General features: G+C 45.8%; 1 protein-coding gene across 1 annotated transcript; it reads left to right on the forward strand.

The window, feature by feature from the left end:
* Positions 1–26,212: 26,212 nt before the first annotated feature.
* LOC142831309 (uncharacterized) lies at positions 26,213–42,806 on the forward strand. Its single transcript, XM_075941201.1, has 4 exons — positions 26,213–26,593; positions 39,588–39,679; positions 40,454–40,884; positions 41,872–42,806. The coding sequence occupies exons 1-4, from the start codon at positions 26,213–26,215 to the stop codon at positions 42,492–42,494; spliced, it is 1,527 nt and encodes a 508-aa protein (XP_075797316.1). The 3' UTR covers positions 42,495–42,806.
* Positions 42,807–72,089: the final 29,283 nt, after the last annotated feature.

Below are 72,089 nucleotides of genomic sequence, written 5' to 3' on the forward strand. Positions count from 1 at the left end.
ACTCTAATGCCATATACGTTGAGACTAGTTAATCATAAAGGGATTGAATGTTCAAATGCATTAATCAACTTAGCAACTCCGAACATGTCAATAGACAATTTCTTCCTCGTGCCCCCAACTTGTTTGTTGGTATAAACAAAATCACACTGAAGAGGAGTGTGAAGAATGTTCTCATGATCCCTAGAACCCTACTGGTGGTGTGTAAATAATAAATAAGACTAACACGAGGTGCCAGCAGGAGGCACCTGTTCTGTGACCAATGTGATGCTGCATTTTGGTTCCTGAAGGAGGAAGGCAACTGTGGAAGGAGTATGAGGAAGGCATCATTTTTTTCTGCTGTTGTTCTATGTCAAAGGATCTCTTTTGAGGGCTTGATCCTGCAAAGACCTTACTTTAGTGACAACTGAGGGTGTGGGGCTTTCCTCTGGTGCCATTCAGCAGGACCCAACACCTCTTTCCAAGGCAATGCTCCATTTGTATCTGTGAAGCGTGAGTGTTGCCACAGCATTTGCCCTGGCCTAGATCAGGTTTTCAGAGAATTGAGGCTGAGTATGTCTGATGTCTTGGAAAGGCTCTGAAACTAAGCATTCTGGGCCACCTTTCGAGGCTCACACCCATTTCCATGTTCCTTGTCCCCCAAGCTGCCACCTTTTGGACTGGCAGTAAGTATTGTCTCAATGGGGCCATACCAATGGAAGCAGGGAGCAGATGCTGCTCTGCTTTCCTACAGTGGAGTTTCTCTAGGGGTACGTCTAGACTACATGGCTCCATCAACGGAGCCATGTAAAATAGTTTACTCGGTATAGTCAATGAAGTGGGTATTTAAATAATCCCCACTTCATTTAAATAAAAATGGCCACCACACTGTGCCTACTATCAGCTGATCCGGCACGGCACAGTCTAGACGCCGTGTGGTTGACAAGGGAAGCTTTTGTCAACTGCTCTGGTGTGCCTCGTGAAACGAGGTTAAAGTCATCAGGAAAGTAGAGTGGACACCCCGCAACTCTCCCTGCTTCTGTTGAATGGTACCCCATCATAGTCCCTCCCTCCTTGGCTGGGGCAGTGAGAGCTCCTTCTTCTGTTTCAATCTCCTGCAACGCCTGGTCATTAGCCTCCCATATAGAAAGGTGGTCAGCCTCAGCATCCTGGTACCTCTCCCTTGCTGTGGAATTCTCCTACCCTCCCCCTCTAAGAATGGCATCTCTCCCTGCATTGTGGTGACACGTCTTTGAATCTATATTAAAGACGGGTAAGTGCATTCACAGGCAGGTTAAATAAGTGATTTACCCAGGGTCAGAAAGGAAGGGTCAGGAATAAAACACGTTTCCATGACTGCCAGGCTGTGGGCTCGTTATAGACTATGCTCCCTTGTTAAACAAGAGAGTAAGTAACAAGTGCACCCAGTCAGCCTGCTGAAAATACATAAGTGCTTTGCTGCATGAAGCATTTCAATGAATTATAAATACATTAAAAGAATCAATCGCTATGTTCACAGAAAAAGACAGAACATAAATTTACATTTTCTGTTGCTATCTATGAATGCTACAGAATTGCCAACAAACTCCGCCTTTCCTGCCAGTGTAACAGCAGGAAATATAATGATGAAATTAACATTGTAAATATTAAATAGGAATAAGTAAATATACAGACTTCTGATTTCTGAGCACTTTACCCTCCACAGCCTATTACTGCTTGTAGTTGTTTCCATCATGCCACATTTATCATGTTTGAGACTTGACTTTAAAAACTCCTCAGGTAGAAATCTGATTTGTTTGTTGTTGCCTGCACCTTGCACTAACCTCTCATTATTTATCAAATACTATGGGGTCTCTCTTCAAAAACATTATTGATTTCTCATTAGAGTGTGGCAAGGCTTGATTCATGATCTGAGACACAGAAGTCTCAAAATACTAGTATGTGACCACCAAACACTGTCATTAATTTATCAGGTGTCAAGCTAAAAGATCATCAGACAAAGAAAACTTATTGTGGATTTTAAAATTCTCCTTTTGTTGTATGTATTGCACCAGACTGCACCACAAATTGTCCTTTCTGGAGCAATTAAATAGAAATTAAAATTAATGTGTGAATGACCCTGAAGCTGTGAATAAATATCCAAAAGTTTGTCTGATTGCTTGAAGTTGATCCTAGCAGCCTAAATCTCTAAGTTCTATACAAATGTTCTTTCAAATCTCATAAGAATAGGGGTTAGTTGTGAAATATCCACTGCTACTTGCTTCTGGCAAAAACAAAACATAACAAAGCCCCACAACAACAGTCTTCTGGTGTTGTTATGCCTAGAAGCACAAAGATGCAAGAACATATACATGAGAGGAAAGTTAACAGTTTCTTTACAAATTCAAAAGAGCTACATGTTAGGTTTGGTTAGAGGTTTGAGGCATAAGCCATGAAGAAGACACACCATCACAGCTCACCAAACCCTTATTCAAATATGCATTATTTTGTCTCACAATGAAATCCGGCATTGTAGTTGTGGTTAATAGAAAAATGGAATGTTAGTTGATGGTGAAATAGATTTTTGATAAAATGAATAAAAATTTGTGGAAGGTATCAGATCTTCTCAAAAACTTCTGACCAAAAAAAAGACTGCATATTAATTTTAAACTATTAACTGCAAAAATGTTTGGTTTTTCAATTAAAATTTGAAATTTTCAATGGAAAAATAGCTCTCCCCCAGCTATAATTGCAATATTGGAAAACAATGAATTTAAGGCAGTTGAGAGGTATGTAATGCAACATAATCAGTATTATTTACCATGTTTATTATGTTAGTGCTTAGCAGTAACTGAAAATAGGGGCCCCTAGTGTTAGGCACTGTACATATGTAAGATACAGTCCCTGCCCTAAAGAGTTTACAAAGTAATTAGACAAAACAGGAGGAAATTAGAAGGAAAGGGGGAAGGGCTAGAATAATGAGCAGAATGAACAATATGATGTTGAACAATGTAATAGTAGTTCCCTGATTTTATTTTGTTTTGTTCGCCTTTTTAGTGGGGTCAAGTTAGGAGATTACTTAAATGACAAGACAAGGGGAAAGGGCTAGAAATAGTGAGAGATAGAATAGGAAGATTAGAACAAACAGCCAATAAGCACAGAGGGGAAAATGAAAGTGAAGGCTAACTCGCTGGTCAGTTTCTTTTACAAAGGCCACATAGCTGGGGACAGGGGAGGGGAGTGGTGGAGGGTTCCATGAGTTCTAGTACACTCAGAGGGTATGTCTACACTACAAAGTTAATTCGAACTATCAGCCGTTGGTTCGAATTAACTTTAATAGGGGCTACACATGCAAACTGCTATTTCGAATTTAATTCGGAATAGCGGAGTGCTTAATTCGAACTAGGTATACCTCATTCTATGAGGAGTAATGCCTAGTTTGAATTAAGTAGTTCAAATTAAGGGCTGTGTAGTCACTTAATTCGAACTAGCTGGCCTCCAGCCCTTCCCAGCTTGCCCTGGTGGCCACTCTGGGCCAAACCAGGAAAACTACTCTCCTCTCCCCCAGCCCTTAAAGGGGTAGACTCTGGCCAGTTGGCACTTGCCAGAGCCAGCCCTGCCAGCAATCTCTGCCCCTGACCCAGTGGCCCCAGGATGAGCCAGACAGCCAATGACAGCCAGCTGTCCCCCACCCAGTCCCCCAGCACTAAGGGGCCAGCAAGGGGCTGTAGATGGCAAGCGCCCTCCTGGACTAGTGCGGAGGTCATGGACGTCATTGCGGTTTGGGGGCAGGCCCCCAACGTCCATGATCTCTGCACTAGGAGGAATGCGGCTGTCTATGGCTGCATAGTGGCCACCATGGCCCGAAAGGGACACAGGCGCACCCAGGAGCAGGTGCACCTGAAAGTTAAGGAGCTGTGGCAGGCGTATGCCAGGGCCACCAGGGGCAGCGCTGCAGCAGGGGCTGCCACCTGCCCCTACTTCCCCACCCTCGACCAACTTTTGGGGACCTTTTTATTTGCAAAGGTCGCACTCTCATTTGCGTTTCGTCTTTCTTTCCCTTTTGCACAAGAGGTTTTTGCGCAAAAAAAGCGCTGTGTAGATGGTGCCTTTTTGTGTAAAAACCCCGTTTTGCATAAGAGCCATTCTTCCTCATTTGCATTTGCTCTTCCACAAGAGGCTTGTAGTAAAGATGTAGCCTAAGTCTACATTAGCACTTTACAGCACTGTAACTTCCTGGCTTAGGTATGTGAAAAAACTCCTCTACCCCAAGCACAGCACTGTAAAGTGCCAGTGAGAATCAGGCTACAGTGCTGGGAACCATGCTTCCAATGCTGTTAGCTATTCCCCTTGCAAAGGAGGTTTATACAGAGCACTGATCGTGGCTGCGCTTTGCACTTCTAAGTGTAGACAAAGCCTGAGAGGGAACATGATAGCAGCTTTCAAGAACCTAAAAGGGTGTTACAAGGAAGAGGGAGAAAAAAATATTATCCTCTGATGACAGGACAAGAAGCAATAGGCATAAAATGCAGTAAGGGAGGTTTAGGTTGGACATGAGGAAAAACTTCCTAACAGTCAAGCTGAGTAAGCACTGGAATAAATTGTCTAAGGAGGCTGTGGGATCTCCATCATTGGAGATTTATAAGAGCAGGTTGGAGAAACACCTGTCAGGGACGGCCTAGATGTTGCCATGAGTGCAAGGGGCTGGACTAGATGACCACTTGAGGCAGGGGCAGATGACTGTTTTGCGGGGACACGGGCAGCATAATTCCGCGGGGCCCCCCCTTTGCCACGGCACATGCGCGGGGCTTTCTGAAGCACGGGGCCCAAGGCGGCCGCCCGGTTTGCCCTGCCCTATATCCACCCCTGACTTGAGGTTCCTTCCAAGTCTAAGATTCTGTGAATCTATGATTATAATATACTGCAAGCTCTTTAGCACTGGGATATTGTTATTTGTTCTGTATATTTTTTCTTTCTCTAATATCATTTATCTTTATTAAGCTGTATAAATACTAAATCATACCTAAAGAATTAAAAGTAATAATATTTTGACCGGTCCTATATTACATTTGTTAGCATTGTTAGCACAAAGAAATAGCCTAGTAGCTGACACTCACACTTAGGCAACAAAAGGCTGGAAAATCCTAGGTTTTGCATGTTAAGATTCAGGAACATTATCACTCTTCTGTGATTTATGAATTACCTGTGCTTTCCAATTTTTTTCTTGACTGATAAAATCTTGTTGTGTTACACAACTTAACAGGTTTGGCAAAAACATTCTATCTCACTTAACATGTGCAAAGAACTGTTTTTCACTCAGTTGCCCTCAATTCTCATGAGTTTTAATACAACCCTATCTTAAATATCAGAAGTAAGATAGTCTGTGAGTGAGCACTATAAGTAAGGTTGTGCTTAAGTTTGCCTAATACTTTCTGTTATAAGATCCTATTTACAGTTATTTATATCCATGCTAAACTTTACGTCTTCAGATTGAATTCTTTTTTGTTTGGAGACTATCTCAGCATTTTTTAAAAAATGTTGTAGGTAAAATGTTTTTAATTTTTCTAGAAATAATATTAGGGAAACATGTTTTCCCCATGCCAAAAAATTCTTACTATCATTCTCTTGAAAAGCCTCTCCATGCTTTGGAGCCAGGATATGACATTTGACAGCTTTGTTGTTTTAGTGTCAAAGATTCTTTTTGCTTCTTACTATCAAAATCCACCCAATTTTGGTGAAGTTGCAGCCCTTTGAAAAATCACAGCTAGCACATGAAATTTGTCAGTTTGGAAGCTAAATTCTGTTGAAGAGTCCATCTGTGCTGAATATGTTTAGTTCACACCCAGCTCCAACAAGCTGACTGCAGGGCCTCCATTTCAGATTTTGGTGTGGGGAGAGGGGGCAAGCTGTGCATGCCGTAGTGGGGGTGGGAGTGAAAGCATAGGGGGCTGACTAAGAACAGAGGCTTCAGCAGTGTACCTGAGCATGCTAAATACAAACCAAGCACCAAATGAGGATGGGGTGGTGGTGCCATTCCCGTCTGCCCTCCCCCTCATATGCATCATCTCTATCCAGGGGCAACAAAGGATATGGAAAACTACTTTTTTGGCAGATGACTTAGCAGCTAACTGACAGGAGCATTGTATCTAATTCCTATATAAAAGAAATAAAATTAAATAAATATTGGACTCACTCAGCTCTAACATAATTATATTCTGACATCTTGTGGCAAGTCACTTAAGGGTGATTTTCAGATTGACGAGCCTTAACATTTTCATGTATATTCTTACTTTGTTACTAACTCTGTGGAGAGAAAGTGACACTGTCAAGACTCCTGGGCTCTTTCTCAGCTCTGGAAGAGGAGTGGGGTCCAGTGGATTACAGCAAGGGGGCAGATACATTTCAGTTCTATATAGGAACATCAGAAGGACATACTGAGTCAGACCAAAGGTCCTTCTAGTCCAGTATCCTGTCTTCCAATAGTGGCCAATGCCAGGTGCTTCAGAAGGAATAAACAGAAGAGGCAATCATCATGATCCATCCCGTCAGCCATTCCCAGCTTCTGGCAAACAGAAGCTAGAGACACCATCCTTGTCCGTTCTGGTTAATAGCCATTGATCAGCCTCTCCTCCATGAACCTATTGTGTTCTTATTGGAACCCTGTTATAGATTGGGCTTTTCCACTATCTCCTGGCAAAGAGTTCCACAAGTTGATTGTGAAAAAAATAATTTATTTTGTATGTTTTAAATCTGCTGCCTATAAATGTAATTGGGTCAATTTCTTGTGTTATGTTAAAGAAGGAATAAATAACATTTCCTTATTTTATTTTGCACCACTATTCATGATTTTCTAGACATTTACCATATCCTTCTACCTTTTAATTCTTTCTTTTCCAAGATGAAAAATCCCAGTCTTGTTAATCTCTCCTAATATGGAAGCTGTTCCTCACCCCTAATCATTTTTGTTGCCCTTTCTGTACACATTCCAAATACAATATATCTTTTTTTATATGGGTTGACCAGATCTGCATACAGTATTCAAGAGGTGGCATATAATGATTTTATGCAGAGGAAATATGGTATTTTGTCTTATTATCTATTCCTTTCCTAATGATTCCCAATATTCTGTTAGCTTTTTAGCTTTTACACTGACACTGCACATTGAACAGATGTTTTCAGGGAACTATCCACAATGATTCCAAGATTTCTTTCTTGAGCAGCAACAGCTCTTTTGTATCTATAGCTAGGATTATATTTTTCCATGTGCATTACTTTGAACTTATCGACCCTGAATTCCATCTGCTTTTGTGTTGCCAAATCACTCAGTTTTGTGAGGTCCCTTTTGTAGCTCTTTGCAGTCAACTTTGGATTACTCCCTGTTCTCCCATTTTTCAAGAAAATTTGTAAGTTTAACATCGTAATCCAAATGCAGCACAACACTCAGTCCTACTTCCCTCCATCTTTTAAGCAGAGTACCTGTTTTCATAATGATCTAACGATACTTCAGTTATTAGAATGTCCAGACTTTTGTTATTCTCAAGCACTCTGCCTTCCTCTTATAACAAACTCTCTGCCCCAAAGACAAAGCTACAAGCAGCTCAAACTCTGTTGCATTTAAGAACTGTCTCTAGAGTCAGGGCATGCAGATTTAAGCAGATCTCCAATATGAAATCCAGGGGGTTCAAACTTGGGAGAGGATGCTACTGTTTCCCCAGTTCCCCATAAATGGTGCCCTTGGCTGACTGGACTGAACATGGACAATCCCCAAAAGTGATTGAGCATGTTCTGTCCTAGGCTTACAAAGGCTGGGCAAGATCTGCTCATTCTGGCTGATGAGCACCTCCATGGTGTCAGGCACCAGAACTGGGAGCAGAGAAGCTATCTCCCCTGTGTTCTTGTGCCTGTTTCTTGTGTCCAGATATCATGGAAGAAGCAGCCTGATTTGAAAGTGGAGGAATGGCATGTGGGAACAGAGATGCCATCAGTTACTACATTAATTCATCTGGGTGTGGTCTCTTCTGTGGATCTAAAGGTTCTACCCTTTTGATGACCCATGGGGGTGTTAATATGGTGCCACATGAGGGAACTTTTGTTTACTAAGTTTACTAAGTTTTAAATATAGGGATAGAAGAACATTAAATATAAGTTTTAAATATAGGGATAGAAGAACATTAAATATAAGTTTTAAATATAGGGATAGAAGCATTCCACAGTTAGGGAATTCCAGAATTCAGGTTTGTGATACGTCATTATAAATCATGTATGTATATATTATGATACAGCCTTAAATTTTGTGATTGCAGACTGATTTTCCCCCACAGGAGCCATGCTTCAATCTGTGTACAAAATGGACATACCCAGGGAAGTGTGCAGTAAATGAGTCTAGCTATAGTGCCATTGTCCCACTTGCTGCAGAATTTGAAGGTGAATTAGGTAGGTGATTGCAGAAACAAAATCTTTGGTGTTGTGATTCAGGAGGTTGAACATCACCCTGGATAGCTAGATTCTATTCCAGCCTCAGATATAAAGTTCTAATTTGATTATGGCAAGTCATTTTAACCAAACTTGTCACAAGTGGCCATTAATTGTGTTTTCCTCATTTTCCCAGTGCCCCTAGATGAGATACTTTGCAAAAGTTTTGTAAAAATGCTGAGTTTGCTTTGAACATGCATTGTGCTAGCTGACGCTAAGTATTCTAAAAAGATCAGCCCCTAGTTATCCAAAGTTGGGCACCTAAAATTAATGGACACTTTTTATCTTACTCCCTCTGTGCATGTGCTTCCTTCTCTGTAATATAGGAATAACACCCTTCCTCTCACAGGACTGTGCTAAAGCTGAATCCATCAACATCTGTGAAACCTTGTATGATGATGAGTATCATAGAAGAGCTCAAGAGGAAATTAATGACTTCATATTCAGTGGAAAGTTTAGATAGTGTGCAGTCATTCAGGCATGGGGCCACACAATGAAAGGGGAGGATAAAAAGAAATACTGAATAGCTGCTCATTCAATGAAAACCATCTACCCTGTGCACTGAATGAGGCAGGGGATCTTGTTGAGAAACTAGTACGTGATTATGCAATGAAAAGCTGTATCAGAATACATACTCTTAATAGGACTGAATTAATGTTGCACAGGAAGCCTTAGTTATGGAATATACTAATTTCTGAGTTCTTGATTTAATAAACAGCATATTTTTACTGGTAATACATATAATATACATGCACTGTAGAGCATGCATAAAATAAGTGACTTAGAAATTATGGTATGAGAACTGAATATTAGGAATACAGATGGCTCTATTTTATTAGCTATGTAAAATGAACTATGCACAACAATGGACAATTATTTCCGATTAATTTGGACAGCTACGGTTTCCCTTTTAGGCATTATTTTAAATAATTTAAATTAAAATTTGGCTATGCAGGTTAGGAAATCTCATGGGGAACGTTCACAGCAGCAACTGTATAGGAAACATTTTCTGCTTAAATCAACAACTAGAGCAACAGGGTCAGAATATTTTAGAGTATATCGCATTCAAAAATAGAAGGTACGGTGTGTATGTGTGTGTGTGTGTGTTTGTGTAATGCTTCTGTTGGCCTGTACCTCTTCCTTGTTCACTTAATTTCTAGTTTAGCTTGCTGTTTTTATTAGGGAAAAGAAATAAAGAAAGCTGTTAACTACAATACAATGCATAGTATGATTAAACTTAAAAAACAGAAATAGTCCTGCCGGACCTTAGGGTACATCTATACTTGCTCCCTAGTTTGAGCTAGGGATGCAAATGGAGCTGACCAAAATTGCTAATGAAGTGGGGATTTAAATATCCTGCGCTGCATTAGCATAATCTCGCCTGCGCGTTATTCCGCTCAACCAAGGGGTTTGACTGGAACTAATACGTCCCGGGGCACACTTCCTGGTTTGAATCATCTGTTGAGCAGGATAATTCGTGGGTGAGATTATGCTAATGAAGCACGGGATATATAAATTCCCGCTTCATTAGCAATTTTGGTCGGCTCCATTTGAATCCCTAGCTCGAACTAGGGAGCAAGTGTAGACGTACCCTCACATACTAACAAAAACTGTAGATAGTATCATGAGCTTTTGTGGACACAACCCACTTCTTCAGATGAATGGAGTTAAGGGGTCCAGGTTACAAATAAATAGCAGAGAAACAGAAAGGATGGAGAGGAAAAGAGGAGGAAAAATGGAGAAAAAAATAGTTCTCAATTAGAGTGTCCATGCTACATGAAGCTAATAAAGTTGGGCTATAAGTATTTTAAGTACCTGGTGCTTAGCAATTTATGTCATTAGGATGTGGAAAGTAGCAGCCTATCCAGGTGAGGTCTTTGTTTAAACCTCTGTTCAAGGTGTCAAATTTGTAAATGAAAACCAGTTCTGTAGTTTCTCTCTCCAGGGGACTTTTGAAATTGTTTTGAAATAATGCAGACACTTTTAGATCTATTAGAGTATGTCTACACTACAGCACTAGTTCCAACTAACTTAATTCATATTAATTAATTCGAAATAAGCTAATTCGAATTAGTACATCTAGACCTAAAAACTAATTCGAATTAGCGTTTTGCTTATTCAAAATACCGTGTCCACACTGAGTGGACCCTGAACCGAAGTTAAGGCTGGCCGGAACCAGTGCTAGCAGGGCATCAGATTAGGTCTTAGAGTGTGGAGCTGCTGCCTCAGGCTAGCCGAGGGCTGTGCTTAAAGGGACCCAACCCCCACCCCGGACAGACAGTTCTCAGGGTTCCCCGCTTGATTGTCGAACTCGATGAGGGACACCCATCTGCGGGGGTCAATCGGGGAGCTGTCAGGATCCAGGAGGCCCCACAGGAGAGCTTCAACCCCAAGGAGCCCACAGAGCCACTCCAGTCCTCCCCATCGGGGGCTCGTGCCCCATTCCTCACTCACCTCCTTCCACTTACCCCTCCCAAGCCGCCCTTCCTGATGTAAAAAAATACAAACTCTGTTTATTTAACAAAACTGGGGAGGAGGGCATTAAACTCTGGGGAGACTGGGAAAACGAGGTGGGAGAGGGGAAGAGAGAGGGTGGGAGAAGGGAGGTGGAAACCTGAGAGGAGGGAGGTAGAAGAGGGAAGCCAGGGGAAGAAGGAGGAGGGGAAGTATAAAACTATGGTACACCATATCTTCAGTACTGTGTACAGATGTGGTCTCCTCACCTCAAAAAAGATGTTTTGGCCTTGGAAAGGGTTCAGAAAAGGGCAACTAAAATGTTTAGGGGTTTGGAACAGGTCCCATATGAAGAGAGGCTAAAGAAACTGGGACTTTTCATCTTAGAAAAGAGGAGACTGAGGGGGGATATGATAAAGGTATATAAAATCATGAGTGGTGTGGAGAGGGTGAATAAAGAAAAGTTCTTCATTAGTTCCCATAATATAAGGACTAGAGGACACTGAATGAAATGAATGGGTAGCAGGTTTAAAACTAATAAGCGAAAGTTCTTCTTCACACAGCATATAGTCAACCTGTGGAACTCCTTGCCAGAGGAGGCTGTGAAGGCTAGAATTATAACAGAGTTAAAAGAGAAGTTAGATAAAGTCATGGAGGTTGGGTCCATGGAGAGCTATTAGCCAGGAGGTAGGAACGGTGTCCCTGGCCTCTGTTTGTGGAAGGTTGGAGATGGATGGCACGAGACAAATGGCTTGGTCATTGTCTTCAGTCCATCTCCTCCGGGGTAGCTGGTGTTGGCCGCTGTCTGCAGACAGGCTACTGGGCTAGATGGACCTTTGGTCTGACCCAGTACGGCCATTCTTATGTTCTTAAGTTCTAAGCTCAGGGCTAAGGGTCGGGGGTCTCACTGGACCAACTTGATTTTCATGCAAACCTGCTCCTGGGTTTGCATGTGGCCTTTGGTGGCCAGGCTGGCAGCTATCCTGCCCTAGATGGCCACATCCCTGTGTCTAGTGCAGAGATCGTGGACATTGGAAGCCTCCCCCCAAACCTTGATGAGGTCCACGATCTCCACACTAGACCAGGCAGGCACCCGCCTCTTGCGACCCCGAGCAGGCTCCTGGGAGCCACCAGCCTGGTCTTGGGAAGAGGAAGAGGGCTGGGTGGCAGCGGGTGCCTGGCTCATGGCGTGCCAGGTGCAGAGTCTGCTGGGTGGGTGCTGGCAGACTTGCAACTGGCACAAGCACTGTAGCCAGCCCGTGCCCCTTTAAGGGCTCCGGGGCTGGGAGGGGGGGCAGAAAAGTTTCCCTGGTTTGGCCCAGAGTGGCCACCAGGGCAAGCTGGGGAGGGCTATCCTCCCACTAGTTCGAATTAAGTGGCTACACAGCCCTTAATTCAAACTACTTAATTCGAACTAGGCGTTACTCCTTGTAGAATGAGGTTCGAATTAAGCGCTAGTTCAAATTAAGCGCTCTGCTAGTTCGTTTTAAATTCAAACTAGTGGTTTGTATGTATAGCCTCTATTAAAGTTAATTCAAACTAATGGCTGTTAGTTCGAATTAACTTTGTAGTGTAGACATACCCTTAGTGAGTGCCCAGGCAAGTTGAAATGTTCCTCAGGAAGTTTCTCTGTGTTGCCATTTTGAATATCTGATTTGTGTCCATTAATCCTTTCTCATAGAGACTGTCCAGTTTGGCTGACATACATGGCAGAGGGGTATTGCTGGCGCTTAGTGGCATAGATCACATTAGTGGATGAACAGTTATATGAATCTCTGGTGTGGTGGCTTATATGATTAGGTCCTGTGATCATGTTGCTTCTATAGATGTGTGGACAGAGTTGGCACCAGAGTTGATTGTGGCAAGGAGGAGGAATTCCTGGATAGTATGATAGATGCGTTGAGTCTCCTGGGGATTCCTGGAGAGGGAAACTACAGAATTAGGTTTTGTAACAAGTCGGACACTGTGACGTAGTGTTGGTACCTTGCTGGTTGCTAGGCTTGGGCTGTGTGTGATCCCCACTGGCTGCTGTCTGTAGCACGGCCCAGCAGGACAGGGAATGAGTCATTATGCAAGGGGCGCCCAACATGTCCAGCCAGTTGCCTCCCAGGGGGAGAGACAAAGAAAGGAGGGCAAGGTCAGCCCCTGGCTGGGGGGCAGGGCTGGAAGAGAGTTTTAGGTTTCTGTCTGGTGTCATAGAAGAAGCAGCCTAGGAAAGGGTCTGGGATTTAGGGGCCCAGTCTCCCCCATCTCAAGGGGGGCTGAGGCATCCTAGGCTTGCCCTGTAACCAGATTACATCTATGCTATGCTGTATCCTGGAGAAGCAATAAACTCCCTCTATTCTACTGGATGATAGAGTCTATTCATGCCACTACGGGGGGGGGGAGACAGGAGGCGAGGGAACTCCGATGCACCGCCACAGACCCCTCCCCCCCCCCACCTTCACTGGTGTTTAGCTAACCAGACATACTCCTCTGCTTCTCTCGCTTCCCTGACCTTGGATTTCGTAGTCACGTTAAGCTTTTTATCATGCCTTTGGTATGTTGTCTTTAGTACAATGGAATTTCTGTACTCAAGGCCTTGAGGTCCAATTTTGCCTAGAAACCATGTTGCTTATGAATATGTATGTAATCTGTGGAATGAGTGTGAGGTGTGAATGAGGAATATCCAATCAAAGGAAGTTTAGGATCTGTGACCTTTTAAGGCAGACAAAGATCCCTGCAAACAGATAAATTAACTGAAAAGCAGCCAGAAAATCTCTCTTTCTCTCTTGGCCAAAATATAACATCGCAGCAGAAACCTGGGACCGGCCTCGAGAAAGTAAAGCCTCGTGCAGGTCTGAATGGATCGCCCAAGGAACATCATGTCTGAGTCTCCAGAAAACTGACGCCTGGACAGCACTCCAGCCACCAGCAAAATCAAAAGTAGTCTACACCACAGTTATAGTCTGCCTCCAAATAGCCAGCATGATTGCGATGTGTGTGTGTGAGTATCACTTTATTCTGTACCAATAAACAACCCCCAAAGCAACACTGCTCCAGCCCAGCCTTTGTCCAGGTTTGTTCCTCAGCAGGTCTGAGGAAGTGCAACAGGTTTCATTCACAAGTTTGACACTTTGAATAGAAGTTTAAACAAAGACCTGGCCTGGGTAGGCATCTATTTTCTACATCCTAATGGCATAAAATGCTTAACACTAGGTACTTAGAATATTATTAGCCTCATTTAGCATGGACACTCTAATTGACAACTTTTCTTCTCCATTTCCCCCTTCTCTTTCTCTCTGCATCCTTTCTCTTTCCCTGTTATTTATTGGCAACTCCTAAATTCCATTTATCTGAAGAAGTGGGTTGTGCCCATAAAAACTCATGATCCCATCTTACAATTTTTGTTAGTCTCTAAGGTGCTGCAGGATTATTCTCTGTTTTTGAAGTTTTTTCAGTTATAGACAAAGACAGCTACCACTTAGAAACTTTTATAGTATGATTAAGTTCCATGAAACACATTTTACTTTGCAGTCCTATCATTTTTAAAAAGAAACCCAGAAATCCAGCATTTATTCCTATTTTGCCCTCACAGAAAGAAGTTGTATTGAAAGTCACAAATGAGCAAACAGTGCTGGGCTTCATATTGACTCCTACACATTAGTATGGTCACACATTCCAGCTGTCAATTATAAGCTGAAGTGAACCCCATTTAAGCTCATGGGAGCTATTATTCTATTGGGCTTTGGATAAGGCCCCCTCTGTGGCGATAAGTTAAACAACAGGGCTGCGTCTAGACTGGCAAGTTTTTCCGCAAAAGCAGATGCTTTTGCAGAAAAACTTGCCAGCTGTCTACACTGGCCACTTGAATTTCTGCAGGAACACTGATGATCTCATGTAAGATTGTCAGTGTTTTTGTGGAAATGCTATGCTGCTCCTGCTCGGGCAAAAGCCCTCTTGCGCAAATGCTTTTGCGCAAGAGGGCCAGTGTAGACAATACGGTATTGTTTTGCGCAAAAAAGCCCCGATGGTGGAAATGGCAATCGGGGCTTTCTTGCGCAAAACCGCGTCTAGATTGGCACGGACGCTTTTCCGCAAAAAGTGCTTTTGCGCAGAAGTGTCCATGCAAATCTGGACACTCTTTTCTGCAAATGCTTTTAACGGAAAAACTTTTCAGTTAAAAACATTTGCGGAAAATCAGTCTAGACGTAGCCCAGTTGTATTTGAAATTAACTAAGAAACTAATAGCTTTATCCAATGGGTCATTTGAATCAAAATGGCAGCTCTGTAATTAACTTTAATGAGTTTAGGAACCAGACCAATGTTTCCATGTTTTAAAGGCAACAGGCATTCACCCCTTGTAAGAAGGGAGAATGATGGGCTTTAGCATATACAGGCATGAGGCAAGCCCACCAGAGCCCATACCCCTCCCACGCTGTGGCCACTGCTGGCCCTAACCAAGGCCCTTCCTTGCCTCTTGCCCTAGATTAATACCTGCTGCCTAGGATAGCACAGAGCTCCAAGCCCTGGAGGGTGGTGCAGCTCTGAAGCTCCAGAGAGGCAGCAAGTGGCATGGCTTCAGCATGCCACAGCTGGCCATGGAGCTCCAGAGAGCCTGGGGGCTGTATGGCTACAGCTTGCCCCTGCTGGCCCCTGAAAGTCAGGTGTGGCAGCACAGCTGCATCCTACTCAGGCCCCAGAGAGCCTGGTGGAAGTATGGCTGCAGCCTGCTTCAGCCGTCCCTGGAGCTCCACAGAGCCCGTGGGTAGGGTGGCTGCAGCATGCTCTGGATAGGAACTGGAGGGCAATGTGGCCACAGCCTGTACCAGCTGGCCCCAGAGAGCCGGGAGCAGCCTGGTCATAGCCTCCTCTGGCTCTGGAGTACTGGAGACGAGGGCCAGAAAGTACGGCCCCAGACTTCCTGGGCCATATCTGCCAGCTGGACCAGAACTCTTCCTCCTCCCCTGCAGCCAAGCCACTGGCCCAGATGTTGGGAGGACAGATGGTGCATTGCAACTCCTATCCTCTGACCTTGCCATAGTAGGCTTGAGGATGGGATCTGGGGAGCTGCAGTGGGGCATGGGTGTGCCCAGTGAGTCACTCTGGGAAGGCATTACCTTCCCCTGCCTACAATACCTGCCAGTCACGTATGTAGGTATGATATTTTGTGGTGTCTGAGGGATTGCTCTGCCTCTTTCCAGTGCTATAATTTGAAAAGATGGACCCAGAAAGAGGTGAGGGGAAGCTAGTGATTCATTTCTCGCTTTGGGTCATCTAACAGACATTGAGCCAGTTTGGGATGTCTTTTGCAGCAGTGTTCTGGAGGTAAGATTGTTACTTATACTCATAGGGCATGTCTAGCGTACATTGCTCTTTCGAAAGAAGGATGTAAATTAGGCAGATTGAAATTGCAAATGAAGCCAGGATTTGAATTTCCTGTGCTTCATTTGCATAATGCCGGCTGTGCATTCTTTTGAAAAAGGGCTTTTTGAAAGTAAAACCACTGTCTAGATACAGTTCTTTGAAAAACAAAAAACCCTTTTTTGAAAGAACCTGTAAACCTCATTTTTTTCAGGCATTATGGTTCTTTCGAAAACTGTTGGTTTTTTTTAAAGAACCTGCATCTAGATGGCGGTTTCACTTTCGAAAAGCCCTTTTTCGAAAGAAAGCACGGCCGCCATTATGCAAATGAAGTGCGAGAAATTCAAATCCTGGCTTCATTTGCAATTTCCATCTGTCTAATTTACATCCCTCTTTCAAAAGAGGGATGTAGTCTAGACATAGCCTATACTCTGAACTTCAGTGGACCTATAGACCCATTGTAGCTGCTGCTATTTAGTTTAATTTTTACATATTGAAGTGAAGTCCTGGCCCCATTAAAATCAATGGTGTTTTACCATTGACCTCAATAATGTTAGGATTTTACCCTAGCTTGATCTCAGCAGTCTTCTTATGAGAGCCTTAGCTTTAAGAAAATGTTCTTTGTAAATACAATTTATAGCCAGATCCAAAACGCTTTGGGATCATCTATGCAATACTATCCAATTGGATTATCTTCTGTCTTTCCAACTTCATCTTTGGCTTTGCAATATACTACTGGTAGGATCACATTGGCAACAGTTGTTATTAATTCTTTCTTTTAAATCCCCTGCCATCATCTCTTACCCCGTTTAATAAAAGCTGCAGTATTTGAATGGTAAATATTGTGTCAAAAAGCTCTTATTTGAAATGAATTTCCTTCAGGCAAATAACAAAAGTATTATGATATTTTGCAACATTGTATATTAAAATAAACATGCTGCCAGAGAGAATGGACATACTTCCTTGGAAGTAGTTTCAAGAAAGCAATCTGATTAAAAAGTATGTGCTTTGATATACCTTATATTTACCAATCCCTACAAACAGTACAAAGTTGTTCATATTGAGAGAAGTGAAGGGAGATATCTTCCATGTGATTCAGTAATTTAAAACTGCATTTTCAAAATGGAGCCCAGCGATTGCATAATAATTTGCAAGGATTGAATGAAAGAGCTGGCAGACACTTAAAAAAAAAGATAAACAATGGCTTCAAGAAAAAAAAAAGCCTGCAGGAGAGAAGCAGAAGAAAAGAACTGTTATCAGCAGCTTCCCAAGAAAGAATGAACAGAAAATGCATCTGAGAAAATACGCGAGAAACAGAAAAGACTTTTGAAGTGACAAAGCAGTTTTACCACAGAGACTTTTTTGCTTAATCCAGGAAAAGGGTGCTAAATCACCCAAAGGAGGATTAAATCCTCTGACTTCTCCTATATCTTGTGTAATACAACCTTGTTACCTGGCTACTTGTAGAGAAAAAAGTATACAGTGTGGTGAATATGGAAACTCCCTCTTTCTCTAGAAGCCACTGTTGACATTCCTTCCTGGGTTTTCACCTGGTCACCTCTCACAATATAAGCATCAGGCTTAGTGTGGCAATCAGGATCTAGAGACCCTGGGGAGAATAGAAGGTTTAAAGAGACAGCTGATGACATACTATGCTGTATTTTATTGTACTATAAAAATATCCTGAGTAAGGCCTTTTATGCAATCTTGTAATGTTCTGAACTTGATAGTCTTTAAGAGGTATGTACATGTATTGTGGTTAGGAATCTATGTATATGGAAAATTATACTCGCACAACTTGAACTACGCCTCCAAAGTAAGGTGGCGAGAGTAACCATCCATTGTCCAGCCCAGAGAGTGAGAGGACATTGAGATCAAAAGTGAATTTCCTCCACTATGAATAACAATGAATCACTCTAGGGAGGCAGAATGTGTGTGGGGGTGGGTGGGAGGAGAGATGGGAGTCTTTTTAAAAAGATGCTTGAAATTGAAGTTTTCCTCAGGAACTGAAAGACTGGGAGCTGGCCATGATCAGTGAATCTGCCCTATAGCCAGGTAGTATTTGAAAATACTATAGCTAATTTGTATTTGAAAAGGGATTTTGTTCAATATAGAAGGATAAAGCCGGAGGTTGTGTTGTGTCTTTGATTATTGTCTGTGCCACTTGTGTGGATGTGCTCTTCCTTATTCTTTCACCCTTCAATCTGTGATTTTTCTGTTAGAGAAGCTGTTGGTTTATATTTCCAGAAAGCAGATTTCTGTATTGCAAACTGTGTGATGGTGTTCACTAGTCATGTTAGATATTGGGTAATTGAATAGTCGTGTAACTTCATAAAATCTAAGTGGTTCGTGACTATTCGATAGTCCCAGGGGGCGGAGCTGGCAGCCAGTGCGCTCCTGGCTGCACTCCTGGGGAACCCTCTGCTATGTGTATCAGAGGTAGCAGTGTGGGATGGCAGAGGGAGCCAGTTCGTGAGGGGAGCCAATTTAAAAACTGGATCCCCCTGCACACTGGCTATCAGCTGCCCTATGCTGCTGTCTCTGAATCACAGCCAGCAGTGTGAGATGATACCATCCCCTGCCCATGGGGGCTCTGAGCTCCAGTCTGGGGATCTGAACCCCTGTTCACAAGGAGCCTTTAAAAAGAGCCACTTTATTAGAAGTGTTTAGCCTCCACCACCCCCTGCCCGCTGCCTCTAATGAAGGCAGCAGCGGGGGGCGGGGCAGAGGGCACTGTGGAGTCGGTTTTGATGCAGAGGCAGTGGGGGGGGGGGGAAATATGTGTAGTCAACAAGATTAACCAATAAGCTGATGCTTATTGGTTAATCATATAGTCAACTACATGTTGACATACCTAGTGTACACCAAAGTGAACTGATAACTGGAGGACTGGTTTCATGCATTTAGCAGGGCTGAACCTGAGCAGCATGGTTTGATTATCCAGTAATTAAATACTCTGGGTGCACAGGTTTGGGGAACCTTGGGACTGGAGGGGCTGTTGAAGTCACTTGCAAGTGGTAACTAAGATGGTGAGAGCTAGGGTGACTGCATGCTTGTTGGCAGGCTTCTGATGTCAGGGGTCTGAAGCAAAGCTCCTTGGAGCCAAGGCACCTTGGAGTAATTGGGAAGGGGTGACAAAACACCTTACCAGTCTGGATGGTTCCCAAAACATCACACTTAACAAGGAGACTTCAGAGGCACTGCAAGTCATCAGTGTCAATCGTGGTGATGCTGATGCTTCACTCTGTGGCACTTCTCTCACTGAGTCAGAACCAACTCATCTGTGAAGTGCGTTTTACCCCAAAAAGCTCAGGAAATAATGTATGTGTTAGTCTCTAAGTTGACACGGGACTGCTCATTGTTTTTTTACTCTGAATCTGAACATGGTGTTGGAGAGAGAGACTGTGCAGATGGAGGTTCTCCTTTTCAGATAAGATCTGAAACTGGAGACTTGACCAGCTGCGGTCACCAAAAAATCCTTATAATTTTTTCCTAAACTAGATCAAAATGGGAATTTTGCAGGGAGGTTTCAATTGGATAATAACTATAGGTGATTCAGGTAAGGATGGCTGGGACACCTATGATAGTGAGACATTAATGTCAATTGCTTTTAGTCTTACCAAGTTTTAATTGTTCAGAATGAATTTTTCCAAGCTGGGTGTCCCTACTTCAGGTTGATTTTTTTTTAAAGTTTCAGAAATAAATAAAGTTCAGCAATTTCTGAGAATTAAATTAGGCACCGATGTTGTTTTGCATGCATATTAGAATAAGCAAAAGTATCAGATCAATGCTTTGGCTTTCCACACATGCAGACTCAGGCTACTGCACAAGCTGCACCTCATTCATTACCTGTGGGGTGGAAAACAATGTGGACTACAAAGGTTCATAACACTGCATGTCATGGTGTAGACAGGGAGAGACAGATGTACTATGGAAAATGACATCCTTACCTTGTGCAGAGGCTTGATTCTCCTGCTCTACACTTTGTGCTGTAATTTACTTCAGGGCAAAGCAGATGTAATGCACAGTCATTCTGATCGTGTAGCATTTTGCATCTACATACTAATATAAGAGGATATTTTTATCATGTATTTGTATTCTAAGAATAGGCCTCTCTGTTAATTTTGGCATGTTAGTGCCAAAACAGCTTCATTTGCCATCTCATCTGGGGCCTAATCCAAAACCTATTGAAGTTAATAAAAAGGCTCCCATTCAGGTCAGTGAGCTTTGGGTCAGGCCCCATGTGACAGTTCCTACTGACTGTGTATATAGCCTCAGACAGTAAATCCGATGTGGCTTGGAAAATACTGAATGTCTCTATATATCTACTGTGATTTTCCCACCATTATAAACTGCATTTAATCTCTCTCTTCAATATATTGAAGAGAGACTCAGCAGAAAAAAATAATTGCAGCAGCAAGACTTTTCTTCAAGAAATAAGATTGTTATAACCAGAAAATACAGTAAACTGTTGTCCAATATCAATCTCCCCAATTCCAACATTTTCTGTCTCTCGCCCCATCCTTCACTTTGTTTCCCAAGCAGTGGCAAGGGTATAGGTGAGCTGAGCAGGTGTTAACCCCTTGTTGATGGTAGACCAGGTAGGTCTTCATTCTTCTCTCCCACATGCACTTAAAAAAATCAATAAACTCCTGAATTAAAAAAAGTCACTTCCTGTATATCAAAGGGAAGTTTGCAACTGAGCAATCTAAACTTTTGTTAGAGAAACAGACATGTTAAAAGAAGAACCTTATCTCCTCACAAATGCAAGTATTTAACAGGTTTCCATTGTACTTCAGAAATAGTTTTATAATCCTTCCAATTACTATTGAGATTGTTCAAGAATCCTTGAGAGCTTCTTTGGAAATACCTGTACTGGAAAAATATTTTATCTACCCTATAACATACTATTAAAATCCTTCATGAGTCTGGCCATAATTCTTTACAAATAACTATCAAATACTTTCAATTTCCTTTTGCACAGTTACAAAATCCCTTTGGAACACAAAGGTTATTTTTCAGAATATTTTTTTCAGCTGCCAAGACTGTGAATCTTAAAAATGTATTGCTTGGCAAAGATTTTAATATCTTTTCAAAATATTTTGAAATGATTCAAAAAACACAAATACAACTGCTGACATGTCATAAAAATTTATATGAACCTGAGCTATGTAAATACCATCATTCACTCGGTACAACGGTTCCTCCTCCTCTCTTCATCTGTGAGTTCCACAATAAGGCACATCAGGAAAAAGTTCCAGCACCAATTTTTAAAATATCAATAGCAGAATAGACAACAGCCTTGGATTACTTGATTTTAAAGCTTGTGGACTAAGATATAAAGCATCATGCTGCTGTACTAGGAGATAAGCAAGTATCAACCCTCCATATTTACCAAAGTAACTGAGGGTACGGCTACACTAGCTCGTTAGTTCAAGCTAGGTAGGGTAATGTGGGCAAGCGGAGTTGCAAATGAAGCCCAGGATTTAAATATCCCGGGCTTCATTTGCATGTTCCAGGGAGCCACCATTTTTAAATCCCCCTTAGTCCGAACTCCGTGCCCGCGGCTACACGTGGCATGGACTATGTAGTTCAAATTAAAGATCCTAATTCGAACTATCGTTACTCCTCATTCCACAAGGAATGTCTCGCAAACTCTTGTTTCAGCCACTTTGCCATATTGCTAGTGTGATGCTGATAGACCTGGTCATCACTGCACAGTACTAAATCTGGGATCTTAGGGGTTAAAGTCATGACTCTCTACCACATCAGCTAGTTAAGGCTGTAGGGCAGACTTCAGTCTCCCTTGTGACTCATAGTCTTTGGGTCACATACTTCCCAAAGCTGAGAAAACACTTCCCAAGCTTCAGAGACCTTCCAGCAGGTAACTTGTGATGCTAACAGACCCAGGTTGTTGGTAGGGGGACTGAAGCTCGGATTTTAGGGGGCTAAAGCCATGAGACTCCCTCGTCAGTTAAAAGCCTCTGAGATAAGGCAGAATTTACCCTCCCTCCCAGTGGTCTCAGAGCCTCTGGGTTATGCTAGAATCTGGGGAAAAGAGAAGAGTGAAGCAGAGAGTGCTGTTCTCTTGGATTTAGCCCCTCTATGTCAGTGAAAGTAAGCCATATTGGAGGTGCTTCTGTGGAATCTGAGGAAGGGGAGGAAGATATTACAAAGACAGGACTTCCTGTCCATGCTTCTGGATTTTTAAAGGCTTTGTCCTTTTGAAAATGGATTGAGAGCGAGCCATTAGGCTTTGTGTTCCATTGCTAACAAACTGATGCATATGTCCTGTCCCTGCCAGCTGTGATAACTGTGAGGTTAAGTTACCCATCCGCATTAGTTTTACAGTATGAATTTCTTCCACTTCAGAAATATTTCATATATTAATAATATAATATACCACTCTCTAGAAACCACAGATATGCCATGAGAAAATCCTTTCTTGAATCTGCAGCAGTCTTTAGGAGTAATTTGGACTGAGAGAGGGAAAATAAAGTATTCTGATCTCAGTGAGTATACTGATTTAAACCCAGAGTAATGCCACTGATTTGAAAGAATTATAACAATGAAATTGTTGGGGAGGTCTAGGTTGGATATTAGGAAAAATTACATTGCTCTACAGCCAAAATGCTTCTGAAATAAATGTAGTCAAACTTTACTAATTCTGGGTCACCGAGAACAAAAATGATGCTTAAAATTGTTGATTGGCTCTAGTTTTCAAGATATGCTATTGGGTCTGTATATACGACCCTTGACTTGCAAATGGCGGAGGATAAGTGAGTTATAAAGGGAAGGGATCTCAATTTAAACCAGAAATGACTAAAATACATCTTTGACTGGATCTATGAATAAATCTATGACTGGGTTTGGATAGTACTTGCTTTTTAGGCAAAACAATGAATGATGCATTCTGAAGCTGGTATTGTGTCATACATGATATGAATTGCATCATGTTATTCCTACAAATCATGGATGTTTTGCTGCATAATGGCAATGTTTTGTCACCAATTCCAGTTGGTCATGCAGTCCATATGAAGGAAACCTATGACAACATGAAACAACTTTTGAGGTGCATAAACTATGACCAATATCAGTGGCAGCTTTGTGGCGATTTGAAGGTTGTTGCTCTCTTGCTTGGTCTGCAGACTGGATACACAAAGTACTGCTGTTTTCTCTGTGAATGGGATAGTCATGCAAGAGATTCCCACTACATCAAGATAGATTGGTCACTCCGACAGTCATTGGAGCCTGGGAGGAAAAGTGTTCAGCATCCACCACTTGTTGAATCAAGGAAGATTTTGTTACCACCCTTACACATCAAGCTGAGTCTGATGAAGAAATTTGTCAAAGTCATGGACAAAACACAAGCAGCTTTCAAGTACCTCCGTGGAAAATTTCCAAGGTTAAGCGAAGCTAAGATAAAGGAAGATATCTTTATTGGTCCTCAGATTTGTGAACTTCTTCGAGATGATGCATTTGACCATGCACTGTGTGACAAGGAAAAGATGGCATGGAAAGCCTTCCAGTTAGTGGCAATAAATTTTCTCGGAAACAACAAGGCAGACAACTACAGGTTGTTGGTGGAAAACCTCCTCAAGGCATATAAAAGCCTTGGTTTCAACATGTCACTAAAGATACATTTTTTGCACTCTCATCTAGATTTTTTTCCACCGAACTGCAAAGTAGTGAGCGACGAGCATGACGAGCGATTTCACCAGGATATTGCAACAATGGAGAAACACTATCAGGGCAAATGGAGCCTATCTATGCTTGCAGACTATTGCTGGACAAGGACAAGAGATGCTCCATTTAATTAATACAAGAGACAAGCCAAGAAGCGCCGAGTAGATACTGAATAGGACTAAACTATGTACGTAATAGTTTTTTGCCTTTTGTTTCATAATAAATTTTATTTATATAACCCTTTTGCTGATTTTTAAAGTGTTACATAAACAGGACAGGTGAAATATTATCATGTAAAGCAACCATAAACACATGAAAAGACCTAGGTTTACAATTTATGTTTAAAACTCTACTATCTACACAATATACATAGATGTAAAATGTAAAAACTTAAATATCTTGGAAACAGTAGCCAAGCAGTTGTTTTAATTGTCATATTTGAATTCAGCACATCAAAATACATAATAAATAGCACATTTTATCTCTGAAGCAGACTACTTCTAAAAAATTGTAGACCAGTGTTATTTCACGAGGATTGACTTGAAGGCGTGGAGAGGTGGTGGAATCTCCATCCGAAGAGGTTTTTAAGGTTAGGCTTGTAAAAGTTCTGTGTAATATGCTGGATCACAGTGATATCCTTGAAACAGTCACTTGATGAGCTATTCTCACCTAGGGTACGGCAATACTGCATGCTTCTCTCGGAATAAAATATTCCAGAAGCCACACATCTGGGCCCCGGGCGGCAAGCGGCCGTTTGGGTTCTGCGCTCCCCATGCGTGGGGAACGTGGACCCCAAACAGCCACTTGCCGCCGCTTGCTCCCCCGCCATGGCCCAGCTGAGTGGGTACATGGTGGTGCACCCCTCAGCCAGGCTGCTGTGGAAGAGGGGATGGGGGGGCGATGACGTAGACAGCCCAGTCCCCTGGCCGTGTATGTCACCGCACTGCTCCTCCTCCCCCGTGGCAGCACAGCTCAGCGTACAACACTCAGCTGAGCCGGCACGGAGGATGGGGAAGGGGGCAGGGCGGTGACATACATGGCCAGGGGGCAGGGCTGTGTATGTCAACGCTCCCCTTCCCCTCCCTCTGTGGCACTTGGTTGAGTGCTGCACTCCTCAGCTGGGCTGCAGGGGGAGCCAGCAGCTCAAGGGGCCATTTGGGTTCCCCCGTGGTGGGAGGGAAAGGAAGGGCGGTGATGTACACGGCCCCGCCCTTGGCTGTGAGTAGCACCGCCCCACCCCCCTTCACCTCCTGCCGTGGCGCTCGGCTGACTTCTGCGCTGCTCTGCTGGGCCGCCTCAGGAGAGCAAGTGGCGCAAGCGACCATTTGGGCTCCACAGTCCCCCGAGTGAGAGGCAGGAGGGGGAGTAGAAGAGAAAGAGAGAGAGAGAGAGAGAGAGAGAGAGAGAGGCAGGAGGCGGAGGACAGCTGAGAGAGAGAGAGGGGGCGGCAGTAGGAGGAGAAGAGAGAGAGAGAGACTGAGCAAGAGACCGGAGGCTCAGGAGAGAAGACCAACGTGGAGGAGAGACCTGAAAATCCCATCTTATGACAGGCTAATTAGCTAGCTCTTCATAGAATGAGGTTTACAGAAGTCAGAATAAGCTGTTCATTATTTTGAAATCATTTTGAAATAATGGAATTGCTGTGTAGACACCTGCATAGTTATTCCAAAATAACTTTGCTGTGTAGACATACCCTAAGATGCATGATTAAAGGGACCCCCACCACCATATAACTGTTTCTCAGGTTCTTCAGCTTGCTTGCCTACCTCTCCACTTGCAGCCTATTTCGGAATAGGGCTGTAAATGTAGGCATTTGGAATTGCAAATCAAGCCCGGGATTTAAATATCCCAGGCTTGATTTGCATCTTCCCGGCCGGGAGCCATTTTTTGAAATTTACAACCCAGAATAACTGCCTGCATCTACACGTGGCAGTGAAACAGGCGTTCAAAATAAAGCCCTATTTCGAATTACCTGTTAACCTCATTGCAGGAGGAATAACAGGTAGTTCAAAATAGGGCTTTTTTTCAAACACCCATTTCAGTGCCGCGTGTAGACGTGGGCAGTTATTCTGGGCTTGTAAATTTCAAAAATGGCACCCGGCCGGGAAGATACAAATCAAGCGTGGGATATTTAAATCCCAGGCTTGATTTGCAATTCCGAATGCCTACATTTGAAGCCCTATTCTGAAATAGGCTGCAAGTGGAGACATACCCTCAGAGAGGTAGGCAAGTAAGCAAGCTGAGGCTCTGGCACCTCTTTGATTCTCTGTTTTGTTTGTTTATTTGTCTCCTTCTGCATGTGATGAGGGCCATCATCACCGTCCTGCTGTGCAGGGATATCCACCTAGATGACGTGGACCCCATCATCGCTGGCTATACCACCATGGGCTTCTCCAACTGTGGGGAGGCTATTGACAGCACCCATATCCCCATCCGGGCCCCTGACCACTGGGCATCGCAGTACATCAGCAGGAAGGTTCATCAGGCTCTGATTGTCCTGCAGGCTCTGGTTGACCACCATGGCCATTTCCTGGACTTCTTCATAAGCTGGAACATGGCATGCTCCCTCATGCTGTGGCTAATGAAGTCCTACACTGTCCACTTTGTCCCCAGCAGGGACCACTTCAATGCCCACGTGGACAGGGCCCGCATGCAGATGGTGTGCACCTTCGGGCATCTGAAGGTGAGGTTCAAATACCTCCTGACCTGCCTGGATGTGGGGAGCAGAACATCCCCCAAGTGGTGTCCACATGTTGTGTGCTCAACAACATAGTTAAGAGGAAGGGGGAGGTCTTCCTTCTAGGGTGGGAGGCAGAGGCCAGCCGTGAGGGAAGGGCCTTTGAGTAGCTCTCATAGCTGCAATCTGGTAAACCCATCAGGCGGGATGCACATTCAGGAGGCGCTGAGGGAGAGTTTCTTGCAAGGCCTCCAGTGACAATCTCTCCAGGGCCTGCCCACTATGGGCCTGTGCCTTGCCCCTCTCTGTATTTCCTCCAACAACCCCTCCCTTCTCCCCTCCCATGAAGTCACAATAAAAATCTCTGCTTGGTTTTTAAAAACAGAACTGTGTGGTGATTTATTTGGGGTAGAAGTAACTGGGGAGGAGGTGGGATGAAAACCTTGAAGGGGGGAAGAGAGGCTCAGGATTGGGCATGGTACTTAGCTCATGTGCTTCTTCGGCCTCGTGTGTGGGGACTTCAGTGACCTTGGGTGTGGGGGAATTCTTGGGGGCTAGGAGGATAAGCGGGGGGTGGGGAGGCTGGAGCAGGGTCAGGCATGGGAGGGTGAGCAGGACTGGGAACTGGGACTGTAGCTGGAGCAGGAGCTGGCTCTGGGTGGGTCAGGAGAGCCTGGATGGTTGCACACATGTTGTGTCCCTACTGCAGCAGCTCCATCCAGATCTCTCTGCCACAGCATGTCATCACAAACTTTCTGTGCCAGCGTCTCTTCAGGTCCCTCATCAGGTCCTCCTGGGCCTTCTGGTGCCTGCGACTCCCCCAGGGTCAGGCTGGGGACAATAAAAAGAGATGATCAGTCATCCCTGGAGACACTTGTCCCTGAAGCCTTGTCTTCATCTCTGAGCTGAGCCCAACAGTTTCCGGGTCAGAGAAAGGTGAAGTTTGGGAGCAAGGCCATGTGTGGCCTGGACAGCAGTGACTTTCTTACAGGGGCCCAGACATCCCCAGGGGACTATGCTTCCCCTGCCCCCCCATGTCCTGGGGACAAGCAGGCATGGGAAATTGCCAGCCACACTGGGATCCAGTGGATAGGAGGGAGGCCTCAAGCTGCCTGGCCTTCCATTGGTGCTGCGTAAACACCGGCTCCAGCAGTGGTGGCATCCCAAGGGGAGAGACCTTATATCCTTGGGGGACAGGAGGTTAAGGTGTGAGAGTGTGTGAACAGCACACACACCTGTGCCTGGCAGCACTGTCCCCGGGAGTGAGTGCTGCCTCAAGCATGCAGGCATGCCCATGTGTTCTGTGCGGCACTCCAGAGTCTGTGTGTGTGTGTGTGTGTGTGTGTGTGTGTGTGTGTGTGTGTGTGTGTGTCCCTAGATTCCTTCTAGTGGTGGCCCGTAGGGGTAGAGTGTCATCCCTTAGGGGTCAGAAGTGTGGGCAGCTTCCCCAGAGTCTATGAGCAGAAGCCCAGGAGTGCTCAGGTGCTGCCTCTTTGGTGCACAGAGTGCAGCGTGAGGGCCAGGCCGAGAAGGCTGAGTGACAATTGCACCACATCCCCACAGCGTACACACATCCCTCCCTTTTGTGTGAAAAAATCAAGACCACTCACCTGATGATCCTTCCCTGGCCTTGGAGAATGCCTGGGACACATCCAGACCATGGGATACTGGCTCCAGTGTGAGCGTGGTCATGGTGCTGGCTGTGTCCACCTCCTCCTCCTTGGCTGAGACCCCTGGGTGGGCAATGATGGGCCCCTCCAGCCCCAAGTCCTTCACCAGAGGTCTTAATAATAGGGGCAGGAGTGGTGTTCTGCCGCAGAGCATGAGCTGCACTCCTTCTCCGTAGCATAGGCCTTCCAGACCTCTGCTTTACTCCAGATCTGCTCCTGGGTCTGGATATGGCCCTTAGTGGCCAGGCTATCAGCCATCTAGCTGTAGATATTGGCATTATGCCATATGGAGCAGGGTTCCTGGAGGCTTTCCTCCTCACCCCACACCTCAAGGAGGGCCAGGATCTCCACCCCAGACCAGGATGGTGTGCACCTTTGACAGTTTCCTGGGAGCCCTCTGTGTGCTCCCTGGGATGAGCAGGGGGCTCTTCGGGGGCTTGAGGGTTTCCAATGGTAGCTAGACAAAGTTCCCTGGCAGCTGTGATGTGGCTGGATGCTGCGAGGGCCAGCTTCACGCCACAAGCCCTTTCCCCTGTGTCTGCAGCTTTCAGAGCTGCAGGGGAAGAGGAACTATGGAGTCCTGATGAGGGTGGATGGAGTGGTCCTCAAGGCACCTGTGGGATTTCCTGGAGGCCCAATATTTAAAAAAAAAACTCCCTGTGCTGCATCCACACATGCCCTCTTGCAAAATAGCTATTTTGGAAGAGGCCTTATTCCTTGTGGAATGAGCCTTTCCAATGTCAGAAAAAACGATTCATTATTTTGATTTTCTTTTGAAATATTGCAATTGCTGTATAGATGCAAGCATTGTTATTCTGGAATAATGGCCGCTATGGAAAAAGGGTGCAGTGTAGAGCCACCCCTGCTTGTCCCCTTGGGGCTTCCTTGCATTCTGGCCTGCTATGACAGAATCATAGACACATAGAACTGGAAGAGATTTCAGAAGGTCATCAAGTCCAGTCCCCCACCCAAGGCAGAAAAAATCCCAACTAAATCAACCCAGCCAGAGCTTTGTCAAGAAAAGTCTTAAACATCTCTAGGGATGGAGATTCCACTACCTCCCTAGGTAACCCATTCCAGTGCTTCCCCACCCTCCTAGTGAAATAGTTTTTCCTAATATCCAACCTAGACCTCTCCCACTGCAACTTGAGACCATTGCTCCTTGTTCTGCCATCTGTCACTACTGAGAACAGCCTCTCTCCATCCTCTTTGGAACCTCCCTTCAGGAAGTTGAAGGCTGCTATCAAATCCCCCCTCACTCTTCTATTCTGCAGACTAAACAAAATCCTTCAGTCTCTCCTGATAGGTCATGGGCTCCAGCCCCCGAATAATTTTGGTCGCCCTCCGCTTAACTGTCTCCAATGCATCCACGTCCTTTCTATAGTGGGGGCCCAGAACTGGACACAATATTCTACATGTGGCCTCAACAGAGCCAAATAAAGGGGAATAATAACTTTGCTGGATCTGCTGGCAGTGCTTCTCCTAATGCACCCTAATATGCCATTAGCCTTCTTGGCTACAAGGGCACACTGTAGACTCATGTCCAGCTTCTCATCCACTGTAATCCCCAGGTCCTTTTCTGCAGAACTGCTACTTAGCCATTCAGTCCCCAGCCTGTAACAATGCTTGGGATTCTTCCGTCCCAAGTGCAGGATTCTACACTTGTCTTTGTTGAACCTCATCAGATATCTTGTGGCCCAATCCTCTAATCTGTCCAAGTCACTCTGGATCCTATCTCTGCCCTCCAGTGTATCTGCCTCTCCCCCTAGTTTAGTGTCATCTGTGAACTTGCTAAGGGTATAACCCATCCCCTCATCCAGGTCATAAATAAAGATGTTGAACAAAACCAGTCCAAGAACAGATCCTTGTGGCACTCTGCTAGAAACCGACTGTCAACCTGACATTGAGCCGTTGATCACTAGCCGTTGGGCCTGACAGTCTAGCCAGTTTTCTATCCATCTTAGAGTCCATTTATCCAATCCACATTCCCTTAACTTGCTGGCAAGAATATTGTGGGTGACCGTATCAAAAGCTTTGCTAAAGTCAAGGTATATCGCATCCACTGACTTTCCTATATCTACAGTTATCTCATCATAGAAGCTATCAGATTGGTCAGGCAAGACTTGCCCTTCATAATCCATGTTGACTATTCCTGATCACTTTCCCCTCTTCCAGGTGTTACAAAATGGATTCCTTGAGGATCCCCTCCATGATTTTCCCGGGAACTGAGGTAAGGCTGACTGGTCTGTAGTTCCCTGGATTGTCCTTCTTCCCTTTTTTAAAGATGGGCACTACATTTGCCTTTTTCCAGTCATCCGGGATCTCTCCTGATCTCCATGAGTTTTCAAAGATAATAGCCAAAGGCTCCACAATGACACTTGCCAATTCCTTCAGTACTCTCAGATGCATTAATTCTAGGCCCATGGATTTGTGTATGTTTAGCTTTTCTAAATAGTTCCTAACTTGTTCTTTCCCCACCAAAGACTGTCCACCTCCTTCCCACACTGCATTGTATATTTCATTTGTCTGGGAGCTGACCTTGTCCATGAAAAGAGAGGCAAAGAAAGCATTGAGTACTTCAGCTTTTCCTACATCATCTGTCACTAGGTTACTTCCCTCATCCAATAAGGGCCCCACACCCTCTCTGATCACCCTCTTATTGCTAGCATGCTGGTAGAAAACGTTCTTGTTATCCTTCACATCCCTTGCTAGCTGCAATTCCAATTGCGCTTTCATCTTCCTGATAACTCCCCTGCATTCTTGAGCAATACATTTCTACTCCTCTCTAGTCATCTGTCCAAGTTTCCACTTCTTGTAAGCTTCCTTTTTGTGTTTAAGCTCACCAAGAATGTCCTTGGAAAGCCAATCTGGTCGCCCATCATATTTGCTTTTCTTGGTGTGCATCGGGATGTTTTTTTCCTGTGCCTTCAATAAGGCTTCTTTAAAATACGGCTCTGATCTTCCCCAGAGAAGGTACAACCCACAGCAGAGCAACACAGATCTTGCATCATCTTAGTTCTGTGAAGGCTCTATCATAGTACTTGACATAGTACCCAGGTGCATGTCCCAGTGGGATCAAAATCCCAGATAAATCCATCTTAAATTTTTAATAGCGACAAAGCTCAAAAGGTGTTATCTTTGTTTATCAAGAAAGAGAGATATGCACTCCCAAGTAACATTTATTTATATTGGATTTATTAATAAACAAAAGTGATTTTATTATATATAAAATTAGGAATTAAGTGTTTGTAAATGATAACAGACAGATTAAAGTAAGTTACTTAGCAAACTAGAACAAAATACCCAACACAGCTTAAAACAGTAAGAAACTTGTTACATGCAATTCTTTGCCCACAAAATAGTTTTATTCTCTATTCTCACAAGCTACATAGCCTTCTTGTTTGGACTCAATACTTCCCCCGTTCAGCCTCAGAAGTCTCCAGCAGTCATCTTGATGGAAAGCAGAAGGTGTCTTTCAAATGCCAACTCCCCCTCTGTTTGGTTCCCTGACTATAAATAAGCAAGGCAGGAATGCTTTGTGTTCAGCTTCAACCATTGAGTTCCCATAGAAAAGTACCATACTCAAAATCATTGTCTTGAGCACTGGGACATTAAGTAAAGGCTTTCTCTTGCATACCTAGATTAAAAAACAAGTTTAAATTCATATTTCCAACTTCAAATATGGGAATGACACATGCATACAAACAGAACATACACATTCAAGGGGATTCAAAGCTCTTCAGTGATAGGTTAAATTCCCCATTTTTCATAAAACATATTCAAACTATTCATATTAATATTAAAAACATATTTCCATAAAAATATGAGGACACAATGTCACATCCTAGCTGGGATGATGCAGTTTGGGTAAGTCCTGCTTTGAACAGGGGCTTGAACTAAATGAGCCAACCCAAAAATCTGGCCCATTGTTTTGCCTTCATGCTTTGAATTGACACAAAGACCTTTAAAAATATTTTTAGGAAAAGGTATTTATTCCAATTCTGCCGTGATTTGTTTTAGAACCAATATCTTTTTAGCAATTACTTGTTTGATATGTAGTAACGTCATCTGATATGTATTTTGTTCCTCAGATCTGTTTGTATACTGCAGGAGAGAAGGGTGAAGAAATGAAGAGTAAATGCTGATGCTCTTCTCCATGAGTTGCTATTGTTCTGTAAACACAGGCTGCAGATTCAGGCCATTCTAACAAGTGTGAGCACTTCAGATTCTAATTGCACCGAAGGAAATTAAAGAAAAGATAAATAGCTTTTACTTAGAGTTGTGTTTCGCATTAAACATTTATATTAGGAAGGAGAGGGGTCTGCAGAGAGCAGCATTCATATAGCACCGAAAAAGGTCATAGGGTCCAAATTCATTTTCAAAGGAGTCTGCAGTTAAAAAAAAACACATTAGCAAATCTGCATTAGCAAACTAGAAAAATAACCCAGGATGCTTCTTGTGCTTACTCTGTGTTTTCTTCCTGTAATAGTAAAAATTCTGGCATGTAGCTGAAAGCCATATTTACTGGTAAACACAGAGCACCATATCATGCCATTGATCTGGGGAGTTGTGCTTTAAAAATCAATGGCTTAGAACTTACCCGTATACTAGTTAGAGATATAGGAAGCCAAAACTACATTAATATTATTCATGTTTTTTCCAAATGTGGCACCTTCACTGAGATTTTCTAATGGACCAAAAATTTTAAAAGTTAAATAACTATGCTGAGAATTTGTTTTTCTTTGTTAACGGTGTCCAAAATTGGTTTTAGTCTGGTTGTTTTGCAAATTACATAGAAATTAACTATGTTAAAATATGAAGTTAGGAAATGCCAGAATTAAGTGTGATTGTACAAAAATTTAAATTGCTAATATTATAATCAACTAGCAGCAGGGTGTATAATGGGAAATGTTGGACTACCTCTACAGCCATTGCTACCTGTGTTATCTATAATAATCAAATGATTATTCTAAGCATATAACTATACTATCATAAGATAATTATTATATAGATTTAAATTCAATTGAAAGACTTAAATAGGCTCTGGCTCTACATGTAGCACAAAGCTGATACACAGAGAGGATTGGTTGGATTCTCCATCTATATATTTTGTGCTGCACCTAGATGCAGAGCCCATTTAAGTCTTTCTTTCCATTGACTTTAAATTTACATCCAGCTCCTGTTCAGTTTCACACTAGGTCTGCCTGGATACACTCGGGTAGAACCCTGTGCCGACATGGAAAGTGCATAAGCTTTCTTAGTTAAAAACTGCACCTGACTAAATGGTTTTGTGCCCAAATAAATCTGTTAATCTCTGAGGTGGCACAGTATTACTCATTTTTGTAAACTGTGTTATTTTTCCGATAGGCCCTGTACTATGTCTGGTCCTGTCAAGATGCTGTGGTCAGGTCAGCTGATGCTGGGATCCATTTTGAAAGTGTTACTTTTCTATGGGGCTTGTGAAAGGGTTGAAGCTGAAGACAAAGGATTCCTGCCCTGGGCAAAATCTATGTATAGGCAGGGAACCAAACAAAGGGGGAGCTGGCATTTGGAAAGAACTCTGGGTATGTCTACACTACCCTCCTAGTTCGAACTAGGAGGGTAATGTATGCATACCGCACTTGCTAATGAAGCCCGGGATTTGAATTTCCCGGGCTTCATTAGCATAAGCGGGGAGCCGCCATTTTTAAATCCCTGCTGCTTCGAACCCCGTGCAGCGCGGCTACACGGGGCTCGAACTAGGTAGTTCGGACTAGGGTGCCTATTCCGAACTACCGGTACACCTCGTTTCACGAGGAGTAACGGTAGTTCGGAATAGGAACCTAGTCCGAACTACCTAGTTCGAGCCCCGTGTAGCCGCGCTGCACGGGGTTCGAAGCAGCGGGGATTTAAAAATGGCGGCTCCCCGCTTATGCTAATGAAGCCCGGGAAATTCAAATCCCGGGCTTCATTAGCAAGTGCGTTATGCATACATTACCCCGCTAGTTCGAACTAGCGGGGTAGTGTAGACATACCCTCTCTGCTTACCACCAAGATGACTGCTGGAAATATCTGAGACTGAATGCGGGGGAAGGATTGAGCCCAAATTAGGAGGGAGAAAAGATCATTAAAACTACTGTGTGGTAAGGAGTTGCATGTAACAAGTTTCTCAGGCCTGGGTTATACTAGGCCAGGCAGACAAGCCTAAGATACGCCATCCAGCTATGCAAAATGTATATGTGGAATTGGCTTACTTTAAGCCGAGCCGCTATGGTGTCTACTCTGTGGGATGCCAACAGGAGCACATGATCCACCGGCTACCCTTACTCCTCACAGAATTTGAAGTACTGGATGACCTCAAGAGGATGGATCTTCTCTGTAGAGTAGACATGCCCTTAGGCTACATCTACACTGCAGGCTTTTTGTACAATAATTGTTTTGCGCAAGAGTTCTTGCGTCAAAGATCTTGCACAAAGATCTTGTGCTTTTGTGCAAGAGATGTGCTTTTGCACAAGAGCGTCCATGGCAGTGTGGATGCTCTCTTGTGCAAGAAAGCTCTGATGGCCATACTAGCCATAGGAGTTTCTTGCTCAAGAAACCCCTGTTGCCTGTCCACACTGCCTTCTTGCGCAAGAGCTATTGCGCAAGAGGGCTTATTCCTTGTGGGGAGAGGAATAACTCTTGTGCAAGAAGTCCTCTTTTCTGATGTTTACTGTACATTTATTTGCACAAGAATGCATTTGCAGCGTGGATGCTCCGCAAGTTTTTGCATAAGAATGGTATGACCCCTCCTGAATGAGGGAACTTGCTGGATATGAGGAGGTCACTGCTACTGGTCTTCCAGGACCTCCCCCTCCCCGCAGTTGGCTCTGCTTCTGCCTCACTGCCACTGGGCTTCAGCTTGTAGGGCTTGGACTTGGCTCTGGCCTGTTGGAGCTCCCTAGCCACTATGGCCCTGCTTTTCCCCAATCAGAGATCCCCACTTGGGATGGGGCTTACTTATCCCACTGCTCCCTCACCAGGTAGGGCTCTCTGGGGATGGGCCTTGCTTTTGCTGCTCACTGGTCCTGTTGCTGCTCCACCTGGCCAGGGCTCCCTAGGGATAGAGCTCCCTAGACTCTGCAGCCCTGCTTCTCCAGCGCCTGACCAGGGATCTCTGCCTGGGACAGGACTCATCTATCCCACTGCTGCCCCACCCTGCTGGGGCTCCCCAGTTGTGTGGCCCCACTTCTCCCCCCCCACCACCACCTGACCAGGGCTCCCCGGGGATGGGGTTTGCACTCTTGGCCACCAGGACTTTCTGATCAAGCAACATCAGTTTATTTTGCCGGACCAGATAATTCCGGATTCAGAGGTTTGACTTGTAGTTACCTTGTGAGGAACAACAGCTGTGCATGTATGTCTTTTATTGATAAAGGGAGCAAACTTCATTAGATTTCTCTATGTAAAACTTTTATGAAGAGTAAGATGGATGTATCTAGGGCTGTTACCCTATTTCTGTGCCTTTGCAGGGGGAAACCAGAGCTTATGGCTCAGCAGGACAGGGTGAAAGAGCACCCCAAAGGACAAGTAGGTGGGCTCACTGATGTAATAAGCCCAACAGGTGACAGTCTGAAAGGGATCTCTGTGACACAACCTGTCACGATGCCTAGTTATTCTTTTTTCCCTCCTATTCACTTGTAAGCATTTTTGATGGGGACTGAATCAAAAAACAGGAGTAGACTAGACTAACACGGCTACATTTCTATTACTTCGGTGGGGACTGTCTTAGTGTGTGTTTTGTGTAGCACCTAGCTCTTGGCATTCCTGATCTCAATTAGAGATGCATATTTTATTATAGTAAATGAAAATCTTTAAAAAGGTTTCCACCGGTCTAACAAAAAGCTTGCAATGGACATTAAGAGTTGGTTTCTATCTATGAAAAAACATTTTTGTTCAAAGCTGTGATCTTAAATAGGGTTTATCAGGAAAATCACAATCTAAAGATTCACTTATAGAACCCCTGAAATAGAACTTTAAGTAAATTTTAAGTAATGCAACGAACTGACATGGGAGAACATCTTTGCAAAAAGTAATTTACTGCGAAAATATTATTTCTAGTGTTGATCTGTATAGCTGATTTATGAACAAGTACTTTTAAATATGTGATTTACATTCCAAGTTTCTGATTTATAGAACATGTGACAGACTTATAAGACAAGTGACTGATTTATTACTGTGAAGCTGTTCATGCTGCTCTAGTTAAGGTTGTGTCAGCATTTCGATTATAAACTCTTAATTTCAGGGATTTATAACTTGCCTGTAAAAATTCACTCTAAACTGAAACTTCTTTTTGAAGACTTGTCAGTCAATTTTTAAACCAGAGACCCGAGGAAGGAGACAGCAGCATGATTTATGCAGATATCTATGTTTACCTGAGATTTAAGGACCTGATCATTGGGTTTTTTTTTCAATTTTGGGGACATGGGGGATGGTTTTCAAACATACTATACACTTTTACTACATTAACTGCATAAGAGTCCAGGGACAACTGGGCCACAGTCCCCTTAATCAGCCAGTTTGTAGGCTGCTGAAGCAAGGCACCCTGTTTGAGGTTTAGAGATATATGGATCCACTGCAGGGATGGAGTAGAGAAGGGGTTGGCATTTTATTTAGCAACCCTGGTATCAGTGTTCCCTGTAAGATGAACAATTGAGTAGCCACCCAGGAGAGATTCCCCAAATGCCACCCAGCTGATTAGCAAAGCATCCTCCACACCCACAGCATGTGTTTCTACTGGTGGTGCACATTCACACATGCCTCAATGAACATAACAACATTTATTCTACACATGGATGGGAAAAATAGAGGGAACATTGCCTAGCAGCACCAGCCATTTTGTGTTGTTGATGCAGAATCACAGATGTGGTTGGCTGTCTCAGATACATTCCCCATAGGGACCTCATGAGCTGCTGATGGGTGTTAAGCACTCATTATTTTTTTCATGAAAAACTTAAAAAACAACAAATAGTTTAGTAGCACTTTATAGACCAGTGTTTCCCAATTTTATTTGGCCATGGAACCCTTTTCATCTCGGAAAAATTTCAAGGAACTCCTATAGCCAGGGAAAAAGTTTGTTGAGCAAAAAAATCTGCATAAGTTACTGCTACTAGGTCCCTTGGTAAAAGCAGAGCGGCAGCGGGGGACGGGGGAAGAGGAATCTTGGGTTGATCGGGAGAAGTGGGACCAGCAGCGGTTGCTGCTGCTAGGTCGCTTGGTAAAGGCAGAGCAGCAGCGGGGGAGGGAAAGTGTCTGAAAGCCCAGCGGGAAACCAGAGAATGAGCTAGTGTATTTGTGCACCGGGTTCCTCTCTGTCTCTTTCAGGGGGTGGGAGCGTTCAGGTTCTCGCGGAACCCTTACTTTCACTTCACGGAACCCCAGGGTTCCACGTAGCACCATTTGGGAAACACTGTTATAGACTAACAAAAAATATAGATGGTATCATGAGCTTTTGTAGGCACAGCCCACTTCTTCAGATGACTGGAGTGTTGGAAGTCCAGAACCAAGAATAAAGAAGAGAAGGAGGAGGGTGGCCGGGGCAGGATGGGCAGGGGAGGGGGCAGGAGAGAGGGTACAGGGAGGCAGTGGGTAGATAAGTATTAAAGGGATAGCCGAGCTAGTCTGTGACAGGAAAAACTTAAAAAGTCTATTAGGGTATGTCTACACTACCACCCTAGTTCGAACTAGTGTGGTTAATGTAGGCAACCGGAGTTGCAAATGAAGCCCGGGATTTGAATTTCCCAGGCTTCATTGCATATTGCCGGGTGCCGCCATTTTAAAATGTCCGCTAGTTCAGTCTCCGTGCCCGCGGCTACACGCGGCACGAACTAGGTAGTTCGGATTAGGCTTCCTATTCCAAACTACCGGTGCACCTCGTTCCACAGTTGCGGATAGTGTAGACATACCCTTAGCACCTTAAAGACTAAATAGTTAAAAAAGGCTGACAAGAACCATTAGTTTGCACTAGGAAAGGAAGAGTACTAACACCAGATTCTACACAGACGTCAAGAAACATTGGCACATTCATCGTTTGGTTGGTTGGTTGGTTGGTTGATAATATGCGAGTCATCCTATATCAAGATTTAGACCATCAGCATGAGAATTAAACTTGTTAATGAAGTGGAGTTCCAATCCTTCTCTGTGTATTTGGCTTGTGGAATTGGTCTTAAACAAAACAGCAACTTGGAGATGCATAAATGAGTGTCCAAGAAGGTTAAAGTGTTCCCCAGCAGGTTTTTATGTGTTCCCTTTGCAGATATCTGATTTGTGTCCATTATTTTTTTCTAAGAGGGACAGTGCAGTTAGTCCAATATATATTGCAGTGGGACATTGCTGTCATTTGATGGCATAGAACACATTACTGGATGTGCAGTTAAATGAGCCTCTGATATGCTGGGTGTTGTGGTTGGGTCCAGTGATATAATTGCTTGTATGGATGTGTGGAAAGAGTTGGCACCGGGATTGATTGGACGGGTGGGTTCCTGGATCCTTATGATGTAGCTGTGTGGTGTGGTTAGTGGGAAAAAATTGTTTCAGGTTGGGGGGTTGTCTGTAAGCAAGAATAGGCCTTTCCCCCAGGGCCTCTTAGAATGAGGGGTCATTTTCTAAGATAGGTTGTAGATTGTGGATAATGCATTAGAGGGATTTAAGTTGTGGACTGTAGGTGATGACAAGTGGAATTCTGTTGTTTTCTCTTTGGGGTCTGTCTTGAAGTAGTTCATGTCTGGGTACTTTTTTGGCTCTGTCAATCTGTGGGTTTTTTCACTTCTTTAGGTGGGTATTTCAGTTTTAGGAATGCTCTATATAGATCCTGTAGGTGTTTGTCTCTGTCTGTGGTATTGGAGCAAATCTGGTTGTACTTTAGGGCTTGGCTGTATACAATAGATTAAGAAATGTGTCCGTGATGAAAGCTAGAAGCATGAAGTTAAGTGTAGTGGTCAGTACGTTTCCGGTATAGGGAATTAAATTTGCCCATCATTTAATTGTACTGTAATGTCAAGGAAGTGGATTTCTTATGTGAACTGATCCAGGCTGAGGTTGATGGTGGGGTAAAAGTTGTTAAAATCCTTGTGAAATTCTCCAAGGGTCTCTTTCCCATGGGTCCATATGATGATGTCATTGATGTAGCGTAAGTAAAGTAAGGATGTTAGGGGGCAAGAGCTGAGGAAGAAGTGGGCTATGCCCATGAAAGCTCATGATACCATCAGCATGTTTTGTTAGTCGATAAAGTACTACTAAATTATTTGTTGCTTTTTAAGTTTTTCTTGTTACAGACTAACTCTGCTACCCCTCTGTATTTTTTTTCATTACAGCCCTGGAGCACCCATGGAGTCTGCAGCTATGATCTAGAGGGAGAATTCTTGATCCTGCTGTATAATTCTCTTGTGCTAACTGCAGGAGGAAGGTGTGAACCTGTTGAGAATCTGGCCATAGAGATATGTGTTCAAGGGATTGGTATTTTTCCCATCCACCATAGCTCTGTTTCTGGCATTTCAAACTTAATATTTGGAATTTAGTCCTGTTGGTCCCATTATATGGAGAGGCCTGACTGGCCAGCGCAGTCCAAGAAAACAGTTTGCTTAACTGTCTGAGCCCACATTAACAGCAGCAGAAAAACTTTGTTCTATTGGTCCCCAGGGTACATGTGACAGGGCAATAACACTCCTACACAAGGGGGGGTGCGTCTACACTGGGCCACTTATTCCGGAAAATCAGCCGCTTTTCCGGAATAACCCGCGAGCTGTCTACACTGGCCCTTGAATTTCCGGAAAAGCAACGATCCTGTACTGTACAAAATCAGCCGCTATTCCGGAAACCGTACGATGCTCCCGCTCGGGCATAAGTTCATTTTCCGGAAAAGCTTTTCCGGAAAAGGGCCAGTGTAGACAGCTTTTCCGGAAAAGCAGAAAAAACGGAAAACTGCGGTTTGGACGCTGGGAGACCCCGTAGGAGCCGCGGACTTCCTGGTAAGCCCGGGGGAGCTGTTAAAGGGCTCTCAGGCTGCTGGGCGCACGTGCCAGGAGCCTGTCTGGGTCTGGTCTGCCGCCTGCTGTGCTGCCGAACACTTTTTCCTTTCGGCTCACCGCACCATGGCAGCTCCTGCTGGAGAGCCCCCTGGACCCCCAGCGGAGGAGGCCCCCAGGGGCCGCAAAAGGCGGGCCCCATCCTGGAGCCCCAGGGAGCTGGAGGCCCTCATCGATTTATGGAAGGAGGAGGAGGGTCTCCACGACCTCCATTCCCGGCGCCGGAACGCCGACCTGTACACTCGGCTTGCGCAGAACCTGGCCCAGCATGGACACCCCAGCCGCAACTGTGAGCAGGTCCGCTCCAAAGTCAAGGAGCTGCGGCTGGGGTATGTCAGGGCCACTGAGGGCAGGGGGGCAGGACCCGACGCCTGCCCATATTTTGCGGAGCTCCACTCCTTTCTGGGAGAGCCCGCTCCTCAAGCCCCACCGGTCCCCGTGGACACCTGCCAGCGGCCACCTATTAACCGTCCCACCGAGCCGGAGGAGGCAGACGACAGCGGCAGTGCATCTGGTGAGGAGGCCAGCGTTGCCACCCAGCAGGCCCCCTCCAGCAACTCCTCCGAGGACGGGGAGGAACCCACTGGTGAGTCTGTGCAGTTTGCACTCCCAAGGGTGGGGGGCGGAGGGCGGGCGGTGGGGAGCCAGGTGCCCGGAGGGGGGAGGGGGAGAGCATGTCACTCAGGCCACGTGAGCTGCACGCTGCATAGCATGAGGACAGCAAGCAGCAGGTGCAACCACGTGCAACCTGGTGACCGAGCGGCACGTGACCACGGCAGGCAGCTGCAGGCCACGCCTGGGACCCTGCTGCTCACACACATTTGGCGGGACCAGGGGGAAGGGTGGATGCCGGACGGAACTGGCCAGGGCCCCAGGGACTCAGCCCAGAGCCCGCAGCTTCAGCAAGGGTGCAGACCAGACAACGGCACACTGTCCCATGCCTGGCAGTGAGGCACAGCCAGCTTCTAATTGGGTAGACCACAGCGTCACGGTCCTGTGACCGTGGCCCCCACCGAGCCCCTCACCTGCTCCCGGTGCCTTGGCTGGTTCCCCAAGGGAAGTCCCCACTGAGGCCACACATGTTCCTGGGCTACCGGGCTTGCGGGAGGGATCGTGGGAGGGAGAAGGGCCCCTGAGTTGTGCTGCAAGGATGGGACATCCCCCCACCCCCCAGTCACCCTTCTGGTTCCGTCCAGGAGATATCCCACACGAGGGGATCTGAGAGCCCAGACCGCCTCTGCCAGATGTGCTCCCAGGCACTGCGTGGGGATGCATCTCGCTCCCTGTCAAACAGCAGTGATTAACCCAAAAGCTTTTCACAGTCTCCACCGGCAGGGAGTTCCACAGGTGAATGCTGCACTAGCACCCTCCCGCCCTGCATGGGGCCAGGATACAGAGCGGTGCTTACAATACCCTGGAGGGAGGACCCTACTCCAGGGGCAGGCAGGAGGGGAACCGAGTGGGCCCAAGCCACACAACTGTGGGGTCACCTGGGTTCGGGGTGGAGGGCATGCGGTGTGGGGACAGTGGACGGCCTGCCTGACTGACCCATCCTTTCTTCTCTTCCTTGCAGCGGGACCCAGCACCAGACCCTCCATTGCGGCAGCAGCGCCACCCCCAGCAGGCCAACCCCGGAGGCACAGGCTCCGCCAGAGGGACCAGCTGCTTCGGCGCCACGTCCATGCTGTGGAGGCAATCCAGGCCTCCATCGAGGAGCGGGTGCAGGGGGACCTGCAGTGGCGGCAGGATGCCTGGGCTGCCTTCCTGGCCGAATGCAGAGGGATGCGCACCACCATGGACACTCTCACGGCACATATTGTGCATGCCATTCACTATGGCATGGGCGGAGCCCAGGCCCCCGCCATCCCTCCCGTAGCACAGGTCATGCCCCCTCCCATCCCAGCTCCTGGCCCTGTTCCTGCCCCTCCTCCTATCCCAGCTCCTGGCCCTGTTCCTGCCCCTCCTCCTATCCCAGCTCCTGGCCCTGTTCCTGCCCTTCCTCCTGACCCTGTTCCTGCCCCTGTTCCTGCCCCTGTTCCTGGCCCTGTTCCTGGCCCTGTTCCTGGCCGTGCCCCTGTTCCTGGCCGTGTCCATGCTCCTGGCCACCTCCGCGTGCAGCCTGCCCCGACGCGGTCTGCCCAGCGTGGGCAGGCTGGCCCCCGGAGGAGCGTTCGCAGGGGTCGCCCATCCCAGTAACTGCCTCCCCCCGTCCCAGTTGAAGGTCTCCCCCTCTCCTGTCCCAGTTGAAGGTCTCCCCCTCTCCTGTCCCAGTTGAAGGTCTCCCCCTCTCCTGTCCCAGTTGAAGGTCTCCCCCTCTCCTGTCCCAGTTGAAGGTCTCCCCCTCTCCTGTCCCAGTTGAAGGTCTCCCCCCCCCCTTGTAAATAAACAGATCTCTACTTTGCTGTTCATTCGTGTGTTGGGTATTGTGTAACTCTTGGGTAGTGTACAAAATGATGTGAGATGCCAAGTAGCCACTTAAATGTAACATGGTGGCAAACTGTGGAGAACAAAATCTGTACTGTAATCACTGGGGGGGGTGGGGGGGCCTTCGTAAGTGGTCAGTAGTTTGTGGCACAGAAATAAATGATGACACTTTTCAGTAACAGGTAAACCACAAAATATTATTAACATAGATTACAAACTAGCAAGAACAGTTACAAGATGCACACAACAGAGATTATTAAACAAACTCTAGGCACAGGGAGGACGATTGTGGTGTTGCTGGCCACCTCGATCCTTTGGTCCTTCCGGGCCTCAGGAGAGGAACAGCCAGGAGATCCCTCGACGGATGATCGTGGTGTTGCTGGCCACCTCGATCCTTTGGTCCTTCCGGGCCTCAGGAGAGGAACAGCCAGGAGATCCCTCGACGGATGATCGTGGTGTTGCTGGCCACCTCGATCCTTTGGTCCTTCCGGGCCTCAGGAGAGGAACAGCCAGGAGATCCCTCGATGGATGATCGTGCTGTTGCTGGCCATGTCAGTCCTTTGGGCCTTCCGGGCCTCAGGAGAGGAACAGCCAGGAGATCCCTCGATGGATGATCGTGCTGTTGCTGGCCATGTCAGTCCTTTGGGCCTTCCGGGCCTCAGGAGAGGAACAGCCAGGAGATCCATTGAAGATGGCACTGATGTAAGCCTTCCACACAAGTCCCAAATCCTGTTGGCTGTTCCTCAGGACGGCGATGGTGGCCTAAACCCTAGCCTAACTTAAAAGACAAACCCTAACTACGCCCGACGCACCCGACGAACAGACTCGATGACGGCCGCGATATGCTGTGACCCGACGCTTTACTATACTATTGGGGGGGGGGAGGTAAGGGGAGGAGGTGGGGAAGGGTAGGAGCTGGGACAGAGTACTCTGGGGTGACCCAAGCGACCCTGCTAGGGGGCTTGGGCAAACATCTCCACCAGGGCCTCTCTAATGCGCACCGCCTCCTGGCGCGCCTGGCGGATGGCAGCTGTGGCGGGCTGGTCCAAGGTCTGTGCCTCAGCTGCCACCCATGCAGGGAGGAAGGCCTCCCCACTGCGCTCCACAATATTGTGGAGCACGCAGCACGCGGCCAGCACCTCCGTTGCATTCTGCTCACCCATGTCGAGACGGGTGAGCAAACAACGGAAGCGGCCTTTTAAGCGACCAAATGCCAGCTCCACTGGGTTTCGGGCCCGGTTGAGGCGGTCGTTGAACCGGGCCCGGTTCTGGTCCGGCTGCCCCGTGTAGGGCCGCATGAGCCAGGGCATCAGGGGGTAGGCCGCGTCCCCGATGATGCAGATGGGCATCGGTACATCCCCAACAGTCAAGTCCCGCCGGGGGAAGTAGGTGCCCGCCTCCAACCTCTGAAACAGTCCAGAGTTCCGGAGGATGCGGGCGTCGTGTGCCCGGCCGGACCAGCCGCTGTAGATGTCCAGGAAGCGGCCCCGGTGATCCACGAGGGCCTGCAGGACGATGGAGCAGTACCCCTTTCGGTTCATAAAGTGGGCTGCTCGATGCTCTGGGGCCCGGATGGCGATGTGGGTGGCGTCCAGGGCTCCCCCACAGTTGGGGAACCCGAGGGCAGCGAAGCCGGCCATGGTCTCATCGACGTCGCGCAGGCGGATGATTCTTGGCAGCAGGACGTCATTGATGGCGTGGACAACCTGCAGAAGGGTGCAGAGAAACACAAGGGAACACATTACATACAGCCAGGGGTGAGTGTGCGCTCCCTTGGGTTCCCCCCCCCTTGATTCCCTCTGTCCACACACACACACACACACACACACACACACCAGGGCCCCCCATGTCCCCCCCCACCAGTGGGCCTGTGCAAGTGAGGGATGGCCAAAACCCCTGGGCGACCCAGCCTGGAGTCTTGGCTGTCCCTGGGCCTGGAGTGGAGCACCCTCCCCCCATCCCACTCCCCCTGGGACTTACCTGGATGACGATCACGCCAACGGTGGATCTTCCCACCCCGAACTGGTGTGCCACCGAGCGGTAGCTGTCCGGTGTGGCCAGCTTCCACAGCGCGATGGCAACCCTCTTGTTGACGGGGATGGGTGCCCGCAGCCGGGTGGCGGTTCTCTGCAGCGCGGGGGTGAGCCAGGTGCACAGGGTCAAGAAGGTCCGCTTTCTCATCCGGAAATTCCGGACCCACTGCTGGTCGTCCCATAGTCCGAGGACCACACGGTCCCACCAGTCGGTGCTGATGTCCAAACTCCAGAGTGGCCGGTATACAGTGGGGTGCTGATGAGACAGAGTTGCCAGGGCCTCCCTGGTGAGGGCGTCCAAGGCGATCTCTGCCTCCTGGTCCATGAAAAGCAGGGCACCGGCCTGCAGCACGAGCTGCAGCCAGCGGAACAGCACCAAGAGGGGCCCGACCAGGCACATGGCCACCCGTGGCTCCATAGTACACAGAGCTGGGCAAAAAAATAAACCGCAGAGAAAAGCAGTTGGGGGCCAAAAGGGGGGCTGTCCCCAAAAGTCAAAGGGCACCCACAGACCTGCGAAGGGTGTCAGTCCCTGGAAGAGGCCCCAAGGCACGGGAGCAGGAGACCAACGGCTGCCCGGCGAGACCCCTTTAAGCACGTGTCTGAACGGCGCTCTGGCCCCGCCCCCGGAAAGGGCTGGTGGCCTTTGCCCTCTTCAAAATGGCTCCGGGCTTTCTGCTTTTCCGGAAAAGCGCACCGCCAATGTAGACGCGCTTTTCCGGAAAAGCGCATCGTTATCGCGGAAACTCCGTGGCCAATGTAGACGCTCCTTTTCCGGAAAAGCTGAAAACGGAATGTATTCCGTTTTAAGCATTTCCGGAAATTCATGCCAGTGTAGACGTAGCCAAGGGGTATGGTTAGATTACACTGGTTTTTCGGAAAAAGCTTTGCAAAATGTGCTCCACATTTTGCATAGCTTTTTCCGATTCTTTTGTTGGAAGAGGCTTTTCTAATATTTGGCCCATCTAGACTGGGCCAAATGTTGGATTGTTCCTCGTGGAACACAAAATACAGGGGCTTCCAAAAGAGTGCATTTGCTCTTCTGCAAAAAAAGCGGAAAAGCAAATGCATTTCTTGGACGTGGAACAATTCTTCCGAGATACCTCTGGTATCCTGGAAAAACTGTAGTCTAGCTGTACCTGGTAGTCTAGCTGTGTGGCAGAGAATGGAAGAAACACTTTCCTAGAATTAGAAGAAGAGAATCTGTGCCTCTCCTTCCAGTTTGTTTCTGTAGTATGGAATTGAGGCAGGTGCGGCTGATTAAATTATCACCATAGGAGACAATTAAGTGGTGTACATAGAAAAGAGACAATGTGGTTTGTTATTACAGTTGTTTCAATATCCAATAGAATTTTGAAAAGTGATGCCTATAGGGGTTCAAAGAACTGTCACTGTATTATCTAAAATCACAACAAATTAAGGAATTATGAAATGTGTCACTAATATATACACTTGTGAGCATTCCAGTCTAGGACATAAATGCAGGACACTATTATAGAGCCAAATAAGTAAAAGCACAAGAGAACACATTGCATACTGGGTTTTCATTGCACAAACAAAAGATAAAATATCTTTAACAGTTCAGCATTTTGGCCTAAATTTTTAAAAATTGATTTTTGGGTGCCCAACTGGACACAACTGAAATTAAATATCCACCTTCAGGACCCCTTAAAATTGCCTCAAGTGAAAATGACTAGTCGCTTTTGAAAATGTAGGCCACTGTCTTCTCCCAGAAAGATAGTTCAAGTACATCATTAACAGCAGCTGGTTTAGTGCTAGACATCTACATGGAAAAGGCACTGGAGATGTGTGACCATAGACATTTCCTCAGCAACATAAATTAATATATGCCATTATCTACCACAGCATTACAATGTCTTCAAAATGCAGGTCTTCAGAAATATCTAGTACTTGATGTGAAACTCATCTTCACAGTTTGTGGTCAAGAAACAAAATTCAAATGTTACCCTGGACATTTCCAATTTCTAGTAAAAAGAGTAAAACAATTCAAATCTGGAAACATTCCCAGGAAGGAATAATTTATTCCATCAACTACTAAATACAGTCTCAAAATAGACACTTCAGCAATTGCTGGAAACCTTTTATCAAAGCTGCTGTATATAGGAAATATCAAAATTAATTACAATAATTAACATCAGCTGTAGATGGTAGTTTTGTTAAAACTCCAGAACTTTCATCCACAGTTCATTCTTACAAATAACCATTTTCCCCTTTTATTGTTCAATAAAAATTCTGGAATTTAAGAAAAACAATAATCTTTACTTTTGTTTATCATTTCCCACCTCTTGGCAAAAATCAATTGAAATCATTTAAACTTTAACAAAAGGTGCTATTTCAGTGCTCGAATAATCATTGCTGGACCAAAATAAATAAATACATTTGGTATTCTCAAAAACTTCAAAAGGTATGGCTGCTTAGCTAAGATTTTAGCTGTACCTTGATAATGCTTTAGACTCATAGAGTTTCAGGCTAGAAGAGACCATCTAGTTTGTCCTCCTCTATTTCACAGGTCACCAACATACATGCACTAAATCCAACAGCTAAACTTAGGTGAAAATATTACAGCTTTTCAGGGGTATGCATTCTATTATCATTATGGACATCAGTGATCACACTGAAATTGATGGGACATTTTTATATATAAGTATTTGCAGTGCTTTTTTTGTAAGAAAAAAGGTGCTGGTACTCTGGGGCAAACTTGTTGAGCAGCAAAAAACAAACAAACAAACAAACAAACAAACAAACAAACAAACAAACAAACCCATGCTGGGGACCAAAAATGCGGTCATGGCCCCTTTAAGCTGGAAAAAAAGGCCATGCGTCCCGAGCAGGCTTCTGTCAGGAGCTGAGCTGCCGCAGGAAAACAGGTGCAGGTATGCACGGAGGAAATCCCATTCCTTTTCTGTCGGCTGGGAAAATAGGTGATGGTGCGCCGTTCGAGGCAGTAACATCACAAAAAAGAACTATTTGTAGAACTAAGATCTTAATGTCCAAAACTAACAGAAATCTTCCTGCTTTTGTCTACTTTCTTGGCTGTATTAATTCATAGTGACACCAGGAGCCAGGCCATCTCTAGAGGGGTGCAGCGTCCATGTCAGAAGTGCTGTATTTGTCACTTTCAGTACTAACCACGTGGACCAAACTGCTGGCCCATGGCCTCTTTAAAGAGTGGGACCAAGAGCGGTTACTCCAATTTGCCTTACCCTAGTGGCAGCTCTAATCGTGAGTGCAGGGAGGAGGGAGAAAAAGTGAAGATAGTTTTCTTAACACTAAAGGAAATTCTGCTAAAGTGCAGAAATAATGCGTTTAGGTTTGTGTTTTTAGCTTGATGTAAAATAGTCCCATAAAAGCAGTCTTGAACCAAGTGCATCAGTCATATGCTGAAATCCAATATGCCACAGTGTAACTTAACTGCAGTGGAAAGAAGTAAGTCAGATGTGTAAATTATATAAAGTTTAGAGATTTGTTTTGATCACATAAAAACTCAAAATCTAGATTTTCTGAACACACAACCTGTCAGTCCACAACATGGGGCTAAATATTTTGTAAAAATAAGATAAAATGAAATAAAAATAAGACATTTTACAAATTCCCTGCATCTGGTTGATCAAGAAATACTACAAATGTGGCCTTCGTGTTATCAAAGACAGAGCAACTACATATGTATTAAGAAACAATTTACTGGCAGTTTTCTCATGCCTTCTTGTGCCTTTGGGTCCAGGTATTGAAAATCCATTATGAACCATATTTTCCAAAGGTACAAATAACCAGTGGACCTTTTTCTAGACGCTTCAGTGGCAGTTGAAGTGCCTAAGTGTGACAGAGTCTAGCCAGAAGGCTACAGGGATGTGTCTACACTGCACCCATAGCTTGAAATAAGCTACACAATTTGAGCTACACAATTGTGTAGCTTATTTCGAGTCATAGCTCATTTCAAAATTTGGTGCTTTATGCACAACAATTATTTTGAAATAAGTTGCTATTCCAAAATGTCCCTTACTCCTCATGGAGATTTACAGGGATGTCACAATAGCAAGCCTGTTATATTTTAAAATAACAGGTGAACTCAAATGATGCAGAATAGCTATTTTGGTATGCCTCTGGTATCCTGAAATAATGCTGCAATGTAGACATAGCTCAAGAGAGTAGTGGAAAGGAAATATATTAGACCTGGATTAAATAGGTCTCTGTTCCCAGGGTAGACTAACAAGGGCTGATCCAGAATCGGCAGGAACCTGTTAGAATCAGTCAGAGCAATTGGGCCAATTAAAACATCTGGAACCAATTAGAAGACTTCCAGACTCAAGGGAGCCAGACTAATCCAAATATCTGGGGACCACTTAAAAAAAACAACAGTTGCGACTAGTTTAAAAAGGCTTCCCCTCTGTTTGCTCAGTGTGTGAGGAAGGATGAAAGGATGGAAGAAATGAGAGTCTGGGAGAAGAAAGTGCAAACAGATACCAGAACCTCCGTTGAGCAAAATGTTGGGAATGGCTATTGGGAAATGGTCCAGGGCTTTGTAGTTATCACACAGGTATTACTAGAAATATTACAGACAGCTGCTCTTACAGGGTCCCTAGTCTAAAATCTGGAGTAGAGGGCAGGCCCAGGTTCCAACCCCTTCTCCCCCCAACTCCTTATTTCAGGAACAGAAAGAGTCTGGTTTTAGTACAAGGATGTGTCCTACCTTGTTCCATGGCAGGGGCCAGAGAGACTATGAAGTTTGGTTTCTCCTTTTTTCCCCATGCTGGCCAATGATGAGAGTAGAACCACTGTAAGCCAGTGCCTAAATTGCGGGCTGCTGTCAGCCTCTGAGGCAAGTAAATTCACCTGAAAGTGCAGGGCCCACTAAGTTTAAGGAGGAGCTGTATCACACCAAGGAATTTTCTTTAAAGTTCCTCAGTTCTTCATAGTGTGACTGGATAGCTTTAGGAGCATGTCTCCATTGCTAGGTGATCTGTGTCTCAGAAGACCGAAGAAGGTCCAACAAAGCTTCTAGACCTTTCAGCGGTAACTATGCCTCTTTATCTGAGCCTCCATCTTGTAGAGATAAGTACTGGACTCCTGGATAGAATAGTATCAGTGTACATACAGTTTTTCTAGTTCTTATATCTCCTGATTTATAGTCTGCCATAATATAACTTGGGATATATTGCTATATAACCAGTCAATATTATTTGCTAATATACAAAGACACCAATTTTATCAAATTCTCCTTATTGCTTGCCAGCTAGCATGTGGATATAAATCTTCATGCTTGTTGATGCTAAGCCAATTCTACCACTTAACATCTTTTGGGAGAGGTATCTCAGAAGAGAGTTGCTTGAGCCAAATTATTATTGACAAGAATTCCATGAGGCTAGCATGAACATCTATCATTTCAAAGAGCTACTCCTGATCTTCAGCATCACAGAATTGTATTCATTAGTGGTGAGAAGGCTTCTTAGTCAGAGCCCGTTAAAAAACTTAAAACTGAATCAGGTGAAAAATTTTGACAATGTTTTCTTGTTGGACAGTGTTCAGAATGGACCCATTTTTGGTTCTTAAATTTTAAAGCTGTTCATGAATAATTAAATTTAAAAAATATATTTAAAGTGTTTTTGAAATAATTGAAATAGCTATTGCATGTTGAATCTGGAAGTATAAGACCAATTAGCACAGTCCTTGTCTCATCTTTTAAAACAACATAACATCTTTGAAATTCCTTATTGTTAGGGTTATTTTTTAAATGATTTTTTTTTCTTATCCAGATAGCAGTTAAATCTGTCACTCTCTTCATTTCTGCAGGGATTCAATAGCACTTTAAAGGAGGTATTTAATGCAGGAACAAAACTGTATATTGATTGGATGACATGGGTACTTCATTCACAGAAATGTGGTTGTAATTCGAAGGGTCAATCAATCAAGAAAATTGAAAAGATTGTTGCGAGATAGAATGAAATCGATGCATAGAAACATTTTATGTTTCATACGTTAAACTGATCATGTTACATCTCACTAAATTGTGCTTGCTGTTGTAGAATTCTTTCTCTTCCAGAGTGTAACACAAAGACATGTAATATGAGGAATGTAGGAATGCTTTCTCCAGTAATAATTTGTACTGAAGTCAATGGGATTGACTACTCCTGTGAGTAACAGCTCTACAGTATAGGTTAAGGGGTTCACAGTCTGTCTCAAAGTATACCTACCAAAGTACAAAAGGACCCTCCCCCCATCAAGCAACTTTCTGGAAGTTTTAGTATTGCTACATTCAAAGCAATACCAAAAGTAAAATGAAAAAAAACCCATAAATTTACCAAGAGGTCACCAAAGTTGCCCAATTGTGTAACAACCATGAAAAACATTGTATAAAATTGATTTCTATGATCTTTATATTGACAGTTGCATCAATGACCTGAATGAGAAAAGATCTTAATTGAACCAAGCATATGATGATGACTGTTTGTCACCTCATCTATACTCTTGATTTGACATGCAACTTGTAATAAAGCTAAAAGTTTGGCCATCTGTCAGACAATTATACTTGGATTTCTGACTAAATTTCATTTATCAGTGACATCAAAGTCCTGTCTCTCCATCATAATAAACATAACAAATGTGTTGAGTGCAGAGCCCTCTCCAGTCTGTTGTTATTAGACTGGTGAAAATACAAAGTCATTTCACAGTTGATTGATTCCACTTTCTGATGCAGTAGGGACACTTTGGTAATACTTATATACGTTAGCAACTTAGCTCTAGGCATTTCAAAGAGTGAGTCTATGTGCTCTGAGAAAGTAATAGAAGACAAGATCTCAATGATGCATAACTAGTTCCTTACCTGATGTTGAGAATGTCACCTTATCAATATTCATAACACAGAAGCTGAAAGGGTTTACTCAGAGTAACTTTTATACAAATTCTATAGCATAAAATATTTGGGTCAGTATACACTGAATGCTATTTTCTTTAATTTACCAATGAGTGCACTCTCATGATAGTGCTGGACATTGTTCCCTCTAATTTTTTCCATCAATTAACTGATTTTTATCATCCATGTACAGAATAAATTTTTATGTACACCAAGACATGTATGATTCTGCCCCACCAATAGTAACAAAAACCAAGCTTTGAGCACTTTGCTAACCAGCTGGGTGGCATTTGAATCCTTCCTGAGTAGTTCCCAGCTTATAGGGAACACTGGTGCTGGACTATCATAGCAATGGCTTAAGCTGGGCATCATGAGAGCAATAGGCCTTGTGCCAGCTTGACTATACTACTCTGTCAAAACTTCTAAATCCTGACATTCAAAACTGCCTGCTTCCAAGGGCAGCTCTGCCAATTCACCTTATGCAGCTCTGCCAATTCACTTCACCCCTGAGTTGCAACCTTCACACCTCATCACCCTTTCTGTTCCAGTCTTAGAGTCCTGTACCTTTCTGCCAATGTTCTTCATGCTGATTGGTAACTCCTGTCATTTACATCCATGTGGCAGAGACAGTCAAGCAGTTTGAATTGTTCATTAAATGGCAAGTTGATTATGTGATATGGACTGAAAGGAGAAAAGAAAGACCAGAGAGTTCATTTACACTTCGGAATTATAATTGAATTTGAACTCTGTTCTTCAGAGACAATCATAATAAACCCCTGTGCAACTAGCTCCCCTACAGAAGGAAGGAAATGTAAACTGCTATAGGTACCAAATTCTATACCTTTTACTACTAGTAGTACTATTATTAGCTCACATTAGTTTTCTGTGACATATATAATGTCTGAATATAACAAAAAATGAAGATAGTCTTGCAGTCTGCTGCTTAGAATAGGGAAGTTGGATTCACTCCTTCACATTTTTTCTCCTCTTTCAGGACACCATATTTGTACATTAAGTTGGGTGGAAGTTATTTATGTCCCTAGGAAGAAGGAAGCAGAAGAAGAAGCCCATGTAGTCTATTTCAGTCTTTACCACTAACTTTGTGTGCTTCTGTACAAAGTCCTTGACTCCTTTACATCTTCATTTTAGCCAGCATTAAGATATGAATTATAACTCTTTATCCATACACAGTGGTGTTTGAGGGTAAAGGGTGGGGAAAGGGAAATAGCATAAAAAAGACAGTGTAAGAAGAAAAAAAAAAGGTATAGTGGTGCTACCTGTAACATAAAGTTATATTCACCATGTCATAAGATAGTGTTTTACATGAGCTCCAACATACTTTGATATCCTTGTATTTCAAAGTCTATCTAAGTACAAACTGTGTCCACTTAATTGCCTTTAACATTACAGCCCAGACAGCATGTTGCTGTGACTTGAAAAGAGACTAAAATGTACACTAAGATGTAGAGAAAGAGTCATGGTTTGCCTCCTCGTCCCTACATCCTCCAGTAGAGACAAATACCAGACCTTATTCCGAAATAACAAAGCTGACATTTACACTACAAGCAATTATTTCAACATAATGTTGAAATAATGTTGAGCTGGGGGACTTCTTACTCTGACTTCTGTAACCCTCATTTTATGAGGCGTAAGGGAAGTTGGAGGAAGAGTGCTCGGACTTCCTGCTGTGGTCCTGAGATAGCTATATAGAGGCACAGGGATGCAGTCTCTCTGCTCAATATCATTAATTTACCAGGAACACACCCATTGACTGGCCATTTTAATAGACTGCCCTTTCTGCCCCTGCTTTGGCTTGTTCCTGTTTCCATCTTAGCCAGCCTCTGTCCCACCCTGCATCTGCTCCTGCCTCTGCTGGCTACCTTGAGAGTCTGACAACCTGACTCAGGTTATGTTCCCCAGTTCATTAGTGCAGCAGCACTGGCCAATGTGTTCCCTCTGCTTACATCCCACTGGCACCCACATGCCATGTGTTGGATCTGTAGCCCTTCAGAAGCAGCTTTATTTCCCATGGAGATACTGGCAGTATCAGGGCAAAAAGGGGGCATTGAATGTCATTGCAGGTGCACACTATGAGGCTATAATCTGGTATTCATGTATTCATTGATGTTGTTGTTTCAATTTCATTAGTGTGAGGTAAAAACTTCTGGGAGGTGGTATTACAGGGATTCCACCCCTTTCTCCCCTGTAAAAAAAAAAGATAAAAAGATTATATCAAAAGAGGATGAAAGGACAAAGTGGAAATTAATGGATCAAAGAATAAAAAACTAAGATACTGCAACAAAGAGATGATAATTCGTGTGATGTGACTGGCCATTTATATCTTAATTTATTCCATGATCATGTAAAGGCTCCTTTGCTTCATTTCACATTTACTTATGTTTTGCAAAAATGCTTATATTGCAAAATACATTGTGAGTGCTATCATTCATTGTTAGACTTCTGCAATTAAAAAAATTAGTGAGGACATTTAAAAAATAAAGGCAGACGCATTTTTAGAGTTGCCTATGTCCTCTTTTATTTCCATCTACAGATTGAAAAGAACCTTTGGATATTTGCCTCTTGGTTCTGTTTTATCAAAAAAGCATTTTTGCATATTGTAGCTTGTCAAGATTTAAAGACAATGCATTATCTTGTAATTATGTACTTTAAAATAATAATATAAAATTAACCTTGTATTATTTGTTCACAAGGAAAAAAATCTGTCTCCATTGCCCATGAATGGTGAACTCCTGTTAACTTCGTTGGGCCCAAAATTTTATCCTTTGACTGTATTCTAACAAAATAATGGATAGTTTAAATGTATCTGTCTGTGTTAAATGTGTGTGTGGAGGAAGGGCGGGGGCAGGGACCCAATATTATTTGCATTTTTTAAAGCCTGGTCCTTAGCACTGGAAAAATCAGGAACAATTGTAGTTTACATGTTAAAAGAATGCTGTGGTATAGTTTGAAGAATGATTATGCTAAGTCCTTGGCTTTTGCTTCACTGCATATAAGTTTATCTGTCTCTTTTTTGAAGTCCAAAAGTCCCTGAACAAACATGCCTCCAGAGTTGCAAAAGGATGGCATTAAGGTATATTTAAAAGTAATAATCCCCATTATCTACAATTCTTTTTAAAATTAGCAGCAAAGAAGCATTTATTTTATCTTATTGCGGGCTTTTAAAAAATGTGTTTTCTTAGAGGGCTGGCTGGCTAAAGGAAGTAGTAATGGAATACAGGACTTTTCCACTCTTAGGGTATGTCTACACTACCCTCCTAGTTCGAACTAGCGGGGTAATGTAGGCATACCGCACTTGCAAATGAAGCCCGGGATTTGAATGTCCCGGGCTTCATTTGCATAAGCGGGGCTCCGCCATTTTTAAATCCCCGCTCGTTCGAACCCTGTGCCGTGCGGCTACACGCGGCACGAACTAGGTAGTTCGGACTAGGCTTCCTAGTTCGAACTACCGTTACTCCTTGTGGAATGAGGAGTAACGGTAGTTTGAACTAGGAAGCCTAGTTCGAACTATCTAGTTCGTGCCGCGTGTAGCTGCGCGGCACAGGGTTCGAATGAGCGGGGATTTAAAAATGGCGGAGCCCCGCTTATGCAAATGAAGCCCGGGAAATTCAAATCCCGGGCTTCATTTGCAAGTGCGGTATGCCTACATTACCCCGCTAGTTTGAACTAGCGGGGTAGTGTAGACATACCCTCAGGACCTGACCTAGAGCCCACTCAAATCCAATTGGTGTCTTCACGTGGAATTTGGTGGCTTTGGGATGATACTCTTTGCCCCTGAATTACGCGTAGGAACATCACAGCTGCCATACAACTACAATGGATTCAGGTTTTTTGGAGACACATTCCCCAATTGCAGTTGGCACCAAAGGGAGCCGAAACAGGGAACCTCTATTGGAAGAGGCAATGAAGACTGAACTGTGCATTTCACCAATTCAGGTCACATTTAAAAAGATTAGTGGGAAAATTTGGGAAGCTGCCTGCACAGTGAATGGAGGAATTCCATCTGTACAGCTACCAATCCAGGACAATAAAACACCTTTTTGTGATTCATTGTCAACTGGGAGTCAGTAGCAAATTGATCAAAGTTCTGGAATGAAAGACTGCTGTGAATGTTATTCTGTTAATATCCTGCTGTTATCCCCATAGTCTTTAAAGTATACTAGCATCAAAAGGTAGCATGGGGTTTAGTATACAGGCTACACTCACCAGCATCCCAACAGAAGAAAAGGACAAGAAGAAATCTAAATCTAGAAAGTAGAAACATCATTGATTTATTCTCTGATGCAAGGTTACATTATACACATCTAGGGTTGCATGGTTTATGCTTTTACTTGAATCATTTTCTTCTTATAAGAACACTTTATTGGTGATCTTGGATTGGTCTTGTAGCATTTGAGATTAGTTGCCATGGAAACACAAAGCTCAGTGATGTTTTTCAATAGTGCTGATTGGTTAGAAAAAATATTTTGACACCATGTTATTTTCATCCTGGAAACTTGGTTAAAAAACATCTTAACATTGTTGTATAAAGTCAAAAGCATAACACAGGAAAGGAAGTCATTTAACGTAGCTGTCATGATAATATATTATCTACTTACTACAGTTTTAAAAATGGATTATTGGTGCTCTGAAATCAGATAACTGAGTACAACCTACCACCGCCATTGGTACACTTTCAACAAAACAAAATAACTTCTTTTTTGTGAGCAAAGAACTATCGTCTCCATTTTTATAGTCTGCGTTTTCTACAATATTCGTCTTCCAAATTCCAAGTTAAAACAGATTTAGCAAAAATGTTCTCCTTAATTTACTTTTTATCTAACATTCATTAATCTAAACCTTTCCATTTCCTTTTTACTTTTGCTTTATTGCTATGTTAGAAATATTAAAATAATGATTGTATTTACTCCCTTCTTGTCAGAATACAGCCAGGCTTTATAACATAATGTGTCATATTAGTATGAGTAATTCCGCATAGTATTCCATTTTCTTCTTTTGCTCTTTAACATTTAAGGCTAGTGTAAGTAAGCATAACCCAAATGGAGTCTACTGACTTACAGTAGCTGGAGATCTGCGGCCCAGACCTTACTTGGTATAAAATGTCCTACTTCCACTGAAGTCTTTGAGTCTTCCTTAGTCTTTGACCCGTATATTTGTGTGCTATCTTTGACGTGAGTGAAGTGAAAGTGAAATTTGGGGAAAATATGATGGCAGGGTTGGAAAATATGTCAATGTATTTTTGGCAGTAACAATGGCCCTAACCCTGCCTACCTTGTCATTATCATTGTAGGGATGGGAAAAACGGAGACACACAGCGTCTGTGAAATGACTTGCCCAAGGTTAGTGGTATAGCTAGTAATACAGATCCCATCTCCTGATGCCAGTGCCTTATCCTTTCAACCACACTTCCTCCTATCCTGAAATCACTGGAGCCAATGACATAAGGGTTGTAGGATTCTTCACATTGTATTTATTTGGCACCTTGATTCTTCCCAGGAAACAAAGCAGGATGTTCAAATACTTTTGCAGTGGGAACCATATGGCAGTGGCCCTAGTTACCCATTGTACAGCAGCCTCCCCACTGCTGCCTATGGGCTACCCTGCTCTCCACCATAGCTATAAATTTATATGGAGATATACCTCTCTCATAGAACTGGAAGGGACCTTGAAAGGTCATCGAGTCCAGTCCCCTGCCCTCACAGCAGGACCAAGTACCATCCCTGATAATACAAAGTTCTCTGCCCACAGCCCTCCCACCCCTGGCATACTCTGGAGGCTTTTAAGGAAGCAGCATAGGTCCACTAGTTGTTTGTTACTCGTGCCCCAGGGAAATTCTCTCTGGGGCTATTGAGGCTTCTTCAAAGATCTTGGATGCTCCTTGAGCAATATGAGTGAGGTTGGGGTTTGTCACCTGAGGGCAGCCAGCAGGGAACACAGAGATTGGCCTCTGACCAGGTGACTTGCTGCATACAAGAAGAGGCCAGGAAGGAGGTATAAAGAGGCCATGCGGTCGATACCATTTTGTTCTCAGCTCAGCACTTCATCCCAGAGGCAGCACTGCAGGGATTGAAGAGCCCGGAAGACCTGTGAACCCATCCAGACCTTAGGATGTGCAATAAGAACTTTTAAACCAGCAGCTGCAACATCTCTGCTAGAGCCTGCATCGAGAACTGGGAGATTTGGTGCATGTAACATACTGTACTTTAATAACCTTACTCTCATGCTTTTCTTTCCTGTAATAATAAACCTTTAGATATAGATTCTAAAGGATTGGCCCAGCGTGATTTGTGGGTAAGGTCCAGAGGGTAAATTGACCAGGGATCTGTGGCTGGTTTCTTGGAACTGGACAGAACTTGTTCGGGGTAGGTGGGATTGGGTGCTAGGACCCTCCCCCCCCCACCTGTGTTCCCTGCTGGCTGCCCTCAGGTGACAAACCCCATTCTTTGGGTGTGTCCATAGCCCATTGAGAGCCATTGTCCCACAGGGCTTTGCTACACAGCCTGTCCATAGCAATGCTTAACCACATTCAGAGAAATATTCAGCTTCCACACAGATTACAGATTCCTACCTACACACACAGACATTATATATTCACATAAATTGCGTACATAAGATCAACAAACAATAAGCTCCCATTCAATACCCCACATGGCTCCCTTTTATACCAATTTCTGGGGCCAACACCCCCACCTAGGGGTGCAGCAGCGATCTGGCTGCTTCCTTCCAATTCAGTAATGTGACACATGCAAAAATAAACTTAATATAATAGGAGAGACAGCGAGATAGAGAGAGAATGGTTGCCTGCATGTTTGTATCCTTATGATACTCAAAAGGATCTACTTTAGGAGGTGCTCCTTGACATGGAAAGCCAAGTTAGTATTCCTGTTTATGCTGATGATACCCTAGCTGTTTAAGTATGCAGTCCCACCAGTCCATGCTTGTCTTTTGGTGCCAGAACCAATATTTTCACTGCTTTTTCTAACAGCAGTAATCCTCTTCCTACAAGGAAGAACGCCTTTTCCAAAAGAGCTCTTTCAAGATAAGGCATGTGTGGACAAGGAAGAGGGTTTTCTTTCAAAAGAAGAGGCCTCCAGGAACTAACACCGGTGCCCTGGTGGCCACTCCATCCAAAGTAATCACAACTCTATACTTCCTGTCTCCTGGCCCCTCTTAAAGCTGCAGACACCCGGGACAAGCCTTGTGGCAGGAAACCGTCCTAGGCTTCCTGGCTCATGGCACAGCCACAAACAACCTGAGACTACCCTGGCCATTGCAGGGAACATGATCAGGGCTCCCAGGACACACCCAGGGGTACCAAGCAGCAGGCACCCTTGTGGTCTAGAGCAGAGAGCCTGTCCCCCCTGGAGCTGTGGGGGGAGGAGGACACACTACAGGTTCTCCACTCCAAATGCTGCAATGCGGACATTTATGGCCAGATGGCCAAGGCCCTGCAGAGTGGGGACACCCACCCAGACCTTAGAAAGGTGTGTAGTAAGGGGAAGAAGCTCCACCAGGGATATGCAAGGGCCAGAGAGCACATCTTGTGCTCCAGGGCAGGACCCCACACCTGCCCTTACTACCAGGAGCTCCAACAAATCCTGGGGGGTGGCATTTCCCCACCCATCATTGTGGACTCCAGCCTTGACACGCCTGTCACCACCTGGCTGGAGGTCACAGTGGATGAGGAGGAGGATTAGGGACAGCAAGAGGAGGAGGAGGAGGAGGTGGATGACGCAGCCACCGTCATGTTCTCCATAGAGCTGGTTCTCGTGAATCTGGACATTTCACAGGTCTTGTCTGATGCAGGGGAAGGATCTTCAGGTAGGTGCTCTCAATTCATCACACACACAGGGCAGGGGAAGTGGGCACAGAGGGGTGGGGTGTAGTGCGAACATCACTTGAGCTGGATATCGTGCTGCAGTCCGTGCAACGTTAGTGTGTGCCACTCGGACTCAGCAGGCAGCCCCTGAGCATGCCCAGGTTCCTGTTCCCAGGATCGGGGTGGGGGGGGGCACACAGATGACTGGCACCGGGAGTGTGGGAATGCCCTCCCACCACCTACCACAGCTGGAAGCAGGCTAGCCACAAGGGCGCAGGCTCGATGCCAGACACACTGAGGAGTGCCACACACTGCACACAGGAATGCCTGCATGTGTGAGGCAGTACCTGCTCCCGTGGGCAGCGCTGCCAGGTGCAGGTGTGTGTGCAGGTCCCAGGGAGGGCCATGTTGCTCCCAGCTTCTCTGCTGCCCATGGGGGGATCCCACTGTGGCTGGATACTTCCCTTGCCTGCTTGTCTATTGGTCAGGGTGGGGGAGAGAAGCAGGCAGCATGGCCCCCTGGGCTTTCCTCCCAGGACATCCCCCTCCTCTGGCATGAGGACTGTTGGTTGCTGAACACAGAGGGGGGCATGGCCTCAGGGACAGTGGCTGCATGAATGACTGACTGCCTCTCCCTCTTTGTGTTCTCCACAGCCGGACCTGTTGGGACTGAGGGGTGGGCCACACCAACCAAGCCAGTAGCCAGAGCCCAGGGTATCCAAAAGTGCCCCAGGGTCCATGAAGACCTGATGTGGCAGCATGTCAGTATCCTGTGAGAATCAGTGGAGGAACTGTGTGTGGGACCAGCTCATGCAGCAGTGTGATAGCATGTGTGCCATCATGTGTGACAGAGGGGCGGGACATGATGGTACACCCTGCTGCTATCACTGCTCATTCCTGCCTAACACCCTTCTGCCCCTCCTGCTGCACCCATTTCCCCTTCCCCGACCCCCAAGCAATGCCTCTGCTCCTTCCCCAAGCAATGCCTGTGCTCCATCCCCAAGTGATGTCCATGCCCCCTTCCCCTGTCCCCTGCCATTCCTACCCCCATTCCAGTCCCCTTCCTGTCCAAAGAGGTTCCTGCACCCAAGGTGGCACATCCAGCTGCCCCCCCACACCACTCCAATCCCCTCTCCCTCTCCAAGTTATGAGCCCCCCTCTCCCTCCAGATTATTAGCCTCCCTCCTCCTCTCCAGCTTTTTTTAATGAAAGATCAATACACAATTCATTCTGGAGCCATGTAGATTAGGCTGATCGGCAAAGGGAAATGAAGCCACGATTTAAATAATCGTGGCTTCATTTAAATTTAAATGGCTGCCGAGCTGAGCTGACAAACAGCTGATTAGCTGTTTGTCAGCGCAGCGTGTTAGTCTGGACGCTCCCGCGCTGATCTGAAAGCCCTTTATCGACCTCCCCGTTATGCCTCGTAGGATGAGGTTTACCGGGGAGGTCGATAAAGGGCTTTCATGTTGGCAGGGGAGCGTCCAGACTGCCCCAATCTGCTGACAAACAGCTGATCGGCAGAGTGGGGCAGCCATTTAAATTTAAATGAAGCCACGATAATTTACATTGCGGCTTCATTTCCCTTTGCCGAACAAAGAAATCTACATGGCTCCGTCGACGGAGCCATGTAGTTTAGACACACCCTCTAATAAAAACAGCTGTCTTTATTGAGCGGTTAGGGAAGGGCTGAAAGAAGAGGTCGTGATGGGAAAGGGATAGGGCAGAAAGCCAGAGGCCCTGGGGAGAGTTACTGGGGTCCTTGAGAGAAACTCTCCCTCCGGGCCTCCCGGATGCACAGTCCAGCCTGATGGGCCTGGAGGATGGCAACTGTCTGCTGCTGCTCGAAGGCTCGCCCCTCATGGCTGGCATCTGCCACCCACCCCAGGAGGAAGACCTCTTCCTTCCTCTCCCTTATGTTGTGGAGGACCCAACATGCCAACACCACCTCGGGGATGTTGTGCTCTCCCATGTCCAGGTGGGTCAGGAAGTGGCTGAAGGTGCACTCCACCTGAATCCTGACCCAGCTCAGGTGAGCATTAAATTAGTCCCTGCTGGGGTGCAGGTGGCTGGTATAAGGCTTCCTAAATGATGGCATCAAAGGATAGATCATGCCCCCACAATGCACAGTGGTATCTGCATGACCCCAACCGCAAAGTCACAGTGGAGGAAGAATGTGCCCACCTCCAGCTTCCCATAGAGGCTGGAGTTCCCAAAAATCCAGGCATCATATGCCCTGCCCGATGAACCAACAAAAATGTCCGTGAACTGTCCACGGTAGTCAACCAGGGCATGCAGCACCATTGAAAAGTAGCCTGTCAGGGGGTCCGCACCCCCATGCGCCTCAGTGCCCCCTGGCTGTCTTCATATAGCCCATCTCAGGGCAGAATACAGTCTGTATGGGTTGCTCATCATAGGCATCTGGGCTTATCTCCGTGGCCCCGCTTACCTAGGCCAGGCTGCCACCTGTCTCCACGCCCGGGCCTTTCCTCCGGCCCCTCCTCAGGGTAGCCTTAGCTGGCCTTCTCCCAGCTCTAGCTGGCTAGCCCCAGCAGGTCTCCCTCCTGGGAGCTCCTGCTTCCTCCACAGCCAGCCCCTCACTGGCCTCTCTCCTCTCCTTGAGCAACCTGGGCTTCTCTATATATACACAAGCCAGCTGTGCTCCTACTCGCCCTAATGGGTTCAGCTGGCTTCTCTCAGCCATGCATGCAGTCCTGGATCTTTGCCAGCTGGGCCCTCTCTAGCCCTAATTCGCTCCCGCTGGCCTTCTCTCTGCTAGCCCCGGCTCCAGGCCGGGGTCCGAGTATTAAAGGGCCAGTGCAGGGCAGGCGCCCTGTCACACACCTTCCCCTTCGGACCGAGCTTCCCTTCTTCGGCCGGCCTCCGCCCGGCCTCTCCTATGCCCTCCCTCGGGGTCTGGTTTCTCCTCCTGGCCCCACCACCGCCAGGTCTGCCCTCGCTGCCTCAGAGCACGCCCCACAATGTCGGAGTGTGGGCTGGTGCACTCCCCAGAGGGCCACCCCATCAATGTTAGTGTGGGGCGGCAATGCCCCATCGCTCACCCCCTTTTCCAGCACTCCAGCCCTTCCCGCCAGCTCGTTAGTCTCTATGGACCTAGAAAAAAAGTCGGCGTTGTTATGGGCTTTCCCCGGTCTGTGGCAGACCTCAAACTTATATGGTTGTAAGGCCAAATACCACCTCATAATCCTAGGGTTGGTCTCCTTCATTGTCTGCAGCCATCGTAAGGGTGCATGGTCCGTTACTAATGTGAACGTTCCCCCTAGCAGGTAATAGCGCAGGGTCTCTATTGCCCACTTAGCTGCTAGGGCCTCCTTTTCAATCGTGGCATACTGTTGTTCCCGTGGGAGTAATTTTCTACTTAAATACAGGATGGGGTGTTCCTCCCCTTCCTGCTCCTGCGACAGTACAGCTCCGATCCCTCTCTCTGACGCATCTGTCTGTACTACAAACGGTTTTGTAAAATCGGGTTGATGGAGAACCGGTGACTGCGTCAGTTGGTATTTTAACGCTCTAAACGCATTTTCGCACTGCGGGGTCCACTGGACTCTTTGGGGTCTTGTATTCTGGGTCAGATCTGTCAAGGGTGCTGCAATCGTGGCGAAATGGGGTATAAATCTCCGGTAATATCCGGCTAGACCCAGAAACTGGCGGACTTGCCTTTTTGTGGTGGGGGCTTTATAATCTCGCAGGGCTTGCACCTTGTCCACCTGGGGTTTTATCCTTCCCCGCCCCACCCGGTAGCCTAGGTAGGACACCTCTCTTTGTCCAAAATGGCACTTACTTGGGTTAGCCGTGAGCTTGGCCGTGGCCAGCGCCCCAAGGACCGCCTTCAAATGCCGCAGGTGTTCCGTCCAGGTTTCACTAAAAATGACAATGTCATCAATGTATGCGGCCGCATACTCACGGTGTTCCTGTAGTACCCTGTCCATTAGCCTCTGGAACGTCGCTGCCGCCCCATTCAATCCGAAAGGCATGGTGTTGAATTGGAACAGTCCAAAAGGCGTGGCAAACGCAGTCTTGCTCTCTGAGGCGGGTGTCAGGGGAATCTGCCAGTAGCCTTTGGTTAGGTCTAGCGTAGATATGTAGTGGGCCTTGCCCAGCCGCTCCAGCAGTTCGTTTACTCGTGGCATAGGATATGCATCAAATCGCGAGATTGCATTAATCTTCCGAAAGTCTATGCAAAATCGTATAGTGCCGTCGGGTTTAGGCACCAGTACAATGGGGCTACGCCACTCACTCTTAGATTCCCTGATCACCCCCATTTGCAGCATCCGCTGCAGCTCTTCCTGAACTGGTCCCCACATTTTCCGGGGCAGGGGTCGTATGTGGTCCCGGATCTTCTTACCTGGGGTTGTCGCAATGTGGTGACTCATCAAGGGGGTCTTACCCGGTTGTGTGGTTAGGACCTGGTCAAAACCCCGAAGGAGGGAGTTCAGCTCCTTCTGCTGTTCTTCCATCAGTTCGGCCCCAATGTGCGCTGTCCCTTCTGCCTTCAAGTCGCCTCCCCAGGGTCCTAGTTCCGGTTCTGGTGGCTGTAAGGTAATAAGCATACCCTCTCGGGCGTTCCACTTCTTTAGTAAATTGACGTGATAAATTTGTTTGTCCTTTCGTTTTCCCGATAATTTGATTTCATAATTCACTGGGCCTACCTGCCGTAGAACCTCAAAGGGCCCTTGCCATTTGGCCAACAATTTTGAGTCTGGCGCCGGTAATAGCAGGAGTACCCTGTCCCCCGGTTGGAATGTCCTGGGTTTGGCGCCCCTGTCATAATACTGGGCTTGCTTATTTTGGGCCTGTAGGAGGTTCTCCCTAGCTAGCTCCCCTACGGTCCGGAGTCGCCTTTGCAAGTCCAAGATATAGGGCACTGTACCCGTCACCCTGGAATCCTGTTCCTCCCAGTTCTCCCGCAATAAGTCCAGGATCCCCCGGGGTTGGCGGCCGTAAAGCAACTCAAATGGGGAGAATCCCGTTGAGGCTTGGGGCACCTCTCGTACCGCAAACAACAGTGCCGGTAGTAATAAGTCCCAATCCTTTGGGTCGAGCTCCACAAACCGCCGCAACATACTTTTTAATGTCTTATTGAAACGTTCAACAAGTCCATCTGTTTGCGGGTGGTAAACTGAGATACGCAGGGTCTTAATGTTTAAGAGACGGCAAAGCTCCGCCATCAGTTTGGAAGTCACATTGGTCCCTTGGTCAGTTAGTATCTCCCTGGGGAGTCCCACCCGGGAGAATACCTGTACCAATTCACGCGCCAGCGTCGCCGCCAGCGTGTTCTTAAGGGGGACCGCCTCAGGGTATCGGGTGGCATAGTCGATTATGACCAGTATATACTGGTGCCCACATCGGGACCTCTCCAGGGGACCTACCAGATCTAAAGCCACCCTGTCAAATGGCACCTCCACCACGGGAAGAGGGACTAGAGGGGCTTTCGGCACTCCTCCCTGAGCCGTCCGTTGGCATTCAGGGCAGGACTCGCAGAAGTCTCTGACCTCTTTATAAATCCCAGGCCAAAAGAACCGCTGCATTATGCGTTGTAGGGTCTTCTCTCGCCCCAAATGTCCAGCCCAGGGGTTCGCATGTGCTAGGTCTAATACCTGCCTCCGATACCGAGCGGGAACCAACAACTGGCTAACCTCTGTCTGCCCGTCGGTCGACCGGGCGATCCGGTATAGTCGATCGGCTCTTACCTCGAATCGCGGTGTTGGTTGAACAGCTGCCCCCATGCTGGGGTCCCCAGTCTCTCTTGCCCCTTGTTCCCAGGCATGGGTTAAGGAGGGATCTTCCCGTTGGTCTCTCATGAAGTCCTCATCCCCTCCTATTTCCTCCGAACTGAGGATTTTCTCCGGGCACGGTTCCTCCTCGGGACCATGGGGTGCTCCCCTTTCCCGGTCTTCCGTCCCTGCTGGTGATGGTGGCCCCTGCTTCTCCCAGTCCCACAGGATGCGTCTGAAACCCGGCCAGTCCCGGCCCAGTAGCACTGGGTACACCAGCTTTGGGGCCAACGCTACCCTGCAGATCACCTCATCTACCCCATCCGACAACCGGACCCAACCCGTGGGGTAGGTGCTAACATCCCCATGGATGCATTGCATTGATATGGATCCCCCGGCCGCCTCCCACTCTGGGACCAGCTCGGATCGTACCATTGTCTGGCTGCACCCCGAATCTACCAGGGCGGTCACTGGCCTCCCCTCTAGCCATACCTGTCGGGTGATCTTTGTCCCGTCCCGCAGTCTTGCCCGTAGGTCAGCGGCCATCACCTGTCCATACGCAACCTCTGTGTGGGGGTCGTACCTTCGCTGGCCGCTTGATGGTCCCCGCCCCTCACGCTGCGGGGTAGGACCCCAGTCTGGGCTCCCTTGCGCGTTGGTTTCGCCCGGGTCCAAACCGCCTTCCACCCGTCTCCTAGTTTCTTTTACCATCCCGGGTCGGTGGTTCTGAGTCCTTTCCTTGGCGGTTGGTTGCCGCCACCTTCCCCAGGTACTCTCAGGGCACAGCCTCCGAATGTGGCCCGGCTTCCCGCAGGCCCAACATGTCCGCGCCTCCCCTGTTGTCTTCACAGGGGCTGCTCTCCCTTTATCCCTATTAGCTGGGGGGGGGGCTCCTGGCTCCCACCCCGCAGGGGCACTCCCTCCTCAGGTGTCCCCTGTGCCCACAGGCAAAACAAGTTCTCAGGCGCGGCCCCTGCCCCCAACGCTTGGAGCCTGGTTTGCTATGGAGCTCGAGGTCACCCCTTTGTCGTGGCCTGCTCCCCTTTTCCCATGGCCCCGCCTGTAGGGCCTCCCAGGCCCTCCAATACTTATTCATCATCCACTTTTTTTTTTTTTTTTTTTTTTTTTCCCAACTCCCCGTTCCAGTCCTGTGGTCTACCGACCCCTATTTACTCGCAATAAACCCCTTTTCTGTCAGGGTGGGGTTATACTACCCACATTCTCCACCATCTGTCAGGGGGTCCGCACCCCCATGCGCCTCAGTGCCCCCTGACTGTCTTCATATAGCCCATCTCAGGGCAGAATACAGTCTGTATGGGTTGCTCATCATAGGCATCTGGGCTTATCTCCGTGGCCCTGCTTACCTAGGCCAGGCTGCCACCTGTCTCCACGCCCGGGCCTTTCCTCCGGCCCCTCCTCAGGGTAGCCTTAGCTGGCCTTCTCCCAGCTCTAGCTGGCTAGCCCCAGCAGGTCTCCCTCCTGGGAGCTCCTGCTTCCTCCACAGCCAGCCCCTCACTGGCCTCTCTCCTCTCCTTGAGCAACCTGGGCTTCTCTATATATACACAAGCCAGCTGTGCTCCTACTCGCCCTAATGGGTTCAGCTGGCTTCTCTCAGCCATGCATGCAGTCCTGGATCTTTGCCAGCTGGGCCCTCTCTAGCCCTAATTCGCTCCCGCTGGCCTTCTCTCTGCTAGCCCCGGCTCCGGGCCGGGGTCCGAGTATTAAAGGGCCAGTGCAGGGCAGGCGCCCTGTCACATAGCCCTTGCGATTTATGTATTAGGTCGCTCAATGTTCAAGTGTGCGGATTGTGATGTGGGTCCCATCAATCGCTCCACCTCAGTTTAGGAACTCCAGGGTAGCAAATCCAGCCACAATGGGGTCCAGGTCTCCCAGGCAGATGACCCTCCATAGCAGGATGGAGTTGATGGCCCTCACAACCTGCAGAAGGAGACAAACACACAAAACAGAGAATGAGAGAGGGGGTGCCTGAGCCCATGGGAGGTTCCTGTCCCCCTACCATCTCCTCTCCCCCAGCACCGCAGAAGCCACCCCCTATGAGGCCACCCCCCCAGCAGCAGGGTTGTGTGATGGCAAGACAACACAACTCCCCATGGATGGGGCTTCCCTCCACTCCCACTCCAACCCCCACAGCCCTCAATCCCCCTATCCCAACAGTCCCACTCCTCCTGTCCAGGGACTGCAGCCCAAGAGTGCCTTACCTCCATGAGGAGGGCCCTGACAATGGACTTTCCCACACTGAACTGATTGCCCACCAACCAGTAACTGTCTGGGGTGGCGAGCTTCCATACGACAATGGTGACCCACTTCTCCAGGGGGATGGCAGGCTGCAGGTGTGTGTTGCATTGTCAGAGGGTGTGTGCAAGCCAGGCATAAAACTCATCTCACCCCTCCATAATCAGCTGGTCCCACCAGTCCAATCTGGTGTCCAGCCTTCAGAAACATCTCTCCACTGTGTGTTGCGGTTATAAGGGTGTTGTTCCCGCACCCAGGGAGAGGGTCCCAATTAGCTCAGGGTTAAGCTCAGTCAGGACCAGGAAGGCAGCTGACACAGCATGGCCGTGTGGGGCCATCACATGCCCAGGGGTAGCTCTGGCTCCATGGCACTAACAAAAAAGCTGTGGTGTCCAAAAAATCTGGGCACCCACAGCATGCACTGCAAGAGTTTTACTGTCCCTCAAAGAGGTAGGCAAGCACGCAGCAGAAGAAGAGAAATGGCTGTCCAGTGGGGTCCCTTTAAGCATGGATCTCTTCCAGGTTCCAGCAACAGCACTCAGAAGTAATTGGTGACCTAAAGCCCTGCCTAAAGTGGTTCTGGGTGGCCTTATATGTGAGAGAGCATCCAATCAGTCTGGATGCTATCTTTTGAAAAAGCAGATCATTTTTTCGATGCATTTGGCCAGTGTGGACACTCTCTTTCAGAAGAAGTTTTTTTGAAAGATCTCTTCCGGAAAAGCTTCTTCTGAAAGAAGCCTGCAGTCTAGACATAGCCTGGATGGGGGGATGAATGAGATTTAACATGTAGCATAGGCAACTGGGATGGGGAAGATGAGAGATTTAATGGCAAAATCAACTACCAGCAAGGTGTCTCAGCTTAATCTCCATCTCCTTTCTCCTGCCGCATGCTCAGAGACACGCACACTTTAACCTTTAACTTTATCAGTAGCATGTTTTGGGATTCAAATTCAACCCTTGTAAATGGCTGCAAACACCACTGATTTTCAGAGGTCCTAAACCTGCTTCTTGTCCAAGGTATGTATTTTGCCCATTAAGTAAACATTTAGCTGCCAAAAACATGATGTATAAATGGGCTGTGTTCATTGATAAAAGTCATGAACTTTCTTGCACGAGAAATTGCTTCCATTTTCTAATAAAGGGTGTGTGTGTAGTTGTATGGTTATTATAAGGCACGAATGCTGAGTTCAAGAAAACTGCTAGTCTGGTAGTTGAAATCCTATTAGCTTTGTCCACAGAGCTAATAGTGAGTTGCAGTTCTTACACTATCAGTGCTGTATCAACTCCCATCTTTGAGGAAGAATGCATAGGGTCATAGTGATGGCCATTCCTTACCATTGTGAAGTCTGATGTAGTCTATTTTCCACTAACATGTGAATGATCTAAAAATGACCAAAAACAATGGCCATTTAGTTCATATTGATTTCTATAATATGAAAGAGGGAAAGAACTTTATTTAAAACTAGGATTTGGTAATCAAATAAGAAAAACAGGTGATAGCAACCTTCCCTTTTATTTCACAAGTACATCAATAATAACATTTAAATGTATAAGCCACTAGTTTCTCTTTTGCTGTACACAATTTATAAAAAAAGAAATTCTAGGTGCCTTTAGACAGCAGTTAGCTGAAGAAATTTCTTAAAGTGCTTTCTTACTGTTGGAAATAAAATTGGACTTCCAAACACAAGTTAATATTGTTCTAAATGAGAGACAAGGTGGGTAAAATATTATCTTTTATTGGACCAGCTTCTGTAGGTGAGAGAGACAAGTTTTTGAGCTTACAAAGAGCTATTCTTCAGGTCACTTACTGTATTTTGTTTCGCTAATGTACTGGGACCAACATGGCTATAACAACACTAAATATTGTTCCAAAAATATTATCAGAGCTACACTGTCATCCCTCTTATATATTGATCTGTGTTGACCATTAACTACTTCTTACCTACAAAATTAAGCATTTGAGAAACAGTGTGTACCAAATGATCTGAATGCCTGAGTGATCAAAAAATTAAGGCTCTTTGTAAAGATTGAATGGGTAATCAGGAATCACCCCACTTCTAGGGAGCTTTATGGTGCTTGACAACATGTTTGATGAGTTTGTAAATTATGAGGTTATGTGCTGTGTTTGAAAGAGCATGGAAGAAGAAAGCAAGCATGATACTGAAATAATTATATAGGTCTAATAACTGAAGCAGTGCTAGTGATGGAGCATGCTATAGAAAATTCTGGCCAATCCAGAAACAGGGGAAAGATTGTTATTTGTTAAAGAAACGTAAAATACCTCTTAATAGTTGATTATAGGCTCCAGCACTAAACCATCTGGAAAGTGTATCTCCCACAGAAGCTATAATCATTTGTGCAATGTTTGACTTTATAACTTCTCTTTTTGCTCCATTTTAATTATTTTCTCTTTCTCTTTATTGCAGTCTCTGTCTGTGGTTTGTAATCTGCTGTGAAGTTTGCTGTTGAGCATTATGGAGATCTCCCTGGAAAATGTCTCCAGTCTGAAAGAAAATAGATTTTTTCTGCCTCGGAAAGACATTTTTGGGTGAAATTTGAGGGCATGATTATGCAAAACCAACTATTTTTGGAGCAACAAACAACAGTATTTCACAAGCGTTTCCCAAAACATAACTTACTTTACAAAACTGAAATGAAGTCAAGTATCTAACGGTATGTCTACACTACAGCACTAATTCGAACTAACTTAATTTGAATTAGTTAATTCGAAATAAGCTAATTCGAATTAGTGCATCTAGACCTAAAAACTTCGGTCCATCCCCTCCGGGGTACCTGGTGGTGGCCGCTGTCAGTAGACAGGCTATTGCGCTAGATGTACCTTTGGTCTGACCCAGTATGGCCATTTTTATGTTCTTATTTTCTAAGCTCGGGGCTCAGGGTCGGGGGTCTCACTGGACCAACTTGATTTTCATGCAAACCTGCTCCTGGGTTCGCATGTGGCCTTTGGTGGCCTGGCTAGCAGCCATGCGGCTGTAGACGGCCGCATTCTTGTGGCTAGTGCGGAAATTGTGGAAATTGGAGGCATCCCCCCAAACCTCGATGAGGCCCACGATCTCTGCACTAGACCAGGAGGGCACCCATCTCTTGAAGCCCTGGGCAGGCTCCCGGGAGCCACCAGCCTGGTCCTGGGAAGAGGCGGAGGGCTGGGTGGCAGTGGGTGGCTGGCTCATGGCGTGCCAGGTGCAGGGTCTGCTGGCTGGGTGCTGGCAGGCTTGCAACTGGCATGAGCACTGGAGCCAGACCGTGCCCCTTTAAGGGCTCTGAGACTGGGAGGGGGGCAGAAGAGTTTCCCTGGTTTGTCCCAGAGTGGCCACCAGGGCAAGCTGGGGAGGGCTAGCCTCCCACTAGTTCGAATTAAATGGCTACACAGCCCTTAATTCGAACTACTTAATTCGAACTAGAGGTTACTGCTCATAGAATGAGGTTTACCTAGTTCGAATTAAGCGCTCCGCTAGTTCGATTGAAATTCAAACTAGCAGTTTGTATTTATAGCCGCTATGGGTATGTCTACACTACCCCGCTAGTTCGAACTAGCGGGATAATGTAGGCATATCGCACTAGGCTTCCTAGTTCGAACTACCATTACTCCTCATGGAATGAGGAGTAACGGTAGTTCGAACTAGGAAGCCTAGTTCGAACTACCTAGTTCGTGCCTCGTGTAGCCGCGCTGCACAGGGTTCGAACAAGCGGGGTTTTAAAAATGGCGGCTCCCCGCTTATGCAAATGAAGCCCGGGAAATTCAAATCCCGGGCTTCATTTGCCAGTGCAGTATGCTAACATTACCCTCCTAGTTCGAACTAAGAGGGTAGTGTAGACATACCCTATTAAAGTTAATTCAAACTAACGGCTGTTAGTTCGAATTAACTTTGTAGTGTAGACATATCCTAAAATATTAAGGCAGAGGCCTAAAGTAAAACTTATGCCATCCTAATAATTTACATGGCAAGAAAGTGTGAAGTGTCATGATAGGAATATGATCATGCAGTCCTGAGTTTTTGTCACAGCTAAAACCCCAGTTAAATTCAGAGGGAATTTTGAATGCACAAGGAATGCAGGATCAAACAGAATTAGAATTTGGATGCTGGGGGAGAAATATTGAAATGCAAATATATGTAGCAAAAGCATGGAACACACTAATACTTCTGGCACAGTGATTTGGCTCCTCTCTACATGTGCTCTCTCTCAGGAAAGCCATAGTCAGACAGCTTCTCTCTAATGAATTCCTTTAATATCAAAACATAGGCCAATGTTTTCTAGAGAGCCACATATCTAATCTTCAGAGCTAGTTGCTCAGGTGGTATTAATTGGCCTATCTTCACTGAATTCAATAACACTAGATTTATATCAGCTAAGAATCCACCCAAAGATGCTTTTAATCACCAATCCATGCCACAAAGTGAAGCCCTTGGCACTAAGTGTTAAAAGTGGGTCAGATTTATTATAATTTATCTGGAGTTTTAGAAGTGCATGGTTTTCAAGGTTCCATCTTTTGAAGTCTCAACTGCAGTTTTGACAGTCTCATATGTCATTATGGCAAACCACATAGATATGAATACATTTTTTTTCTGCCACACTATGTAGCTAATTTACTTTCCCACTAATTTTGATGATTAAAGCACA

This window comes from Pelodiscus sinensis, chromosome 13, assembly GCF_049634645.1.
Source record: "Pelodiscus sinensis isolate JC-2024 chromosome 13, ASM4963464v1, whole genome shotgun sequence".
Classification (NCBI taxonomy): Eukaryota; Metazoa; Chordata; order Testudines; family Trionychidae; genus Pelodiscus; species Pelodiscus sinensis.

What these genes read in the sequence shown, in the direction of transcription:
- LOC142831309 (XM_075941201.1), top strand. Translation starts at nt 26,213, where the DNA reads ATGAGGGCCATCATCACCGTCCTGCTGTGCAGGGATATCCACCTAGAT. An exon ending in GCACCTTCGGGCATCTGAAG is followed by an intron (nt 26,594 to 39,587) that starts GTGAGGTTCAAA and finishes TTTTCATTACAG; the next exon opens with CCCTGGAGCACCCATGGAGT. An exon ending in GGACGGGGAGGAACCCACTG is followed by an intron (nt 40,885 to 41,871) that starts GTGAGTCTGTGC and finishes TCTTCCTTGCAG; the next exon opens with CGGGACCCAGCACCAGACCC.